This window comes from Momordica charantia (genome assembly GCF_013281855.1).
Source record: "Momordica charantia cultivar OHB3-1 chromosome 1 unlocalized genomic scaffold, Mcharantia_2.0 BLBB01000001.1, whole genome shotgun sequence".
Lineage (NCBI taxonomy): Eukaryota > Viridiplantae > Streptophyta > Magnoliopsida > Cucurbitales > Cucurbitaceae > Momordica > Momordica charantia.
Window position 1 is genome coordinate 11390641 of NW_028275157.1, and position 70963 is coordinate 11461603.

General features: G+C 33.8%; 5 protein-coding genes and 1 long non-coding RNA gene across 14 annotated transcripts; 3 read left to right on the forward strand and 3 right to left on the reverse strand.

The window, feature by feature from the left end:
* Positions 1-17505: 17505 nt before the first annotated feature.
* On the forward strand, positions 17506-21912 carry LOC111021303 (putative calcium-binding protein CML50). Of its 6 annotated transcripts, none has more exons than XM_088121292.1 (6): positions 17507-18097; positions 19006-19052; positions 19140-19315; positions 19441-19459; positions 19979-20121; positions 21444-21912. In XM_088121292.1, the coding sequence occupies exons 1-5, from the start codon at positions 17551-17553 to the stop codon at positions 20081-20083; spliced, it is 894 nt and encodes a 297-aa protein (XP_087977418.1). In that variant the 5' UTR covers positions 17507-17550; the 3' UTR covers positions 20084-20121; positions 21444-21912. The 6 variants fall into 6 exon arrangements, with proteins under 6 accessions (XP_022153897.1, XP_087977418.1, XP_022153893.1 ...); XM_022298201.2 differs by having other exon boundaries at positions 21453-21912; XM_022298203.2 differs by having other exon boundaries at positions 21495-21912.
* LOC111021319 (alpha carbonic anhydrase 4-like) lies at positions 21294-30226 on the reverse strand. 2 transcript variants are annotated; one of them, XM_088121298.1, is made up of 8 exons: positions 30109-30226; positions 28994-29211; positions 28300-28406; positions 26826-26928; positions 26526-26684; positions 25418-25471; positions 23094-23130; positions 21294-21709 (listed from the first exon to the last, which is right to left on the reverse strand). In XM_088121298.1, exons 1-7 carry the CDS (start codon positions 30197-30199, stop codon positions 23116-23118), a joined length of 747 nt encoding a protein of 248 aa, XP_087977424.1. In that variant the 5' UTR covers positions 30200-30226; the 3' UTR covers positions 21294-21709; positions 23094-23115. The 2 variants fall into 2 exon arrangements, with proteins under 2 accessions (XP_087977424.1, XP_022153919.2); XM_022298227.2 differs by lacking the exons at positions 21294-21709; positions 23094-23130 and adding an exon at positions 24273-24514.
* A 4200-nt stretch (positions 30227-34426) lies between these two features.
* On the forward strand, positions 34427-38544 carry EIF3E (eukaryotic translation initiation factor 3E). Its single transcript, XM_022298214.2, has 8 exons — positions 34427-34720; positions 34809-34963; positions 35054-35281; positions 35566-35687; positions 36037-36256; positions 36490-36632; positions 37236-37373; positions 38254-38544. The coding sequence occupies exons 1-8, from the start codon at positions 34513-34515 to the stop codon at positions 38351-38353; spliced, it is 1314 nt and encodes a 437-aa protein (XP_022153906.1). The 5' UTR covers positions 34427-34512; the 3' UTR covers positions 38354-38544.
* A 900-nt stretch (positions 38545-39444) lies between these two features.
* TPR15 (Heat shock protein DnaJ with tetratricopeptide repeat-containing protein) lies at positions 39445-48535 on the reverse strand. Of its 3 annotated transcripts, none has more exons than XM_088119427.1 (12): positions 47436-48535; positions 45533-47324; positions 45175-45414; positions 44501-44630; positions 43578-43730; positions 43172-43407; positions 43008-43077; positions 42205-42411; positions 41731-41963; positions 41403-41481; positions 41152-41292; positions 39445-40457 (listed from the first exon to the last, which is right to left on the reverse strand). In XM_088119427.1, the coding sequence occupies exons 1-12, from the start codon at positions 48238-48240 to the stop codon at positions 40284-40286; spliced, it is 4260 nt and encodes a 1419-aa protein (XP_087975553.1). In that variant the 5' UTR covers positions 48241-48535; the 3' UTR covers positions 39445-40283. The 3 variants fall into 3 exon arrangements, with proteins under 3 accessions (XP_087975553.1, XP_087975552.1, XP_087975551.1); XM_088119426.1 differs by having other exon boundaries at positions 45533-46664; positions 46758-48535; XM_088119425.1 differs by having other exon boundaries at positions 45533-48535.
* Positions 48536-51719: 3184 nt separating this feature from the next.
* On the forward strand, positions 51720-55986 carry LOC148213268 (uncharacterized). The gene is made up of 4 exons (XR_015791707.1): positions 51720-51813; positions 54054-54141; positions 54437-55085; positions 55786-55986. It is a non-coding gene; the product is annotated as an uncharacterized LOC148213268 (long non-coding RNA).
* On the reverse strand, positions 52507-55167 carry CKX1 (cytokinin oxidase/dehydrogenase 1). Its single transcript, XM_022298177.2, has 5 exons — positions 54516-55167; positions 54033-54160; positions 53685-53945; positions 53334-53596; positions 52507-53237 (listed from the first exon to the last, which is right to left on the reverse strand). The coding sequence occupies exons 1-5, from the start codon at positions 55165-55167 to the stop codon at positions 52916-52918; spliced, it is 1626 nt and encodes a 541-aa protein (XP_022153869.1). The 3' UTR covers positions 52507-52915.
* Positions 55987-70963: the final 14977 nt, after the last annotated feature.

The window sequence follows — 70963 nt, forward strand, 5'->3', positions numbered from 1 at the left end:
CAAACAAATGATTAACCATTCAGGTATATGCTTTGATAAGCTCATTTGAGAAAATCTTTCCATATCATCTTGTAAATTCTGCATACTCATAAATTATCAGTAATAAAAGATGTAGCAAGAGAGTTATATTACCGACTTTAAATTCTTCTCGATTTGAATCTTTATCGCTCCAAGTACTTGTTATTGTTTTGCGTTGCTCACTTTCAATAAATGTTTATGAAACTCATTATAAATTTTGAAAACAACAAAATCATATTTGTTATTTGTTGTTTCTTGTTCTCGTTTATACGGGAAGCATATTTATTCCCTCGAATGAGAGGGAAAGGTTCAATTAATTCCATCTCCAAGGGTTTTGATTTCACCTTAATGAAATACGATCTAAATGGTTTTCTTTTTCTTTTTAATAAAGTTCCATTTTAGTTTCCAAAACAAAAACCAAAGCTGGTTGTTGGAGTAGCACTTTCGGTTAGATCTCGATCTTGCTCTCGAAAGAGAAGTGGAGGGAGTGAGAGAGGTGCCCGTGAGTTTTGAGAGAGAGCGAAGGGAATGAGAGAGAGGCGCTGGTGTGGACTTTTAGAGAAAGGAGATGTGAGGTAGAGAGAGGAAAATATTAAAGAAACAAAACCCTATTTTTAAAGAGGGAGAAAGTGTGACTATCCTATCCTCGTAAATTTTGATTTTTTTTTCTTATTCTAAATATAACCAAGCAGTCTGCATTTCATAGAATCAAATTATATTCTTGCTTGTGATAAGTAAGTTTGTTTTCGTTTTACATCTTATCCCATTTTAAATGATAAGATGTTTCTGATTTTGGAGTTTCAAAATGAGTGTTTAGCCAAGATTTCCATAGAGAACCCATTTTTGTTCGTGATTTTAGAAAACAAATCGAGATAGAAGATGAAAAAAAATTAGGGGAGGGGAAGAATGATGCCCATTTTAAAGATATTGTGGGATAAGAAACAAAATCTGGAAAATGAAGGTAGAAAGAAACTAAAAAGAGAGAAGAAGATGAGAAAGAGAGATTTTTCTATGGAGATTAAGTTGAGAACAGAGATAAAAAGAGAGAAATTTAAAAATAATAATAATAAGGGCCAACGTGTAATTTCACGCCAAAGCGATTTTTGTGTTGGGAGAATGGCAACTCAACCCAAATTCCCACAAAAATTTGTATATTTATTATTTTTCTTAATCATCATCATATTTTTCAGAAAAAAAATTATTTCATATAAATTTAATTGAATTGATTTAATGTGTTAGGATCCTTTTAATTAATTTTTTTTGGGAGGCAAACTCTAAGAGGCTGACCTATTCAGGGAAGATCGACGAGCCCGACTAGGGAGGTTGGGGCCAAGAAGTTTGATAGGAATAAGGACGCTCGAGTTTCCCACCCTGGCGCAGGGAAAGGTCCGATAATGTGCATGAACCGGGGGACCTTGCGAGGAACTTAGCACGAACAAGGGAATACCCCGATGGGACAATGTTGAGATTGAAGACAAAACAATGGGGAAGAAAGAATGAAAAAAAAAAGTTAAGGTTGCTGCTAGTTTTTGGGCCTAAAAGGAAAAAAGTAAAAAACACAAGGCCCAACTATTAAGTTATTCATAAATTTAGGTTTGGTCGGTGAAAACCATATTGGAGCTTGAGGTGTTGAGACACAAAATTAGAGTGGCGGCTAGTTTGTGTGGTTGCACAAATTGTAAGGGGCGACAGTAGCTTGTTGGCAGAGAAGAAAAAGGATAACAAGGGCTTTGTAATGCGTTGTCGTTCACTTGAGGTTAGTGAGGTTTTTCTGTATTCCTAAGTAGCTATTGTCGTAGTGCTTAGAAGCTAGGTGGCCATTGTTGTGGCATCTAGAGAGAACTTTGTAGAGCGTTTGTGAGACCCATTATATTTATCCAAATATCATAGTAGAACCCGTTGTCGTGGAAGATTAGACGAATCCCATAGTTGAGTGAACCAGTATAAATTTGCTTGTGTCTTTTTTGTGATTTCCCTATTTTGCTTGTATTATTGTAGTTGATTTAGTTTTCACTAAAGAACTGTGGAAGGGGAAAATATTAAGGGTAAGTAAATTTTCCCAACAAGTGGTATTAGAGTGTAGATTGTAGAGTCATGAGAGACAAATATCAAGCACACAAGAACTATGAAGGGGTTCTCAAGTTCAGTGAAGAACATTTCAATTTTTGGAAGATGCAAAAGGATCTTCTTACGTGTAAGAAGATACACAATACTTTGGGGGAGAGACTAGTGGATATGACAGACAAGGCATGGAATGAGATGGATGAGCAAGCCGTTGCAAACATCAGAATGACACTATCAATGGGGGTATGCAGTTGTTGGGTTCGATCTATGTCCCCTTGTGCAAGTGTACACAATCGCCGCAGGGAGTAATAAAAAGTTCGTATCCATAGAGATTGATTGTTACACACTTCAATAATCACTTAAGATGGGGGGTTTTAAACAAGTAAAATATTTATAACAAATAGGAAAACTAAAGTAAATCAACCCAAACAATACACCAATGAACTACTGTTAAAATGAATTAAAGACATATGACAGCAAAATGTCTTAGGAAAATGCGCAAATATGAATTAAAATACTAATATTAAAGTGAGTAAGGGGGAAGCAGCTAAGTGACTCATGTGGACTTAAGCAGACGATGTTACAGCATAAACGATGCTACAGCATTGGCCAAACAGACATGGAATCTTCTCATATTTCCCAAAGTTTCTACTGTTAACATTCATAGACAAACAATAACAGCATATATGCACAGTTTTCATGACCAAGCTAGGTGATGCTTATACCTAAGTCACCACACGCTAAACTCAAGTAGACTCTAGCTCGAGATGAAGTATTTCGCTTCCTATTATGACTTTCCAAAAGTTAATAAGAAGGTATTCCAACGTGGTGATCAAGCATATTGAAAATAAATTTATAAAACAACTCCAACTCAATGTTCTTCATCATTTAAAAACAGTAACAAAGTCTACAGCCACAAGGGTTCACAACAACCTCCCTCTCCCAAATTAGATTAGCTACGCAAACTCATACAAGAAAATCAAATAAAAACTAGAATGGAAATAAAACAAAGAGATTCAAAGATAAAGAGAATGATCCTCTTGTTCTCTGTTTCAGCAGCAAATTTCTGGGCTTCTTCTTCCTTTTCCACGAGCAGTTGGAGAGGTTTTCTTGGAGAGTGGGATGGATAATTTCAAAATGGAGTGGGGAAGAATATCTCTTGGAGGCTGCCTTAAAAGGGGACTTTTATACCCATCCTTAATTTTAAGGCAACACAAAGGATAAAGTGGGCCCTAGCTCTAAATTCTAGATATTTCTCCAAGTTACTGTGGTAAATCCCGTTGAGCAGTCCTTTCACTGTCAGTTTATCGTTTTCTGCTGCTTTCTGAATCTAGATTTGATGCTGTAGCATCGTCAAAGCTGTAGCAAAATGCACCAAAATTAGCTCAATTGCATTATACTCAATTAACTCTCTATTTGGACAGTTATCACACCCCCAAACTTAAACTGTTGTTTGTCCTCAAGCGACACTAATATTCTTCCTTTTGAATGCTAGATTTTGCTAACCATGCCTTCCGGCTACTCTTTCCAGTGCCTAAGATTCATTACCGTGGTAAGTGTTTCCCAACTTGCTCTAGTATTAGCTCATAAAGGACACAAATAGGTATTTCACTAAAACTAAGATGTTCTATTCACATTTGACTGTCTCACTTCACCTTATCCCTTGCTCGCCTAAGAAAAATCTCTTCAACCTCCTTTCAAAGGCACAAGCTTTCTTGTTGCCTACACTGTTGACTAACTAAAGCCTTCTAAGACAGTTATGGGCTACTAGCCATTCCGGACCCTGCAACTCTTTTGAATTTTTTTTTTTTAACATAGAGCTGAATTACAGGGCCAAAAATTCTTCATAGCTTTACAAGATGTTACCACAACAGGGACTATACTATTATAAGAGAGAATCCCTCACCTTCAAACTTAAAAAGAAGCATTGTCCAATGCCTCAATGCTTAAAGAATGACTTTTGAGAACTAAGGACAAGGCTCCCCAAAACATATAATGAAGATAGGATGGATGAAAATTGCATTTGAGTAACTTTCTATCTGAATTGGTTCTAGAGGGGTAAGTAGTTGCTTATTTTTCTAAAGACATTAGCTTGCTAATAGTGCATGGGATAAGATAATCAACCATTGAAATTTAGCTTCGGTGAAGTTTCTAGGACGGGCAGGGGATACTAAGCAAGGCAATGCTATCAAATGCTACTTAAGAACGCATTAGAGAAAGGACACTGACTTAAGAAGGGCCACTTCAAGAAATACTGCATGAAGCTTAAGGAGGATTAGGAAAATGAGGACACTCTAAATTATGTGTCAGCTGATGCGTTAGCTTGTATTGAAGGTAACACAACACATGTAGACCGATCATCAGAGTGGGTAGTGGACAGTGAAGCTTTGGTGCATGTATCTTCAGACATGAGTTGGTTCACGTCCTTTACTGCAGGAAATCATGGCGCGGTAAGGATAGGAAATGGGAGACTCTCCAAGATCAAAGGACTTGGGGATGTTCATCTGAGGACTCACAGTGGGATTGAGTTAGTTTTGCATGGTGTTAGATATGTGTTGCGTCCACACAACCGTGTTGACAACACGTGCAAGTATACACGAAAATTGTCGATTGTAGTACGAAACGAGGTCAAATCCACATGAACTTTGGATTATATTCTAAACTAAGTTCGCAGATAACAAAATGTAAAAATAATAAAATATAGATGGTTGTGTTGTATGTAAAAGAAATATCATAAATAAAATAGTAAATGATATCAACAGTAGGCACACGTCAAAAAGTTGATAACAGAAAGAAGTTACAGCACATAACAGCTAAAATGGGGTTAATAGATATGGAAAAGTGGAGGAGACTTAACATGCGTTCACTGACTTCTCAGCCTACCCTCTAGCAAGACAACATTCATTAGTGCTTAACTCGACATGGTTCCCTTCCGAGATACCCAAACATGGATACCCACGACTCACGTTGCCAAGTTTCCAAGCAATAAACATAATTTCTAAGCATGATTAGGGGACCCCATTCTTGAGCATCCACAAATTACTAGAAAAAAGTAACTAATCACAAACAGAGCAAGTCAGCAACTCGTAAGCCTTTCCGGGTCAATACAGACGCTAGCATACAGAACAGAGTGCCTAACAATGTTAGGTAAGATAAAAGAAATAAACACAACTCTATTTAAGAATGAATGAAATCTGATAGAGGTTCGATTGTTTATCAGTTACAACATGTAAATCTCTCCCGAAATGGGGTTTAGTTCATGGAGAAAGAAGAAAATACAATGAGTAAAGGAAGAAGGCAACTCATTTCAAGAAAAGAGAATAAAAACCGAGGAAGAAGATGACAGCTTGAAGCAGCAGTTGAATATCCTCCTTTGTCGTCAGCTCTCTCCCCGAAAATGGAGAGATTTCTCCTTGTCGTTTCAGCTCTCAAAAGTGTGTCTCTATTTGGATCTGTGTGTGTCGGCTAGGGTTAACTGTCCTTTTTATATCAGGTCCCAATTTTATGGCACCCAACTGCAAGTTGTACGGGCATGGTAAATTCTCGTGTCTGGGCTGCAGTAAATCCATGCTTCAGCGTTGCTTCGCTCCAGCTTTCGAATGCTCTGCCTTGCAAATGCTTCATCCACTTTTCTCAGGGTTTAGCACTCTCTTCATGTTTTATCTTTTTTTTTCTGAAACTGTACATTTAAGTCAGAAATAAGAGAATTTAGTGCAATTTTTAGTCAAAGCATTTAAGACCTTAGACTTTTAGCTCGAACTTCACTTTCTAATATTATCTATGATATTTAAGAGCTAAAATGGACACACTTTGACAATTCTTTACACAAAAACACCCAAATTTACACTAGAATAACTCTCTGTTGGAGAGTTATCAGTATATACCTAGTTTCATGATGAATTTGATATCAGCGGGAAAGCTGGATGACAAAGGCTACAGATGTGAGTTTGCAGAGAACATATGGAAACTCATGAGGGGATCCAAGGTAGTAGTTGTAGACCACAGAAAAGCTTCAGTGTATGGGTTGAGGTTTGGTGTTGCTAGAGGATTAGAGAGACAGATTATGCACAGGGATGTAGATAGTTCAGGGGACTTGAAAGAACTAGTAGCATTGACATTCGGGACAGATCAGGAGAATCTACCATCAGTTCAAGTACAACATCTGGGAAGTAAAGAAAAGGGAAAGAGGAATAGCTTAGTGAGTTGTTCAACAGACTGTCAGTTTCGAGCCCCAGCTGTCAGACGGATTAGCGAGCTGATGAAGTCGCGTAGTCGAAAGAATGCATCGAGAAAGACTATAGTTGGTGCTGAGTGTTGGGTGTGTTGCCCTAAACTCTTAGTTTGTATTTATGTAAAAACAAATGTATATTCAATAAATTTGTTGTTGAATTCATAGCATTGCATTGTCCAAAATCCAATAAACTAAGAATCCGAGGTTATTTTAGTGTAACCGGGACAGTATATGTACTGGGTATATACTTGATATACTGGGTATATATTTGATATACCCCTGATATACGAGGTATATATCTGATATACCCTGATATACAAGTGGATAATGTCCCGTGAATAACCTAAAGGGTCTATAGTATATGGATAATGCTGAGTACCTTATCCTGACAACACTATGGATACGGCCCACTCTGTAAAGGTTACAGACGACTCGATCCAGGTATTTCGTGTGGAGACATGCGAGTGGGGGTATTCTATACAATGAATTTGTATAAGACTGGACCACGAAATAGCCAATCTTTAGATGTAACACCGTTAACTAATAGATTGTTGTCTCTTAGGATGCCAGGCAACTCATTCTCAATCCTGAGTGAGTTATGGACTCCTGCCCGTGAGGGCTCGTCCTTTGATCTGTATGGGTGAGAGTGACCCGAGTTGCCGACTCAATATTCCATTTTGGGGACGAGACCGAGTGGGGAGCTGGGAACATAACTTCATAAGATGGAATTCACTCATCTCTGACTTTAGGGGAGTAGATGAGTGTTCCCTTAAATGTTGACTCCGGGACTTGAACAAGGGGCCCCACCCTCTCATTGGCTCGAGAGGGACTTCCGGTTATTGGTCGGACCATAACCGGGCTGTTCATTAGAGGAGCAGTGGTATTTAAGGAGTAAGATGTAACTCAAGGGTAAAACGGTAATTTGACCCAACTTGAGTTACGAGCACTCGTGAAGGATTGACTCGTCATTTATGGTCGTATATCCATGGACACGAAAACATTCTGCAGTGAGAAGAGTGCAACTGCGGGTCTTTAGTGGAGTGACCCGTAGTTAACGAATGTTGATTAACTCGGTCAATGAGTTTGACCGATTAATCTCGTATCGTTGGAGCTTCGGATATGTAGGTCCATTAGGTCCCATTGCTAGCTCATAACGGGTAAAACGAGGATCAAGTTTTTGGAAGAATTTGAACTGTTCAAATTTCTTAAGGGATTATATGTATATTGATACATTATAATATATAGTTAATTTTAAATTAAAACTATATATTATAAGAGAAATTATTTGAATGAGATTCAAATAAAATTAATATGAATATGATTCATATTAAAACTATAGGTTAAAAATTAATGCATATAAGATGTACATTAAATTTATAGGTTATACAAGAGAGAATATGGTTTAATTAAATATGAGATATTTAATTAAATGTTAAATAATTAATGGTTAATTATTTAATATTACATTTAATTAATTAATTATTAATATTAATTATTTATTAATTTGATTAATAATTATTTAATATTACATTTAATTAATTAATTATTAATTTAATTATTAATTATTTAATATATTAATTATATTAATATTAATTAATTAATATAATTAATTATTAACTCCCCTGCATTATTGCAGGGGGGTGGGGAGTTAAATGACGTGGGGTAACTCCCCACGTCACTGTTTTTTCTGGGAAATTTTGCAGAAACGTTCTGCAAAAACAGAACAACAGAACAAAAAAAACGTAGAACTCCCATCTCTCTCAAGCTCTCTCAATACTCCCTCTCATTCCAAATGAGGTGCTCCCACAAGCACAGTCTTGAGACCCAAGAGGATAGCGAGGAAGATACGATGGTGGTGTTCGGGTGGAAACCGTTGAAGAAACGTTCTTCAAAGGTAATGTTTTCCCTTGTGTTTTTCTTCTTGCACATTGTGATTTTGTTTCCCAAATTTCATGAACAACGGTCCGCTTCCGCTCCGGGATTCATATCTCTTCACTAAGGTCGAGGGTGAAGCCTCTAGCGTGGCAACGGACTTGGGTGAGAGTGTCAAGTCATTAGGGAAATCTTTCTTCCGGAGTCGTTGGGTCCGAGTCAAGAAGGAAGGGTTGGGACCACTTAGTTTGAGTGGGAGCACGTGGTTGTGTCTCTAACGTCTGGGAGACAAGACCATGTAGGATTGCTCAGTCTCAGGGCAATCACAGATAGAGCCTTGGTTGGTGCCAATAAGATTTTAGAAACTATCGGTGCAGTGAGAGTTGAGTCTTGGTTGGTGCCAAGAGGATGTTGATCAGTTAGAATCTGTTGATGTAGGCAGAATTGAGTCATGAGAAACACTGTTGTTGCAGTGAGAGGCGAGATTGTTGTTTTGTCTCCAAGTGGGAGATTTTTAGGATTGAAGACAAAACAATGGGGAAGAAAGAATGAAAAGAAAAAAAAAAGGTTAAGGATGTGGCTAGTTGTTGGGCCTGAAAAGGAAAAAAATAATAAACACAAAGGCCAACTAATAAGTTATCACAAATTTAGGTTTGGCCGGTGAAAACCATATTGGAACCGTGAGGTGTTGAGACACAAAATTAGAGTGGCGGCTAGTTTGTATGGTTGAACAAATTGTAAAGGGCGGCAGTAGCTTGTTGGCAGAGAAGAAAAATGAGAACAAGGGCTTTGTAGTGTGTTGCCGACAGTCCGTTCTCTTGAAGTTAGTGAGGTTTTCATTTTGTATTCCTAATCAGCTATTGTCATAGTGCTTAGAAGCTATGTGGTCATTGTTGTGGCATCTAGAGAGAGCTTTATAGAGCGTTTGTGAGACTCATTGTATTTATCACAATATCATAGTAGAACCCGTTGTCGCAGAAAACTGGACGTAGCCATAGTTGGGTGAACTAGTATAAATTTGTTTGTGTCTTTTTTGTGGTTTCCCTACTTTTCTCGTATTATTGTAGTTGATTTAGTTTTCACTAAAGAACTGTGGAAGTGGAAAATATTAAGGGTAAGTAAATTTTCCCAACAGACAAGTAGCTACCCTGACGGCCATTATAAATACAACACTCATGCATCAATACAAAAACGAAAAATTTGTCTGAAGCTAATCTGTCTAAGCTCGGATTCCAAACTGACTTGGGGGTCGGAGTGTCCTACTTGTTCTTGTAGGTACCGCCGAAGAAGCTCGCTCTGAACAGCTCGCAACAACCTAATAGGTCACATCCCGGACTTGGGCAGATTTTGACATCAACATATTTGAACCAAACATCAAGTTGATGTTAAGATTTAAATGACTTGAGTTCAAGCTCAACCAAAAATTTAGATCTAGCAAACCTAACCTAGACCAGTATTTAGATGTATTTATAACTCATTAATTGATATTAAACTTGTATTAAAAATGATATTAAACTTAATTTTAAGAAAATGGAGATAAATGTAAAGGTATATATATTTTTTTTTCTTTTTTCAGTGCAACATAGGTAAGGGACAAAAATTTAGATCTAGCAAACCTAACCTAGACGAGTAAATTACTGTTAAGTTATGCTTGCTTCGGCCAATGTGAATGTGAAGGTATATCAACAATGTAAAACCCAAAATATTTATTAATTTTGGTTGTCAATTCAAGTTCAAGAGTTAAAATTTAATAAATTCTTAATGGGTCAATAATTTTAATATTCGTCCCTAATTTATATAATAAAACTATATATATATATTTTTAGTACAATGAAATACGATAGCGTTTTGAACCTCTGATCGACCCCAAAAAAAAACATATATTAACTGTTTAATTATACTCGTGTAATTATATGTTTAAAATTTAATTATTATAGTATATAGTATATTCAATTTTCTTTTATTTTGAGAATGTAGTAGAAGTTTTGACATATAAAAAATGATTGAACTATTAGGGTTAAAATGTTTTGAATTAATCTCTTTTCTCGCACACAATAAGATGTTATCAGTAACCTCTAATATATTTAATAAACTTGTATTCTAATTTATGAATTAAAACAAAAGAATTTTTTTTAGTACAATATATAAGGATGAAAATTTGGATTCACGATCTTTAAATCAGATATAGATATTTTAATCTACTGAGCTATGGACATACGTGTTTTAACCCACTGAACTATACATGCGGAACAAAAAATATTGTGTTAGTGCAAATGCAGTAACAAAGAGTAGCATTCAGTTATTGTATGATAGGACACTTTTTTTAGTATGTGATATGACACTATTAAATCTATAAAATTAAAAAGATGAAATCGAGAGGAAGAGAAGCCAACTAAGAGATATCTAAATTATCGTATAAATGAGTAGAGGAGAACTTCTATATAATATATAAGTATGTATCATACATATACATATATATATTTTGAATGGGGGAGTTTCTCGATGTGTTCTAAAAGTGGATCTTCGGAAGGCTTATGATTGTGTTCATTGGGATTTTCTCTTTGGTCTTTTGTGGCTAATGGGACTCCGCCCCGGTTTGTGAATTGGTTTCGGGCTTGTATTACCTCCTCATATTCTCGGTCTCTTTGAATGGTGCACTTAAGGGGTACTTCCCTCGTCGTCGTGGGTTGCGTCAAGGGGATTTCGTACCTTTTTGTTATGGTCATGGAGGTGTTGTCTCGGATGTTGAATAAGCCGCCGTCAGGTTTCTGGTTTCATCAGAAGTGTGATATTGTTGGTCTGACTCATTTATGTTTTGCAGATAACCTGATGATCTTCTCTTATAGGGATCTTGATTCTTATCCTTTGTTGAAGATGTTTTTACCTCTTTTGGAGAGTTGGCGGGGCTTGTGGCGAATACTCAGAAGAGCTCGTTTTTTGAGGCTGGTCTTCCTAATGTTAAGGTGGAGCAGTTGGCAGCTTTCTTAGATTTTTCGGTGGGTTCGCTTCCTGTGTGTTACCTCGGGGTTCCGCTTCCTTCGCACCGGCTCTATCATCGTGATTGTCAGCCTCTGCTTGAGCGGATTGTCTCTCGTGTTCGGAGTTGGTCGGCTCGGATGCTTTTTTTTGCTAGCCGGTTACAGCTTATTCAGTCGGTTTTACAGAGTGTTCAGGTTTATTGGACCAGTGTGTTCCTTCTTCAAGCTCGGGTTGCTCATGATGTTGAGCAAATTCTGTGTTGTTTCTTGTGGAAGGGTCGTGAGAGCGAGCGGTCGGGGACTAAGGTTGCATGGTCTGAGGTGTGTATTCTTTTGTGGGAAGGTGGTTTGAGTGTGCGTCGCTTGACTTCTTGGAATTTGGCCGCTTTAATGAAGCTGCTCTGGCTGCTCTTTACGCAGGCTGGCTCTCTATGGGTGGCTTGGGTGTAGGCCTATATTCTTCGAGGGGAGTGTAATTGGACTGTTCGTGCTTCGCCTCGCTTCTCTTGGTGTTGGCGGGATATTCTTTCTGTCCGGGATGCTTTTTGGCCTTTGGTTCGGTTTGCAATTGGAGATGGTCAGCGTTGTTTTGTTTGGCATGACGCTTGGCTTCCGAGGGGTTCGATTTATCCGATGTTTGGTGATCAGATTATCAATGATGCTGCAAGCTTGTCCCGGGCAAATGTTGCTTATTTTCTTTTTCCTGATTGTTCGTGGCGTTGGCCTCGGGGGTCGCCCAATCTTCGTCAGTTGGTCTCTGAGGTTTCATCTATGCCGGTTTTGATTGGGAGGGAAGATGTGCCCGTTTCGATTCCAGCGTCGTCGGGTCTTTTCTCGGTGCCGAGTGCGTGGGATGTGTTGCGGCCGGCTCAGCCTCCTGTTCCTTGGTTCTCTTTGCTTTCGTTGGTGGGAACATTCTGAAGTATTATTTCATTACTTGGTTGGCGGTGTGTGATCGGCTTGCTACGCTAGATCGCTTACGTCGTTGGGATTCTTCTATTCCTGTTTCCTGTGTGTTTTGTGTTAGCTTTGAGTCCTAGGATAATATGTTCTTTGAGTGCCCTTTTAGTTGAGAGGTCTGGTTTGGAATGATTACCTCGGCTGGTTCTTCTCACCGGGTTTCATATTGGTCTACTAAGCTTGCTTGGATTTGTCACATTAGTGCTGGGAAGTCTGCTCGTCGTCGTGTGTGACATTTGGCATGGACTTCGACAGTTTTCTTTATTTGGATGAAGCATAATGCTAGAATTCATGGGGTGGGGTGAGCCAGTCGCCTTCTGCCCTCTTGTGCACTTTGAAAGCTGAGGTCTATTTTCGTTGTACTACTTGGCCTGGGAGTTGCGGCTTGCACTCTGATCCTATGTTTATCTCGGTTTGATATTTATTTTCTTGATTTACTCTCGGTTTTATTTTCTTGATTTACTCTCGTTTTATTTTCTTGTGTCTGTCTGTTGGGTGTTGTGCCTTGATCTCGGGTTGTGAGATCCTCCGTTTTGTGTTCCCTTTTGAAATTCATTATTAATTCCAATTAAATTTAAAATCACGAAGTGAGAAATAAATAAGTAAAAGTTGTCATATTCATAACTTTCACATTTTCACTAAAAAATGTTCTTTTAAATATGATAACTTTTTAATATATTATAGATTACAATAGGAGTGTTCATGGTTTGGTTCGATTCGGTTTGAGGACTGAACCGAAATCGAAACCGATTTTTAAAAAAGAAAATTTCTAGAACCGAGTCGAATTGAAGTACGTAGCTTAATCGAACCGACAATTTGGTTCGGTTCCTACGGTTTCGGCTCTTGATCGTAGGAGATTGATTTTACCTTTGAAGTTGAAGTGCTCTCACGATAATAGGTAGTGGCAGAGTCGGTCCGACAAAGGTAATGGCGGTCCGATGAAGGCAGTGGCATGGGTTGATGGTGGCAAGCGACAGACGGCGTTAGAAGTGGATGATAATATAGCCCATGTGGTGGTGAAATTTAAGATTGGAATAGAGAAAGAAAGTTAGATATGAGTTTAGAAGAGAAGAGGAAGAGTGCTTACCGATCCTAATTTTAAATTCAATAGTTTATCCCTTAATTTATTTTATAAAAGAAAGAAAAAAACAAATAAAAAGATAAAAGAATTAACCAATGAAATCAAAATTTGAAAAGTTAAATTTGAAATATTAATTAAAATTAAACAAGTATTATAAAAAAAAATTGATAGCTAGCGTGCAGTATGCACTGCAGTCGCCACTGCCGTCAGCAGTCACATCACAAGATCGATTTTTTTCTTTTTTAATCTTTAATTATATTTGTAACTAAATGTATAAAATTAAGATAATAGATGTGGTTGGATTCAGTTTACTACACAGTTTAAAACCGAAACCAAATCGAAAATTTTGATTTTACTATTTCGCTTAATCGAATCGAACCGTTAAACCGTCGAACCAAAAATTCGACTCGATTTCGATTTTGTCGGATTCATTAGTTTCGTTGGCCCCCTAGATTATAGATAGAGACTATACCCGAATGAGATAGGACGATGCAGTCAGGTGAAGAATTCATTCCTCTTTGTCCTTTATCTCAAAGACAAATTCAAGAAAAGTTTGAACTTACCGTTCACTGAAAATGACTTGAAACGTTCAAAAATTTATTACTTTTTGAATCTTAATGAAATCCCATTGAAATAACTCAAGGTCACGATTCAATTGTTTTCTTCAATATTTTCATATTTACTTGCAGCCTTCTTTGAAGAAAAAAAATAGAGAAAAAGGAAAATTTCATTTTTCACTTCATTTTGTTCTGAAAAAATAGAACTTTTAATTTTTACCATTGGATTTTTATCTTTTAACTTTAAATTTCATATACCTCCAACTATAAGGCTGTGAGTTCGAATTCCCGAATCCTCTTCCCAGTACTAAAAAAACTTTAAATTTCATTAAATCATAAATTTAATAAGCTTGGCAATAAATTTAGGTTTGATTTTCATTAAATACCCATTTTGACTAATTTCCACAAAAATCAAGCATTAACAAATAGTTGTACAAATATAGCAAATCAATGTACAAGATCGACTCCTAAATAAACTCCTCGTACTATGTGTTATCCTTCCATAAAACCTCGTTAATTTTGCAACTAGGCCTCTTATTGAAATCCATCAATTATGTATGTGAGAACTTTTAAAAAATGATCGTTCAAATAAAAGTCTAACAAACCATAAAGTTGTAAGACTTATTAAATAGGTCTAATATGACAATATTAAAAATTTAAGGTGAAAATTACGAAATTCAAAATTCATGTGATAATCCAACCCCATACGTCCTTCTTTTATCAAAATTCACCACTTTCGTACTGGCCTTTAATTATAATAAATCAAATACACATGCGATTTTTTTTAACGACTCTCGAACTAAAGCCTGTTTAAAATTCTTCATTTGTAAATACAAAACTAAAAATTCAAACGTTTATCGGAACCAAGCTCTAATTGGTTGAAATTGAAAGTTTCGAAGTGAAATATGACTCACCCATCAAATGTGTAATTGCATGAGAATCCAACTCTAGGTGTTGTCCTTCATGAAATCCCATCAATTTCATATCAAACCGAAGTCCAACAGAAACTGAAAATTACAACACTTGTATCTAAAAATAAAGTCAAATCTAAGTAAATTAGGGTCCGCTTGGTAACATTCTCGTTTCTTGTTTATGTTTACTCATTTTTAAGAAATAAAAATTATGACTCCAACACCAATGAATTCAAAAATGATAAAACTATATTGTTATTTATGTTAGGAAACAAATTAGAAATGACAACAACAAACAATAAATTTGTTTTTATTGTTTCCAAGATTTATATACAATTTTTAAAATGTTTCAAAAAAATGAGAAACAAGGAACATAAATAGTTGTCAAATGCTTAGGTTTTTTCATAAAATAAGAAACGAGAAACAATAAACGGTAACATTATTAAATGACCCTATTTGGTAACGTTTCTTGTCTTTTTTTCTTTATTTTTTAAAACATAAGCATTTGGTAACTATTACTGTTCACGTTTCTAAAAATTTTTATTATTTCTGATTGGAATTTCTAGTTTTTTGCGAAAACACATCTAAATTATTTTATCATCTTTGTATAATAAATATTAAAAAATGAATTAAAAAAATTAAAGTACTTATTAAATTTATACATTTTTTCTTTAATTTAGACTTTTAGATAATTAAAACTAAAAAAATTGTTACCAAATATATTCCTCTTTATTTATCCCTGAATCAAAATGAGAGAATAAAAAACGTAAACTTAATTATATTTTTCTATTTAAAAAATTGAAAACGAAAAACAATAAACAATATCATCTGGTTTAATTAAGTTCAAAGGGTAAAAATGACAGTTTATTTTTTTCCGTGTGCTCTTCCCAAGTTGCAATTTTTATCTTTTTTTTTTTTTCGGGTTGAATACTTGAATTCATTAAATTAAAATATTATACAAGTGGCCAATTTTTTCTTTTTTCTTTAGCGAGTCAAAGCCTCCAAAAACAGAATTTATCGAGTACGTGCCACCAAATATGGATAACAGCTGCCTCCACGTTATTGCTTCGTCCACGTCCCCCCACTTGTGCTACCCAAATTACTCCAATACCCTTCATTCTTTCTCAATACTTTTTGGATCAAAATATTATTTCGGTCCATTTAAAAAAAAATTAATATGTTAACACATGATGAAAATTGAAAACACTTTAATATGATGGGTCGACCTTTCTACTCAACCATAAATCATACTTGATAAATCTCATTTAATTGAAGAGATCGCTTAATCTTATACATGTAACAGATCGATTTCTAATAACGAACTCCGATAGTCATTATGGACGATCGAGAAGCCCTGTCGAATTACCACCCTATAAATAGAGAGTCCCACTATGATATCCGCATTCTAACTTGGTCTAACTTTTTAGATTGAACTCATACTAACTAGAGCGTTAAAGTATTTTCTTCTCTTGTACAAGTCTTTCTTGTCAAGTGACAGTCAAGTTCGCTCGACCATCAGTCTTGACAAAGTTCCGACATTAACTGAAAAGTTGCATTGACATGGTTAATTCAGTTTTAAGAAAATAGATTTTGGGGAGAAAACAGTGAGGGGAGGGTGGTTTGTGGCTAGTGACCTGCTCCCCTCCTGTCCTTCTCCTTTTCACGAAGGGTGCATGTTTTCTCTCAGTCCTCTAGCTGAGTTTTTCTTTTAGATGACATTCCTCTCTACTTTGTTTTAGTTCTTCTGTGTTTTTTTTTCTTCAAGAAGTAAGTAGCATGGATTGAGGTATAACAGAAACCTCTCTTGTTGTTTTGGAAGTATCGGGGAGGATCATTCTTTTCCATTGGTTTATGTGATGGTGGACGGTGGTTCGGTGTTGGAGATCACCCCGTTGGATGCCGATAGTGTTGTTGCAGTTGACAAATCAAACACAACATTGTTATATATAATTTGTGGCTTCGTCGTTAGAGCGTTTTGAAGAGTTATCAGATACAAAATTAGAAAGGGAGCGCACTTGTGATTTCTTGGAATGACTCTTCATCTTCGTTGCATCTTGGTTCAGATAACTTCCATAGTCCAGAAGCAAGGATGATGGAATAGAGGTGGACGATGGCGGAGGTGTCGCGACAGTCGACTCGAACAATGTTTTGGAATCTGTAGAGGCTATCAATCTTAATTGACTTGAAATCCGTGACTAGCATGATTTGATGAATTTGTCTAATCTTTCCTTACCTGTCATACGGTGGAGAAAGCAACTTTGAAGGCAATTATTTCCCTTCCAATCTTAAATACGAGTGTCATAATTGACAAGGTCCTTCTATTAATTAAGGAGTCTCTCCTGACATCATTAAACGAGGTTGAGAATGTTGTGATTTTGGAGAATGTATTTAGTGAGCTAAATTTTGTTATATTCATAGTTCTTTGAATAGGAAAGTTGTTTTATTAGTCAGATGTGTCATTTCAGATTGTTTATTTGTCATTTGAGATAATTGTTTCCTTCATGAATTTTGATTGTGGTGCGTGGTCATCATTCTTTTGATATAACCCTTAGTGGTTTTTTTTTTTTATAAAAAGAAAAGAAAAACATTCTGGCATCACATTTTATTTTTCTTAAATCGACAAATAAGAAGTAACCATTCTAATTTCTAACCTACCATAAAAGGAAATACAATTTCTGATTTCTTATCGACTAAGAAATTTATACGTGTGGAACTCAAGAAAAATATATATATAAAAAATAAAATTCTACGTGTTTTGGTAAAATGACGAAAAAACCATACCCTTATTGGTAATTTTGCCACAAAGATGCTATATAAATATCCCCACAGAAAGAAGACTTTCAAAAAAATCACATTAGTACATCGGATCAGCAATAATATGTCGGGTTACCCAAATCAGCCTTCCGGTTACGGTTACGGCTACGGCGGCGCCGGAGCCGGCGGTGGATACGGAGGCTACGGAGCTCCTCCGCCAACTGCCCAGCCCTACGCCTCTTCGGCGTACGGCGGACAACAACCACCGCCTCACTCTCAGCAGTCGTACGCTCCGGTGTCCGCCCCGTACGGCGCACCGTCGGCACCGTACGGATCATCTACCGGAGACAAACCTCCGAAGGACAAGCCTCATCAGTCCTACGGCGGGGCTGGTGGCGGTCATCAATCTTACGGTGGAGCCGGTGGCGGTCATGCTTATCCTCCACCTAATTCGTACGGAAACCCTTTCGCGTCGCTCTTGCCCTCGGCCTTCCCGCCTGGTACTGATCCGAGCATCGTCGCCTGCTTCCAAGTAGCCGATCAGGATGGGAGTGGCTTTATCGATGATAAGGAGTTGCAAGGTGTTCTGTCCTCGTATAATCAGAAGTTTAGCATCAGAACTGTTCACCTCCTCATGTACCATTTCACCAACACGAACACCAGGAAGATCGGTAATCGCACTTTCTCTTTATCACTTTTTCGTTTGCCCTGGAAATACGAAATTTCACGTCGTTTTAGTTTCTTAAATCAACAACAGTAATGATAAGATCCGGAAATTTCTGCTACATGCAAGTCATTAGTTCCAACATAGACGATGAGACCGTATCACATCACTTCAGCAAATTTTAATTGAAAGATAAACTGACAAAGATAAATGTATGTTCATAGAATAGGTCATCGGTTCATTATCAAAATTGTCGAGGTGAATTTCATGTAATCGCGTTGAATTGTAATGTTTGTTTTTAGTAATTATGATTATTTTTATAAAATTACTATTAGTTGATTAGTTCATGGTGCTCATACCTGTGGGGTATTTACTAGAAGATGCCAAATACGTTCTATTTATATTTCTGTTAATCCTATACTAAGATACCTCGGCTCAATCTTATTGCCTGCGATTAGTTAATGTTATTTCATGCTCTATTTTACATTTGTCTGGTCTGGTGGTTAGGTTAAGCAGTTGGGTTAATTACTCAAAATTTATGTAGAAAATTTAGAACCTACCATTTGGACTTGGATTAGTTTTGGTGGTTGCACGACTTTCACTATATTCAAATTGAGCAGTTGAAACTGTAGACTTCTCAAAACTCTGAACCTTTTGGGTTATTTGAGTGTCTGTCATTATGCAAGTATTTTTTTAAATGATAAAATGGTGTGGTATTTTGAATCAGAGCATATGGTTATATTGTCAATTTTTTAATCTGTTCGAATCATCTTACTCTTTTATGTATTTAAACCTCGAGTGGGGTGGGGGGTGCTGCTATAGATTTGATATGTGCTGTCTTGTGAATTGATCTCTAAATCATGATTTTACCTTGTCTATTGACATTGCTTTTCTATTTCTTTTCCTGAAAAACAGGGCCCAAGGAGTTCATTGCTCTGTTTTATGGTCTTCAGAGCTGGAGGGTAAGCTGAATATTTGATATTATTTGAAGCAAAAATTATTTGTTGGTGTAATTCTGTGAGATTGAGTATCTATTGTATCTTTTTCAGGGTATTTTTGAGAGATTCGATTCAGATAGAAGTGGAAAAATCGATTCCAATGAGTTGCGAGAAGCACTTTTGAGTTTGGGCTTTGCAGTCTCACCGGTGGTCTTGGACTTGCTGGTGTCTAAGTTTGACAAAAGCGGTGGGAAAAGCAAGGCCATTGAATATGATAATTTCATAGAGTATGTTTGCCTTCCTTACTGTTGATCTGATGTGGTACTCTTTTTCTGATGAGGTTTCTTGTGATATTTAAGTGTTAAGAATTCTTTCGATCACAGTTCTTATTGTTTTCTTTTTGCAAATTCAGGTGCTGTCTTACGGTCAAGGTGAGCTTCTTCTGATTTGATTTGCATGTCTTCTAATTAGACTGATTAATATGAATATCTTTTACATATCACTGTATACTGTTTAGAGGTGATGGCATCATCTTTGAATCCACAGGCTTAGTGTGCAATCTGTTTAACTATTTGAGCATATTTGCCTACTTGTCATTACATCTACTGCTTAACCTTGAACTTGATTTTATTCCAACTCCTGTTGGTGCATGTGAATACACCGAACACCTGTTACACGAACCTGCATTTAACAAGCCTGTGGATCTAGTAGTCGCTTGTCATCTAATTTCACTATGTAAAATTGTTCTTGTTTTTATCCTTTTTCCCTTTCCTGTAACATGAAATGTTTTTTCACACACTGGTATTTTTAACACCTTGTATGAATTGAACCCGAGTCCTCGGCATCACATCTGCGTTGATATTTACGGCTCTCATAATCGTTTCTGTACCATGGCGACAAAGAAAGAGCTAAAACTAAAATGGTTTTGTTGTAAAATTTTTTTTTTACAGGGACTGACTGAGAAATTCAAGGAAAAGGACACCACATATTCTGGTTCTGCAACCTTCAGTTACGAGGCTTTCATGCTGACTGTCCTGCCATTCCTTATCGCCTGAGGAGTTTATCGGCCTTCGATCCAGCACCTGTTCTCAATGTAAAGCTCGAGTTTCCTTTGGCTTTTCTCTTCAATTTCTGTTTGTGTTTGTAGAATCTGTTTATGTAGCTTTATCATTATCAATGCTGTATGTTTGGTTTTTGTATAAGTTAAATCTCCTAAAGTATTAAATGATAGTTCTGATTAATGTCCCAACTAAATCTGTGACCCTTCCCAGATTTCTGTGAGTAAGCCGTAGGTTCAATCGATTACCGGGCATCGTCATTCCATCCCCTGACCCGCCTTTTGTGATAAATTCTGTGGATGAACTGAGGAGTACGAAAATGGCTTTAATTGCAAGTTATCTGGGTTTATTAGTGATAGGTGGGAGAGAAGGGTGATAAATGAGTTCTGTTCTGTTTTACAAGCTGATATTACTTCCTCTATTGGTGAATGACACATTATTCTTTGACAATTTCTTCCATACTTTTTTCATATAATTTCGTTTTTAGTCTTCAATTATTAAAAATAATGCTTGTTTTCTCACAATTTCGTTTGTTTTTAGTTCTCTGTTGGTAAAAGTTAGGCTTGTTTTCCCACTATTTTTTGGTATGTTTTTCACATTTCTTTTGTATTTTTTTAGCAAAATTTTAGAACAAAAACAAGTATTTGGTATTTTTTTTTTTGTCCTTTTTCAAGAATTTGGCTTAGATTTTGAAAATGGTCCTAAAAGGGTTGGTAACAAGACAAAGGAATACATTGGTGAAACGGTGGACTTTAATAGTTTGTTTTTTCATTTAACAATTAAGTGAGCACATAAATATCTATTCTATCTTCGTGAGGGATTTGAAATGGTAATAGGTTATTTATTCACGAGTTGAGATCCCTATTCATAGATTAGATTGGTAATTACTTCATAGTTAATTTATCTTTAAATGGGTAATTACTTCATATATCTTTAAAATATTGGCTTTTTATATTCTAACTATTTAGAATCTATTAAAAGTTTTCGAGGATCTTCGACCCATCTTTTTAAAGTATAATATGAGAGTGAAGATTCGAAGATTCGAATCTACGATCTTTTGGTCTAGAATATATGTTTTAATTAGTTGAGCTAGGTTCAGATTTGAGGTGTAAAGTTGTTTAGTTTGGAGTTATGTGTTTGGAGTGTGAATTAAAGTTAGATTCTAATGATTTTTTCTTTTCGTCAATTATAAAATTGAGATTATAAGTTATATTATTTTATGAAAATTTTGAAATTTTATTTAAGGTAGCTATTTTGATTAGGATAAGAAAAATTACATCAAGCACAATAATTTGAAACGATAATTTACAACCAAGGTAGAATGGCCAATGAAGGCCAAATTCATAATTCTGGAAAGAAAAAATAGTTGCAGGATAGGAGGGGCCGATCATTTGCTATTTCCCAACAGATGCATGCAATACATTTTTCTGAAATGTGGTGGGACGGACAAGAAACTGTTGGTCTTCTCGACGTCATCGAACAAAATATGTATAAGTTGGACGCTATCGTCCACGTCCCAAGCCTGGTATTTGTTCAAGCTGGTCGATCACTTCTTTCCTTCGTGCCACGCTGCAATCTTCTCAAGCTGAGTCGTTTGCAAACTCATTTCTGTCCGAATCACCTCTATCATATCCGATGTTAACAGATCCGGTGTTAGAGCCAATGCAAGTATTAACTGACGTTGGGTGGTGCCAAAGATTGTCAATATGGTAATTAGTTCGTGGCTTTTCATGATAATTAATTGGACAATGATATGTTCCTAAAACACAAATATAGTCGCTTCATATCATATTAGACACAAACATGTCGTTTGGTTTTTAGCTTTATTGGCCGTTCACCCATGTACAATTAAACTAATCCTTATATACATTACGATCATTCCAAGAATAAATCCTATCAATAGGTGCATAATACTATGAACTCTTCCTCCATGAACAATTTTCATGGAATTCAACTCAATCGTAAATAACTGCTAAGCTATGATCGCTTTGACGTTGATTAGCCACTTATTGCCATCTTAAATTGGCCGCAAAACTTACCTATGATTTGTGAATCCCTTACCTACCAGTAATAAATACCACATACAACTTCATTTTTCCATCATCCTAATTATTCAAAATATAACTACTTAAATACTAATCTATCATCTGTAAGAATATGAAAATAGAAAATAAGTAATATATATATATATATATATATATATATTCGAAAGGTTTTTTTGGAAGGTAAATCCGAATATTCAAAATAAATATTTATAAACAAAAAGTTTCTACTTCCTAAATATATAAGAAAATTATACAAATTATTATGTTTTGTAAATTCACAAACCTCACACTAACGTCTAAACATTGGCGAGAGAACCAATCATTGCATGACAAAATAAGGCATTTCGAAAAAAATTATAGATGGTGCATACCTTGATATGAGGTTTTGGTTAGTAATGAACAAATAAATTCAAAAAACCGACCAAAACGACGTTGATTGGTCGATTTAAACCCACATTTGGTTGGGTCGGTTTTAAAATAAAAAACCGACTCATCGATCGGGCACGTGAATCACGCTCTCTCCTCTCTCTCTCATTTCTTTCTCCCATTCCCTCTCTTTTTTCTTTCCCTTCCACCTATCTCTCTTTCTGATTTTTCTTTCAAAGTTTCCTCCCTCATTTTTTCTTCCATTTTTCTTTCCCCCTTCTCAATATCTCTCATCTCAACTTTATTGTGTGGCCACACAACGACATCTCTTCCTCTAACATTCACACAAAATTGATCGATGGCTTCGATTTCAAAACATTTTTAGTCTTCAACCAACCGAAATCGAATGGTCAGATTACGGTGTCCAATTGACCACCGATGCATGTTTATACCTAGTTCTAATCATGACTTACAATAAATTGGAAAAATAGTAGTGTGGAGAAAGATTGTCTTTATTACATACCAAACAAAAAAAAAAACCAAACTAGTGAGCGATGATATGAAAATGAAAGGAGAAGATCAGTAAGTCACTTTACCTCGACCCTTACACGAAAAATGTTATCGAAGAATCACCTGCATTATGAGAGGTAAAATTAAGGGTAATGGAAAGAGAGGAAAGAAGAAGAGAAAAGAATTGGCTACTTACCAAGAAGTCAAGAAATTAGCAATGCTTTATAAAAACCCAATCATTTGCATTATATAAAGATAAAAATGAAGATGAGGGTGGTTATTGAGGGAGGTAGATGCATTTATGATAATATATAAGTGCACCTAATAGAAAAATAACCAACTTTTTGAAAAAAAAAAAAAAAAAAGCTGTGTAATTAAGATATGAACCATTTCAATCAATTTAAAACCCCACCAATCCCATCAACTCATATTAATGATGGGTTTCAATAAATAAATAGAAATAAAGTAAAATGAGGGAATTAATATAAATAAAGTTGACGTAAGACAGTAGTTTAGGGATGACTTAGAGATTTAAGGTGTCCCGTTATAGATAAGAAAATCCCTATTTTCTATCATTCGAATTCCCCTCATTTAAGAAATTCAAAAGGAGAAGATATCCAGATAACTTTAAGATTTCTCCTCGATTCAAGAGAATATATCTTATATTCGAAAGAGAAGATATTCTGATGGCCTTATGATTTTCGTAAATACTATGGAGGTACGCTACAAGTCCCTATTCGCTATGCTAAACTGCCCTATCCTCCATACTCGACTACTCTGATTCTGATTTAAGCATTTCAGTTTGTCTGGCAAGAACCACACTGGTCCTAGTGCTATTCTGTTTTGCATGTCTCATCGACTCATCAAAACTTCAGTGGTCAAATAGATATTTACTTCAAACCTCAACACCAAAAGTGTATTTAATTTAATAAAGACGCATAAATAAAAGTAGAAACCACGAAAGTAGATTTAATTTATTAAGGAATATTTAATTCAATAAGGACATAAGTAAAGACATAAACAATGAAGGCAAATTTAATTTAGTGAGAACACAAGTAAAGTTAGAAAGTAAAGTTAGAAATTGTGGAGACAGAAATTAGAATCCAATTTAATAAGGATATAAACACAACTGATCAACCCACCAACAAATTTAATTTAAATTCTAGAGACATTGAGAACTCGTCGTCGACAAGCACACGACTTCTGTCACGTGGAACAATTAGATTTTATTTTATTTATATAAATATTAAATATTATTCTCAAAATGAATTACAATTTTTATTTTTTATTAATTTCATTTATTGTCACATAGAAAGAAAAAAAAGAAATAGTTTTATGAAATTTATTTAACCTTTGCAAAAAAAAAAAAAAGAAGAAGAAGAAGGAGAAGAAGAAGAAAAACAAAAAAGTCGAAGTAATGTTCTCTATCCTTTCACTTATGTGGAGTATAAAATTGAATTCTTCTTCCATCTAATGCTTGTATTGGCCTTGAATTTTTCTCCAATCCCTAAAAGAAAAAGAAACTTCAACTCAAATTATAAACTGAAATTGAAAAATTAAAAGAAAGAAATGTGTGGCTATATCCATACTTACCTATTCTCGATACTAGACAAATCGAAGCGGGATGAAGGAGAATGACACGAAATGCATATAGACAGAATTATTAGAGTCAATGTTTCTTTTCGAATACCCTAAATCAAAGTTCATTTAGCTGAGTACCCTAAAATATAAAGAAATTAGGAAGGATAGAAAAATGCGTGGCTTATAAAATTTCTTGTTTTGTTAAATTTAGGTTAAAATACTATTTTGTTACCCTCGCAATTTTGGTTCATTTTTAGTCGTATACTTTACAATTTTTACTTGTTTTAGTCCCTATACTTTCAAAACTTCTATTTTGGTCCTCGTACTTAAGTGACTATGTTAGTCTCTATTTGCAAAATTTTAACACAAATCTTATATACAATGAAAATCCTTTTTTATACAAATTTATGGTTACATTTTAAGAAATTTAGTGAGTGAAGTGTCATGTTAAAATTTGTAATGATAAAAAAGAGATAAAAATAAAAATGAAGGGACTAAAATTGTCAGTTTTTAAAAGTACGGTGACCAAAATAGACATTTCGAAAGTACAGGGGCTAACATGAACAAAAATTGAAAATACAAATAATACTATAGACGATTTGAAGTTACACAAACCAACATGAACTAAAATCATTAGTACGAAAATCAAAATGAATATTGAAACCTTAAATTTACGATCTCATTAATATATATATATTTTTTTAAGTATAACTTTGATTTGAGTTTATAATATTTTCAAACTAATTACAAGAACAAAAAAATGAAGCAATTTTTTTGGGACTATTTTTAAAATTAGAAAACAATAAAAAGAATAGAAATAAATACTCACATCATGAACAGCATTCTTCAAAGCTTTTACTTGTTCCTTTGAAACTGTCCTCACCTACAAGAAGTAAAATGATAGCTTAGTTGAATTGAAACACAATATTTCCAAAGTTAAAAATGGAAGAAATATAAAGTTCCCGTTTGATAGCGATTTTTGTTTCGGTCCGCAAAAATTTTCTTTGTTTTGCAATCTACTTTCATAAACAATAAGAGACCGCTCGATAATAATTTTGTTTCTAGTTGTTCGTTTTTACAAATTAAAGTTTATAAAAATTACGTGTTTCTTTTTTGGTTTAGTTTTTTTTCAAAAAAAAAAAGAAGCTAAAAATTATATATATATTTTTTAGTTATCAAAATTTAGCTAGGATTTAGAAACTTTATTAAACATATTAGAAGACAAAATACAATGTTTCTAAGGTCTCCTTTGATACCATATTATTTTTATTTTTGTCTCAAAAAATATATTATTTTTATTTTATTTTTAAAATTTTAGCTTTTAAATACTACTTCCACGTATACGTTCTCTTTGCTATCTCCCCTCTACTTTTTTTAAACGTTTTCAAGATTCAAGCCAAATTTTAGAAAAAAGAAAGTAGGTAGTTTTTACAAATCTGTTTTTTATTTTGAAATTTCATACACAATGGTATCTCTTTAATATAATTTAATGGTCACATTGTAAGAAATTCTATGAGTGAAGTGTCATGCTAAATTCGTGAAATGAGATAAAAATGAAAATTAAAGAACCAAGACAGTCACTTTTTAAAAGTACATGGGTCAAAATGGATGTTTCAAAATGAACAAAATTTGAAAGTAATAAGAACCAAAATAGACGTTTTAGAAGTATAGAGATCAAAATGAACAAAAACAAAAAATATCGAGACCAAAATAGTATTTAAACCTAACTTGAAAAAACGTCTTTAAAAAAGTAGATTACAAAGCAATGAAGAAAACAATAGACAAGTTTAATTTTCTAAAACAACAACAAACAGAAACATTATCAAATGATCGACATGTATCCCAAATAAAGAAAATTTTCTTTAAACACAAAACAAAAAACGTCATCAAATGAGAACGAGAAAGAGAAGAATAATGTGTTAGTGAAAGAAATTAACCTTCTTGAGAATTGTCCAAATGACACCTTCACTACAAGGAGGAACTGTGAGAGAACCAATGTATCTGTAATATTTTCTGCTTCCAAATTTGATGTCTCCTGGGTTCAATATTCCTACTTCTCTATCTTCTTTCCCAATTGATTTTATGTGGTGGAACAACTTCAAAACAAAAAAACAAACAAAAATTTCACAATTTTCTCTACATATATTAACAAAAATGAAGTATACTAATTTGTGGGAAAGTGCTTTTTATTGAAGTGTTACTAAGTATAAGTATAAGGAAGAGAAGAGTATATGTACTCTCGAAAGAAAAGGATCGGGTCGTCCATATTTGTATAGAATTCCAACGACAGCAATCTCGTCACGATCGTTTATATGAATTATATGCATCTCCAAGACATGTCTGCAAAGATCAAAATAGTCACGTTAAATTGCAAGTTTAGTCCCTAAACTTTACCAGTACTGTTGTTGAACTTTAAGGAGTGTTGAATATGTTCTCAGACTTTTAATAAAGTTGTGTTTAATAGGTCGTTGAACTTTAAAAAGTGTACCGAGTGAGTCTTTTAATTTTAAATTTTGTACCTAATCTTTAAAGTTGAAAAACTGATTAGACAAAACCCCATTTGATAACTTTTTTGTTTTTTGTTTTCAATTTTTAAATATTATACTTGATTGCTTACAATTTATTTGAGATGCATTTCATCTTCCTTAAAAAACATATGAATTATTAGCCAAATTTAAAGGAAAAAAAAACAAAAATAAGTTTTGTAAAAGTATTATTTTTAGTTAATTTCAAATTTTGGCTTAGATTTTAAAAGCATCCTTGAAAATAAATAATATAAGAAAAAAATACATAGATAGAAACAGAAGTAGTGTTTCTAGCTAGGTTTAATTTTTCAAAATATACAATACAAAATAAAATAGTTATCAAAATAGTTATTATGTGCATAAAATATATTACCTTTACTTTTTTTTTTTTTCACAGCATAAATCTAAACCCTTGTGCTTTAGAAAATTATGTATTATTTATATACCCTTTGGAGTCAACTTCTTCCCTTGAGTTGGGCCAAAATTGACTCATGATTTTAATAAGCCTAAAAAATCATTATTGTTCATAAAAACTTGAATTTTAGTTTGATTAAATTACTAATTTAGGAACTAATATTTCACGGGTTGTGTTTAATAGGTTCCGAAACATAAAAAAAAAATATATTAAAAAATATATTAAAAGGTTCATAAACTTTTAATTTTATGTCTAATCGGTTGATATTTAAAAGTATCTAATAATAGGTTTGTGACCCATTTGACACTCTTTTTTAAAAATTTATTGACTAATTACACATAAAATTAAAAGCTAAGAATTCTATTAGACACAAAATTTCATGAAATTCAATTTTTTCTAATAGGTCCATGAATTTTAAAAAATGAAATTGAAAGCTTAGGACACATTAGATCATTTTAAAGTTGGACCTTATTAAACACATCATTAAAAGTTTAAGAAATTATTAGACACTTTTTAAAATTCAGGATTGTGAACCTAACATAACTCAACTGGTTAAAGACACATATTTCCAACCACAAGATCAAGTTATAGCTTTTGATTTGAAAAAGTAAATACGTAACGCAAAGCATAAGAGTTTTATGTAATCTAAGTTACGTAAATTTAACTCACGAGCCAAAATTCTTGTGGATAATTTCCCCAATTTTTCATGTGCCTGTAAAGAGAAGGAGAAAGTAAAAAATTAAGGGAAATTAGCGAGTGTAGGAGAGAAACCTTGTTCCATTGAAAGAGTGCTCAGAGGGAGTATGCCAATGACATTGAACAAGCTTGTAATGACTTCCATTGATTGTAATTTTCCCAGCATCCTCTTCCCATCTTACCTGAGCAATTTCATTATTCAACCAAAAATAAAAAAAAATAAAAAAAAACCATTGGCAAGATTTTTTAATTAAAAAAACATTCTGTTTTGGTTTTTGTACTTTCACGACGTCAATTTTGATCTACGTATACTTTTAACTGTGGATCATTTTAGTCATTATACTTATAAAACGTTCATTTTGATCCTTGTACTTTTAAAAAGTGAATATTTTGCTACATTTTATACACGGTGGAAATTTTTAATACAAATTTAATTACCACTGTATTTCAGAAAATATAGCAAGCTAAAATTGTGATAAGAATAAATGAGATTAAGAATGAAATTGAATGAATCAAAATGGTTACGTTTTAAAAGTACATGAACCAAAATGGAAACTTCGAAAGAGTACAAGGAAACGAACAAAAGTTCAAAATATATAAGGACCAAAATGGAATGTTTTAGAAATATGCACATGGACCCATAAAACGAACAAAAGTCGAAAGTACAGGAACCAAAATAGTATTTAAACTTTGAAAAGCATTCTTGAACACGTTCTAAACAAAACTATGACGAAATTATTTAGTCAACATAACGAGCGAACGAACGTACCGTAACGTCATGTCCCCTATTCTTGACAACAGCATGAGCAGGCTTGTAGTCCCTTGTGAGTTTCCCAAGTTGAGGAAGAACTTGCACATCTTCTTCAACAATATTAATGGGAGACTGAAGCTTTCCCTTCTCACAAGATTTCCAATCTGAGTTTAGCTTTCCCCATTCCCTTGGCCCTCTTCCACTTCCCTCATAGTAAGTGAATGCAGACTCATTACCTACATAGACACGGTTTACAAGAAAATTGTGTCCAGTAGACATCGAGAGTCATGTTTGAGAGTGTTTTTGACCACCAACGTAAAATCGTCGTGGTTTGTGTTAAGGATCCCACGTTGATAAAAGAAGAGACTTAACAATGGTTTATAATAGACATGGGCTACTCCTCTCATTGCCAATTTGTTTTGAGATAGAACCCCATGAATATTAATAGTTTGGAGTAAAATAAAAAGTCAAGAGCACGGTGAGAAAACACTTGTAGAGTATGTTTGGCCCAGTGTTAGATCGAGAAGTATTTATAAATCACTTAACTACTTTTGTTGAAAGCACTCTCAAACACATCATTAATTTACTATAAAAAATTGTATTTGCTAAACACAAAGATTTTAATTACTCTTATTCTATATCTTACAGAGATTTTATGTAACGGGGTATGAATTATTCATGTTTTTAAGCCATATGGATCAAATTTGATATCTGGGTAGGCTTCAAAGTTTATGTAAAATACAAAATATAGGAGAAAAATGAGTAGATGCCTCTTATCATAAGGGTAAAGAAGCAAAAATCTATTGTTGGACATATAAAATTTAAACCCTTTCAAGAAGAGAGAAGATGAGATTAATAGTAAAACCATCCCATTTTACTTCAACAAAATCTATTTTACTTCAACAAAATCTTACTCAAACACAATACTTTTCTCTATCTCTAAAACAAAACAAAAAAAAAAAGGAAAAGGAACCCTTATTTATCATCAACATAAAGGGTGAATCCACGCTGTCACAAAAAATCGATAAATAATATAAAGAAATATCAACGAAATATCATTAATAATAAGAAATTTGAACTTATTTGAAAAAGGTAAAATACGACTTATTTGTTAATTAGAGAGAGAAACATACCGACTTCGGATTCCGAGGCCATGGAAATGGAGGGGAGAGAGAGAAGGGAAAAAGCAGCAAAGAAAATGAGGAAGGAGAAGGCCATGGCCATGGCTGATGAACTTCAACACCAAGGCCAAGTTTCCTTTGGCAATTTGAAGGAACCTGAAAACGCGTGAATCCCACGCTTTCACGTGGCGCGTGGATTCATTTCTTAAGCATCTTCTTTAATCTTTTATCAGACGTTACAAAATTAATTAATACCAAAACCAAAAAAAAAAAAAAGGAAAAAACTACTTTTCTTATTAATACCTTCTTGATAAATCTAATATGAACTAAAAAAAAGAAAAAAACATATATAAGCAGCTAAAAATAATTAAAATTATTTTTATTTAATACGATGTGATGAAAATTTAAATTCATGATCTTTTAATTGGAGATTGGTACTATTAACTAAGGTTGCTAAGATTGACAAAAATAATTATAAATATTAAACAAAAAAGTAAATAAGTAACGTCGTGATTATATTACAAATGAGTACGGAACAGTTAGTTATAGGAGTGAAATATTGAGATCGTAATAGATGTTTTATTCACTAAAGTACGTTCGGATATAGTAACTGTTTCTTTTTTATTTTTCAATAAAAAAAAAACAAGAACACAATAATAAATATAAAAAAACAAAATTTGAGAGATGCTCTTAATTACTCTTTCTTGTAAATAGAAATGCAATAAGAATTGGAGTTACTTTATAATTCTTTAACAGTCCTTCAACATAAAATGTATTCTATTTATTGCCTATTAAATCAATTTAATGCATAACATTGACCATTAAAACTAAGTGATTACAAATAAATTTACATTAGTCCCTGGGATAAAATCAAGTGGTATTTTTTTTTTATAATAACAAAAATCAATTAATTTAAAGCCGTCTAACGGTAGTTTCATCTTTTCTCTTTTTTTTTTGTCTAACTTTTTATAGTTTTTGTTAAGGACCTTTGAGATTGTTTGGTATCGTTCTGTTTCTTCTCTCTTTTTTTTAATAAAAAATATATAATTGTATTTATCTTTTGTCATTGAAAAAATAAGAAAAACTGACTTTGTGGAATGAAAGGAAGAAACAAGAAACTTAGCTGTCAAATTTTAAGTTTTTCAATAAAACTAGAATCATGACTTGGAAACGTAACCAAGTGAGTCTTTAAATTATTGTTTCTTATTTTCAAAATTTTAAAAAGTCTAAATAAATAAAATATATAATTTTACCAATACCTTCCGCACAATAACTTTTAATTTTTATTTTTCAAAATTATTGGTTAAAATATTATTTTGGTCATTGTATATTCAAGTTTGGTTCATTTTGGTAATATTTCAAAGGTTCATTTTGGTCTCTCTACTTTGGACTTTTGTTCATTTTAGTCATTGAAATTTTAAAATATTATTTCTAGTACTTGTACTTTTAGAAAGTTACCATTTTGCTCAACGTTTGCAAAATTTTAACACAAATTCAGTACACAATGAAAACACTTTAATATAAAGGTATGAATACATTCCAGTAAAAAATATTGAGTTCTGTAGTATTATGTTAAAATTAATGATCGAACAATGAGATAAAAAAATAAATAGACCAAAACGATCCTTTTTTAAAAGTACAAGGACCTAAACATACGTCGTTATAAAAGTACATGACTATAATCGACAAAAGTTAAAAAAGTTAAAAGTATAGAGACCAAAATAAACGAAAGTTAAATTTATATGGATTAAAATAATATTTTAAATAAAACTATTTTGCTCGTAAAATTTGACAGGTGCCTTGATCATTTGAGCTATGCTCGGTTTAACGAACTAACCACATTTCTATTCCTTCCTTCAAAGGAAAAAAAATCATTACTGGACACATTTTTATTTTTCTTTCTAAAAAAAATATTTGTAATAAATGTTGCTAAACGTATCTTATAACATGTTTTTTTTTATTCTTTTACTTTTTACACTTTATTTTTGTCAGGAATGTTCTTTAGTTGTAAAAGTAAGCATTTAGAGATGTATATAGAACAATTAATTAAATCTAAGAATTAAAATGAATTGTACTTATATACTAAGGTATGTTACCAACATAACAAGAAAAGAATTAATAAGTAATATAAAGCTAGTTTTAGATGCCAAAATTCGTGTAAGATATGTGCAAAAAGCTCGAATTCCATTCGAGAATATTCCAGATAAAATTAATAGAGATGTTTTCTAATTTTGTGATATCATCTCTTATAATATAATAGATCTTTGTAGTTGTGTTATACGAGACAACGAACAATAATATGTTCATCTGTAATATATTAAAAACTTAACATTTTGGAGATTTTAATTCGTGTACCATATGTGCAAAAAGCTCGTATTCCATTTGAAAGTATTTTAGATAAAATTACTAGAGATGTTTTATAGTTTTGTGATATCATCTCTTAAAATATAATAGATCTTTGTAGTTATGTTATACGAAACAACGAACAATAATATCCTCATTTGTAATATATTAAAAACTTAACATTTTGGAGATTTTTCTAAATTATTGCGTCTTTGTCAAAAATTTAAAAGATACACCGTCACATATCTATACCTATTTTCATTTTCATTTGATCCCATGTTACAATAATTAAAATCCCATGTTACAATTTTGATTAAGAACACATACAAATGTCAACATGAACATAGTTACTCTACAGTTAAGATATCCTACTTATTCTTTAGAGATCGGAGGTTCTAATTTTAATTCACCCAATTTAATCACGAGACTTGAAAACATATGTGTGTATATATATATAATATATGTGCAAAAAAAAAAAAAAAGTAGTTGGCATTGTCTTCCTTTTATTTACCTTTTTTCCTTTTATTTTTGTAACAATTCTATCCTTGCCTTGTCTCTTTAATTTGATCAAGAAGGATTTTTATTTTTATTATTATTGTGAAAATTAGCATGTGTGGGTCGGAGAATATTTAGAGTGTTTGGGATTGATTTTGGTATGGTCAAAATCTCTTTTGTTATTGTCAAAATCTCTTTTGTTATTGTCAAAATCACTTCTCTCTCTATTAATCATGTTTGTTTAATTAGAAAATTGATTTTAGAAAGTTTAAAATCACTTTAAATTATCACTTAGACGGTGATTTTGGAAAATCAATTATACTTAAATCTCTTTTTTCAAAATCACTTATGCCAAAGTGAGCATAAATCAGCGGTAATTGATATATATCTCCTACTAAAAGATTGTCAGTTCGATCCCCACTCAGTATGTTGTACTAAAAAAATCACTTATTATATCCTTTCTCTCAAACACACCCTTCAACTTTAGAAGAAAACTTTAAATTAATTGAATTCTATGAACTATCACTCATAAATAAATAAAATTTTATTCCCAATGATGAAATGGGAGAAGAGAATTCTCAAAAATCCAAATTCCTCGTCTATCTCAATGTTTCTAAGGAGTGTTATTTAAGAAATTTGAAGTGGTTATTCAAATCCTTCTTATTTTTTTGGAAAGAATTAGCAAAATCTTGTGGTCGTTTGGTTAAAGGTTTCAAAAAGGTAGCTTGAGATTAAGATACTTTAATTAAATTATCTAGAAATCAAATATAACTGTGTTTGGTTGTATATATGTTTGAGATAAATTGCATGAGATTGAAATGTCTCAAATAAATTATATATATGTTTATTTTGTATGATTACTTTAGAAATATGCATTTAATTGATCAAATTTTAATTAAAAATAAATTATAATAAATTATTTTATATAAACATTATAAATTTTAAATTCACAATTTAGCATAATGATCAATTAAACAATTAATAGTAAAAATTATTTACCTAAAATTCAATATTGTACATATTTAGCTAAATGATATCTGTGTTCAAAGCTCTAGAACTAAACAATTTAATTGCAATTTGCCCTGTCATTTTAATATTAGTTAATTAATAAGTAAAAAAAAACAGGGACCATTTAGAATTATTTCTCAAACTTTAAAATCAACAGTGTTTATTTTAAAATTCAAGGACCAAGTTAACACCTATTTTAAATCCCAAAGACAAAAAATGTTCATTTTGAAAGACCAATTACACATCTACCTAAAACCTTAGGGACTAAAAGTGTTCGTTTTGAAACTTCAGGATCAAATAGACACTTATCTAAAAATGTATTTTGCCCACAAATAAAAATGAAAATTATTATTCATATTTTCAAATGTTTTAGGGTGGTATTTAGAACATAAAATGTAAGATAGGGGTCAAAATCATATTTTTGAAACTATAAGGGTAAAATTGGTATTAAACAAAGAAAAAAAGAAAACCCTAACGAATACAAGCATCCTTCTTCGCGATTAGGGTTTTATCCTCAGTCTGCCTCTGAAAGCATTTGCTCCACGAATCTGAGCAGAAGGAACTTCTGCCATGGCTGACTACGATCTGACTCCACGAATCGCCCCCAATCTTGATCGTCACCTTGTTTTCCCTCTTCTTGAGTTCCTTCAGGAGAGGCAGCTTTACCCCGATGAGCAGATCCTCAAGGCGAAGATCGAGCTTCTGAACAAGACCAACATGGTTGATTACGCCATGGACATCCACAAGTCGCTGTACCGCACGGACGATGTTCCTCAAGGCATGGGAAATTCTGGGTTTTGGTTTTTTCTTTTGACATTGAATTGACGTGCTGCGTTGAGTCTGAATTTGTGATTGGATTGATGCAGATATGGTGGACAGGAGGGCGGAAGTGGTCGCCAGGCTTAAGGCTTTGGAGGAGTCTGCGGCGCCACTCGTTACTTTTCTGCAGAATCCGGCGGCTGTTCAGGAACTCAGGGCTGATAAGCAGTATAATCTTCAAATGCTTAATGATCGTTATCAGGTTCAGTTTTTTTTATGGTCTTAAAACCCTAATTATATCGATTGGTTGTTAAATTTTCCATCTGGTTCTTGAATTATCTTTTAATTCCAGATTGGTCCGGATCAAATAGAAGCATTATATCAATATGCCAAATTTCAGTTCGAGTGTGGGAACTACTCTGGTGCTGCCGACTATCTTTATCAGTACAGAGCCTTATGTACAAGCAGTGAAAGGAGCCTCAGTGCTCTATGGGGGAAATTGGCTGCTGAGATTTTAATGCAGAATTGGGATATTGCTGTTGAAGAGCTTAATCGTCTAAAGGAAATTATCGACTCTAAGGTGGCGGCCTATTTAGTTCTTTTTATTTTTGTGTACAATAATATGTCACCACCCGCCCCAAAGGGGCAGCCCAGTTTGCAAGGATTTGGGGTCTCAAGTTTGAACCTTTTGGTGAGCTTAATACCAAAAACTCTTGATATCTCCCGGATTCGAGCCTTGGAACGGGCGCGGGTGTACTTGGGTATAGGGGAGCAATGCGTTTGACTCCCTGCTATATAAAAAAAGATAATAATATGTCACCACCCTACTGACTTTTTTTTCTTTTCTGGTGATGTCTACTGAAGAATTTCTCATCACCTATGAACCAAGTGCAAAGCAGAATATGGCTGATGCATTGGAGCCTCTTCATCTTTTTCAATCATGACAATGGAAGAACTCAGATTATTGACCTGTTTAATCAAGATAAGTAAGTCTGCTAGATCTTGCCTGTTTTCACTACTTTTTATTGAAAGACATGGAGATGTTCATGTTGTTTCCCTGGTGTTTAATGAGACAGTAATGGGCTCAGCTGTTTTGATAAGATAGTAACTTTTTAGGCATGTGGTTGATGAGTTAAACTCTGGTCTAACAGAAAAACATATGTCCTCCGTATGGAGACAAGTTAATGGACAAGGATAACTAAAACAAATACATACGTCTAACAGAAAAATATGAAAAGAAATTTGAATGATGATTTAAGAATAGAAGATGTATGGAGACGAGTTAATTCTGCTTTTTCCTGTTGTTTAATGACATGGTAATATTCTATTGTGTAGGTATTTAAATGCCATTCAAACCAATGCTCCCCATCTTTTGCGTTATTTGGCCACTGCATTCATTGTTAACAAAAGGCGGAGGCCACAATTCAAAGATTTTATCAAGGTTATTCAGCAAGACCAGTATTCCTACAAGGATCCCATCACAGAGTTCTTGACTTGTGTGTATGTCAATTATGACTTTGATGGGGCACAACGGAAGATGAGGGAGTGTGAAGAAGTAAGTTACCTGCTTCTCTTTGCTTCTCTTTTCTGTATGAGGAATTAGAGATGTTATATTCTCATTTTCAATGGTGCTTTTTTGTTCTTCAGTAGAGAAGCAGGTGGTGTTCTATGTCTGTTTGGGTGGTTTGGTTATAAGTTTTATTTTGGCTGGTAGTGTATAATAATGTTGTAAATTCTAAAATTCAGTTTTGTTTTCAAGTCATAATTAACAACCTGTCCTCAATGTAGGTTATATTGAATGATCCTTTCCTCGGAAAAAGGCTTGAAGAAGGCAACCTTTCTACTGTTCCTTTGAGAGACGAGTTTTTGGAAAATGCTCGCCTTTTTATCTTTGAGACTTACTGCAGAATACATCAGCGCATTGATATGAGGTACATACATATCATTTTCTCTTTAATTTTATTATGTTCTATACTGTATTGTGTGCATGATGCCACTGTTTGATTATGTAAGGCAGAGAAGAGTATACAAAACCACAAGTTTCCTCTATGCTTGTAGGAGTATAGGTCTTCAACCCAGTTAAGTTACAGATTTGATTCTAAATCTGTAGATCTTCTCTCTGTGGTGCCAAATAATATGATTTTTTTTATAAGAAACAATGGAAATGTATTCAAAAACCAAAAACACCCCAGAGGGAGAACCTAAAGGCGGAGGGTTGAGAAAACCCTCCCCTAAGAACTATACATCAATCACTGCTTTCCAATCGTGTATAAGCAAAGAAAGACTGCAGCCACAAAAAACCTTCATATGATTATATAATATGTAAAAGCTTTGTTCTTCGAATTTGGATTAGTAAACAAAGCTTCCAGCAGTCTAATCCAATCAAAAGAACATTTCTTTTTCCACTTGGCATAATTGGACAATCCTAGGCCTTGCTTTCCAATTTAGTCATCATGGGCTTGTACATCCTCTGTTATGGCAAGTTATTTTGTTTCTTTTCATCACTAAATATCACGTGCTGGTACTTGTGGCAGTGTCCTTGCTGAGAAGTTAAACTTAAATTATGAGGAAGCTGAGAGGTGGATTGTTAATCTTGTACGGACCTCAAAGCTTGATGCCAAGATTGATTCAAAAACGGGAGCGGTTATAATGGAACCGAACCAGCCTAATGTGTAAGTTTGTTTCCTCCATGTAGATTTTCATATCAATAAAATTGATTCTAAGCGTTCCCCACAGTGCTGTATTTGTGAAATGTTTATGGCTCTTGATTTCTGCCATAGGAAGGAGTTTCTGGGTTAAATTATTAGTTTAATCCCAAAACTTTCAAGGTTGGGTCTAACCGATAGATCTTTGAACTTAAGAAGGTTTTTAATAGGTTCTAAACTTTCAATTTTTTGTCTAATAGGTACTTGGAACTTTTAGTCATTAACTCTCAATTTTGTTTCTCATCAGTCTCTGATCTGTTAGAAGTATTTTAAAATTCATGAAGATATTTAGCCACGAAATTGAAAGTAAGAGTAGTAGATACAAAAATTGAATTGTGTCTAATAGATCCAAAAGATTTTAAAAAGTTTGAATAAGTCAGGGATGAAGAGATGACCTAGTTGGCAAAGGCTCGAGGTCTTTTAGTCATTGACTTATAAGTCTGAAGTTCGAACCTTCCAGTGAGTTTAATATCAAAAATCCTTGGTGTCATCCGAGTTCGGACCTTTAGGCAGGCGCGGGTGCCGAGTATAGGAGGGCAAAGCTTCGATTCCCACTTGTCTAAAAAGAAAAAAAGTTTGAATAAGTCATAGACCTATTAGAATGAGAAATAGAAGTTTGAAACTTAATAAACACTTCTAAAGTTTAGGGCTGTTTTAGACACAGCTTGGGAAGTTCAGAGACTAAATTTATGATTTAACCAAGTTATTTTTAGCATCTTTCGAGCTGGAACAGTGTTTGTAAGTAAAATTTTGATGTAGAATGCATTCTCCAATTCCATTGGCTCAGTTTGTAAAATTTCTGGTTGCTGAGGTGATTGATAAATCAATTTGACATGCTTCCTTGCAGGTACGAACATCTGATAGACCACACCAAGTCACTATCTGGGCGTACTTACAAGTTAGTTACTCAACTTCTAGAGCATGCACAGGCTCAAACAGCTAGATAAATTTTTGGTGGTGGACCATTTTATTTTATTTTTCAATCTATTATATTTTCTGAATCTGTTATTTTGACAAGAAGCAGTAGAGATCAGAGCAAGATTTCCAGATTTGATTCCTTGTTTTTAAGGAAATGAAATATGTAACGCTCGGTAATTTTGTGTTTAAATGTAGAATTATGAATTGATTATCTTGTTCATTGGAAAATTTTCAAATTAGTTGTAAGGATTCTTATTTAGAAGAATTAAACCGTCTCAAAAGGTATTTTCATCCATGTTTATGAATTTAGAAAAGAAGATGAAAACCATAGAGAGAAGAAAAGGTGTAAATATTAAAGTGTCTTTCAGAAAATTGTTATTTTGCATTGTCAATTTGATCCATCTTTAAATATTGTAAAATGCCAAACTCTGAGGATTGTAACAATTAAACCTAATTTTTTGAAGATTTATATATTTCAAAACAAGAAGTTTGGTGTTGAGTTTGATTATAATGGTTGTAGTTTTGAGAGTGTGATCTTAACAATTAGATTAGAGTTTTGGTTATAGTGCTATTAAAGCATGCCCTTTGAATTTTGAATTTTGGTTTGAAAGAAACCAACGGATGTTAAAAAATACTTATTTTGAATGTATGTTTTTTAATGTTTTTGTATCTTTTCATATATAAGTTCGTATCTTATTAAAAAAAACAGAAATATACATCATTGAAGCAATTAGACAAACTTCGACTAGAAAACTAAAATAAAAATTTTAAAAATGTATGGACCAACATAGAATAATCCTAAAATTATGAAAAATCAAAATTTTGAAATGTGATTTTGGTCAGCTAAATACATAAAACCATTTTTAAAGGATTAATGTTTACCACCATGGTTGTTGCTCTTTTATTCTTCTCAAAATCTTCACTCAAATACTTGTACTAAAAACACGTCTTGAACACCCAACAAACAACTCCAAAGTTCAAACCCAACAATTTGATCACAATTTTATTCTCAAGTAACATTTTTGAAACTTAAATTTTGATCACTAAAACAAAAAATTTCAGTTCTTGTTTTCAGAATTCGGACTGACTTCAAAATGATAGTTAAAAGAGAAACGTGAAATGAAAAAAAATTGTTGGTAAATAAACTTAAATATAAAAACAAAATTGTTACCATAGTTCAAAAGGAAAATTCTATAAGCATAGAGACTATTGTAAGCAATACATTAGTCTCAGTCTACTGAACTCTCCTCCTGTGTTGAAATGCAGAAAAAAGATTTCAACTGTCTTCTTATGTAGTTAGCTTTTGCTGAAACGCGGTGACGAGCAATGTCGAGCCACTGCCTCTCTAAGCTTCCCAGCTTAAGCACGGGCAACACGTAAAGTCGAGCCACAGCCTCTCTAAGGCTTTCCAGCTTGGCTTATCAACATTGGCCTTCATAGCAAAAACTCAAAACACTTGATTCTCTTCCTTTATTCTTCCTTTTCCAAGGTTATGAAGTTTGTACAAACGTGAACTTGTTGGAATTGTGGCAATGGAAGCTGTAGCTTTGGTCAGTTTCTCCAATAAAAAGTTACTCTCTGGATATTCTTCTGAGAAAATTCTATAAGAACCCTTCAGCATCCCACTGAATCCAATGTGTTAGAAAAAAAAAATGGCTACTATTTGACTTCTTCCCTTCTCTATCTGAATCCTCTTTCTTTGATTTTCTTTTTCTTTCCCCAGAAAATTTCGGATTCGGAACCGAAAAAGTAAAAGGAATGGCAGGAATAAGTAGAAGTGGCTAACATGATGGCTATGAGCTATCTTTCTTATGCACAACTGATCCTTAGGAGGAAGGTTGTTCTCTCTCTCTCTTATTTTTCTATTGAATGTTGGCTGAGTGAGATACTACTAAGATGGGTGAAAAGAGAATTGCAGATTATCTTAAAAAGCTGTATACCGATGCCGGTCGCTTCCATTTACCATCGAGATTGCGAGCTTCCCCACGACTTCCAATTGTCCCGGTGGTTCTGTCCATTGGCACTTCTCTCAAATGGAGAGCCATGGGAATTGGAGGATCTTCTACAGTTGTTGCCTCTGTTGCTTTGCTTTGCAGCTTTTCTCACCTCCTCCTCAAGATCATAATCCGATCTCTGTTGAGAAGAAAATAGTAGAGATTAAAAGGCAAATAATAAACACGCAACAATAATGTATAACTCAGTGAACTGCGTTTACGTGATTGTTAATTTAACATTTGCTTGGGAATGAAATTCACAAGGAAATTATACACCTATGATTAAAATTCAGGCGTTAAAAAATTTGAAAGTATCAACATTCAGCACCTCTATGATTAAAACACATAATAAGATCAATAAATGCAATGTAGATAAGATCCCCTCCCTGACTCGGCACCTCTGGAACTAAAAGGATATTGAGATTGTGAATTTTGGTCGCTCGGTCCTTCCTTGTGCTAATGTGCTGCCAAGTGCTACGTAAGCCCCCAAAATCTCACTCTCTCTCCCTCTTAAACTCCCCCTTTGTTTTACCCAAGACAAGGGTGGAGTTAGGGGTGTAACTAGATCGGGTCGATTTTTAGGCAACTGAAGAAAAACCGATTCAATTCGGTTAAGCAGAGAAGAAAACCTTCACACCTCTCTCTCTAGTATTTGGTTTTGAAGACATCAATGACCAGATGCAAACAGTCCAGTGGCTCACACAGTAGTATGCACATATACTGAGTGGAGCAAGACGGGCTGGAGTTCAATTTACTGATTGTTCTTCCTTGACTAACTAGTAAAGAATCATAACAAACGAAGATGCTCAAGTTTTAGGTCTGAAGTTACAAACCTTACTGGGATCTGATAGCACAGCATAAGCCTCTCCAATGAGCTTAAAAAGCCTGTCCGAATCCCTATAAACGTCCTGGGAGATTTCTTTCCAGAGTCGTCCATCATGACTGCTGTCATTTCTTGCTAAGAACAGACCAGCCTGAAATCCAACAATTAATGGGGGCCGCCAAGGCCGTATAAAGAACAAGTAAGAATCGATATCCATTATCAAAATAAATAAAAATAACAGGCAAAAAAACACTTGCAAACCTTATCAGGATGATGCCTGAGGGCTGCTTTACGATATGCCTTTTTAATATCAGATGCAGTGTCAGTTACTTTAACTCCCCTGACATAAAAATTTTGAAATAGTACCATTAGTGATCAAAAGAGAGTGGAAATTAAATAGAGAGAACACTTATGATATAGAAGAAATAAAACATAAAATCAATCAAATTGATATTGAAACATTATCCCCTTAGATGAATTGAATCAAATGCTAACCTTCATATAAGGGAATAGCGTCTAGAAATGCTAAAGGAAGTTTATAAATACTATGGACAAGAAAATACAAGTATCAGCCAAAGCAAAAACTTACAAGATAGGGTAAAAATCCAAGGAAATTTCTCTTTTAGCAGCTTCTTCCATCAAAGGCAAATTCCTACGAGCTTTCTTCAATTCTACACTGCCAGCAGATCTACTAGGCGTACTAGACCGCTCAACCTTGTCATTTGATTGATTTTGAACAATGAAAATAAATTTCTGGAGATCACTAGCTGCTTGAACATAATCTCTGATCGTCTCATGTAAATTTGCTCTTCTAGAAAATGCCTGCACAAGAAAGCATTAGTCTTTTGGGAGGGGGGGGGGGGGGGGGGGGTGTTTGTGGTGGAGAACAAATGCAATATAATAAATCAAAAGAGGGTTATCTTAACATTTTACTATCAAATCATGTTGAAAGTTCATATCTGCATGTCCACACAAGAAACAAGAAACAATTTAAATTCAACAATCAACCTCCTCCTCAATACAATGCATATTCCACCAGCATGCAAGTTCATAAAAGCCATACCTTTGAATAATTTCCATCAAGTGCAATGGCCAGATTACAGTCTGCTATAGCATCAGCAATCTGACCCAAAGCTTGGTATGCTGCAGCACGGTTACATAAACAAATTGCAGTGAAAGATCTAGACTGAACATTAATAGATAATGCAACTGTATAATGCTCCACTGCTTCAGTATATTTCCCTGATCGAAATGCTTCATTCCCTGCACTCTGTTATTTAAAACCACGTGTGCATCAAGTGGAGGATTTCAACAAATAAGCCCATGCAAACACAACACAGACAACAAATCACGAAGATACAGCAACATCAAAGAATTATGCGCTCTGGTTAAATTTTGAAGTGTCTGATTATTCAATATCAAATGCTTTCAGTGTCTAGTGAATCCCCCTATCACTCCCCCCAACAGTTCAGCCTCTTGAAAGGGTGGAAAAATGGAAGTATTGAACCTCATTGGTCATCAACACCTCCATGGACTCATCTTCAGAATTAAATTTTACTCCTACAAGATACATAGCCAGTTTGGATCATGTAAAGGGCATGCTTAGCTTAGCCAAGTCTAGAGCTCTATAAGCCCAAGTTCCTAGTGAGGGTATTGTATCACATTTCTGTAGCTCCATTCGGAAATCCCAAGGAAAAATATCTCAAGATTGGTTTAGTAAATACAGTTCAATTCACGCCGTGAATTTAATAGTGCTCAATATACGTCAAAATATGCATGGCACTGCCAAAAGTGAAACTAAAAAAGAAATAGAATAGAATCCACGGTGTCAAATGAGAAAATAATTGTAAACACTTCATGGCATACCTTACAACGCAGGAGCTCACGCATTGTGTTCGCTAATGTGTATGATGATTCCAAACTTTTAATTCTAGACCTGCATGATAAATATTAGCACCAAGATCAAACAAATAAAAGGAAGGTCCTAATTGATTTTAGAAGTACCCAGGAAGGTTATATCCCGTTCTCACTTTTGTTCATTAAACTTCTCTTGCTCAAGTTTCCCAACTGTATCAAGAGCAGCCTCAAATTTTCCAAGATAGAAAAGGGCTTTGGTTATCAAGCACCATCTCCACAATCTAACGAAAGAATGACTTTGAAATCCAGAAGCATCTGTTTTGACAATATCACTTTCTGCAATACAATTTTTCTCCGCAAAACAAAGACTCTGCTCACACAACTTAATTGCATCTTCATACCTTTGCAGCTGCAAGAGAAGATCCCATGAAAAATATAAACAATCACGAGATAAAAGGACCACTGTTGTGAAGTAAAGGCAGAAGTTGGAACCATCCATTACATAAATAGTGATAAATTTTCAAAAGGGAAAAGATCATACTGAATTGTACATAAAAACTAAGTTGAAATGATACGGACCATAAAGAGAGCTTCAGCTTTCATTTCAAGTAATTTTTCTGAATACAGACTGATGGATACAGCCTCAGCAATCAAGTCTAGGGCACTGAGAGCTGCATTGTCAGTTTTCTGTTCTATAAGTTCAGAAGAAAGCCTTGCACATTCTGCTACTTTCTGCAGGGAAAAGTACATAAACAATCATCAGAATACAGTTGAGAACTCTCTTCATATGAACACGAGCAGATCGAGAAAGAAAAGATTACAAGGATGAGAAGAGAAACTCTATATCCACTATCCATACTGATGTAGGAAGATACTAGCCTAGCCAATTTTGTCCTAAAATCGTGTAATGTGTTTGTCAAGTTGGACTAGGGTCATTTTTGTATTTTGTTAACTGTCACTTTATACGTCCAAAAAAAAAAGAAGTATGCATACGGACCCACCCCAGTAACCACTAAGATACAAAATGTACGATGCCAATAACACAAATCAGAAATCTGCAAAAATAGAAAGGTTGCCTATAAAAATATGTTGAAACAAAGATAAAATGATCAGATTCAGTGCCCTAGTAGTGGGATCTTCCCAAAGAATATAGACAGCACCTTAAAATTTTAAATCTAGACATAACAATTATATCAATCTGGCAGCAATATTGTAGAAGTGATGTCTACATTTTTGCTGTTTACTCATGATTCCAGAACTAATATTAGTAAGTAATCAAGAAAATATGAAATATTCAAACTAAAGGAAACATATCCCCAACTTCTCTCTCATCAATATTTTCCCGCCTTTCTTTGATTGACGTGAGCCATAGAAATGTAATCATCCATATGGAACCTTCAATCACTAGTAAATTTGGTGCACACTAAATGTAATGAGAAAACAAGAAGATATCTACTAATCCCAGTGCCCCTAAAGTGAAATAGAAAGAACGTAGTACGCACCTGAGCCTTTTGGAGGCCATCAGCAGCTTCAATTATCATCCGCCGATCTAAACATATCCCATCTCTAGATTCTAAGCACTTTTTGAAATACTGTAATGCATTTTCAATTTCCCCTAGAAGAAGATGACAACTGGGAAGGGAGGAAAAATCTTTAGAACATAAAAAATTATACAAATGAGTATTAATTAAAAAGTAAATGCAGATTATATTGACAAATAAACAAAGAATGGTATCAGTAGTCATTGATAAGATTACTTAGTCATAGTTAACTATTAAGTGTATTTCACATGATTTAATGGGGAAGAATTTTATCTTTGCAAATGTCCCAAAGAAATATATCTAAATAAAAACAGTAAGTATATTAGAGCAACTTCAAAGTAAAGTTTGTAGAGATGATTATTTTCCATTGGCATTAATTCCAAAAGACAAAGACCAGTCTGTAACCTCAAGATGGTTAAAGACCACGAGAAGACATGCTAGTACAAGCGGATCCACACTTATTAACTGAAGAATGCAATGGAACTGTGTACTTTGGAAAAGTTGACATTGCTTGTATACTTCAGAAGAAAAAAAAACATACAAGACAAAATATACAATCATAGGTAGCTCATTCTGCATAAATCGTTAGAATAAATCCATAAATACAACCTCAAAGTTCACAATGAAACCCTTACTTTGCAGCCCTCACTAGAACTTTGATAAAGTTCGGATCTAGTTTGCTAGCCACCTCACAATCTCCCAAAGCTTCCCTAATCTTTCCAAGTGACATTCGTGTGGCTGCACGATTACTGTAACAAAGCATGAGAGAGTTAAGGCAAGACGCCGATCCTTCATTTGGTGGAACAGAATCTATCCCCTGCGTGTAGAGATCCTCAGCTTTTGAAAGATTCCCATTTTTGTAAGCTTGGTTTCCTCTAATACATTGTGAAAGAACAAAATTTGTTTGGCATCAGATATAAATATAAAATGGAATTAAAGGTGATTGAAATCAGAGAGAAAAACTATGCTAAAACTGGTCTCTCCGGAAAGTACCTGAGTCGCCACTTCTCACATGTCTCTTGAATCGCAGTCGAGAAAGAAGGCCCTGGCTTGAACTTTTCTTCTGCTTCCAAATTACTTGCAGCCTCTGAATGCAAAGACGAACCAGCAAAGGATGAAAACTCAAAAGATGATCCAAACTTCATATCTGGACTCGGGGAGATGACAAAAACACTGTGATCAGATTTCTTCCTATTTTTCTTTCTGTGCCGACTCTTCGTTGCTGATAAATTAGTTTGGATGGCAGAAGATGCAGCAAATGTAAAACTTTTGTCCCATGTATCTTCTAAACCTGACGGCTTTCCGCAATTGCTTTCTAGTGTGTCTGAGGTCAAGTTTAAAGTAACTATCGGTTCTATAGAAGCCCCCTTGGCAAAACCACTCATGCAGGATTGCTCGGTTATGGGATTAGAGCGAACTGTCTCATTCCTAGAATCAAAACCTTCAAAACTGTGAACATAAATTCCATCTCCACGGTGCCCAATACTTTCCTCATTTGGCTCACTACATTTCCAGGTACCATTATATTCATCTGTTACTTTTCTTCCAGTTAAAAGAACTTCATCATTTTCATTGGTACAAGCTGTAGAATTTGGCGTCCAAGGTGCTGAATTATTGACCAGGTGGGAGGATTCACCTGGCATATCTCTTGAATATTTATCTACAGATATAGTTTCCTGATAGGGGGAGAAATCCATAGGTGTGCAAGATCCAGGAGAGTCTAAATTAATTTGAGAACTTTCATCGTCCTTTGATACTTTATCTTGCCTGTTAGTTTGCCTCAGATTTCCCCTTGTTTTCTTTTTCTTAGTTTTGTTCAGTTTATTCTTAATACTAGATGCTGAATTTCGATTGAGATCTGAAAACAAATTTTCTTTGAAAGATGAAGGATCCCACTGTGGAATTCTAAATTCTGTTGAAGAACTTAAATTATTTGAGGTGTCTAAAGGACCATCTTTATCATTCTTCCCACCTTTGGCCATAGGAACTCCATATGGGTTGTCATTGGATTGACATTGAAAACTAGCTGATGAGAATGATGATGTTGTTGTGGCCTTCTTTGGTTGCATAGTATCATTTACACAGGGTTGAGGAAACTGGCACCCATCACAGCTCACAGAGCATCCTGACAGAAAACTAAATGGCTCAGAGCTAGAGCACCCCCCCATAAAATGAGAAGAAAATTCAAAACCACTTTGAAATTCAGGTTTGTTCTTACCACTACTTTCAGGATCATCCTCAAAGGTACTATTAATAAAACCTGCCAGACCTTCTGAACAGTGGAAGTTAGTTTTTCCAAGACATCCATTAGAAAAGTCAGATGGCTTTTCAAAACCCTTAAAGCTAGAAAAGGTCTCAGTAAATGTAGTATTTGAACACTCAGGTTTTTCATATCCATTCATATTCCCAGAATCATTGATGTTCAGATTCTTCATCTCATCAGGGAGTGTGAATATTGTCTTAGGCCTTGAAACACTCTCGCTAATATTGTTGCTTTCTGTAGAACCTCGATTCATGTTAGTATCAGATTCCAAATTACCAGCAGTCACGTTGCTGCTGGCACTATCTCTTACATCTATACTGTTCAAATTCCTCTCATTCAGACCCCTCCCTTCCATCACTTCATTTAAGCTGGAACTTCCAAATACAAATGCATCTCTACCAAGATGCTCCTTGAGTGTCCTACCCTCTTCACAGCTAAAGTTAACATTACTAGCTTCCGCTTTCTGAAACTCTGCTATGCTTTCTGCTTTCATCTTGACTCCAAAATCAAAAACAGGTCTTCCTACATTAGTTGATTCATTAAACCAACTGTTACCAAAAACAAACTTTGAATCAAAAGATTTCTTTAAATAATCATCGTTTCCAGTTTTAAGATTGCTGCAACAATCAGTACCTGCCTTCCCCACAGATTTACCAAGTTCTCCCTCTTTTGCGTTAACTGTGGATGACAGATCAATCGTGTTAGCAACCGGTACAGACTCTTCATTGCTGTTATTCGTGGCATCAGTTGTTACAGAATCCATTTTCAATCTACCACCGCCGGAGTGGAGCTTCTCAACATTTATCAAGTTTTCCCTCTTCCACGATGCTTTCGTTTTCACCCCATCATCCGCTACAAGGTTCTCACAATTTGCATAAGACTGTTCGCATTCGTTACCTGAACTCGATGCCCGATGGCTCAGTTTAGAACCAAACACGAACACTTCATTCTCAAGCTTCCCAGAATCCGATTCCTTACGCACATTGTTGGTGGACACTCTCTCCCCAGAATTCGAATCGCCATTCCGATTCGCTCCGAAAACAAAACTGCCGTCAGACTTCGAAGCATCGCCTGAAAACACAAACCCATCATTCGAACAACCGCTGTTTCCCAAACTCGAACTAACCTCGCAAGGACCAACTTTCGACCTCGCATGCTGCGCCGCCACCCGTTTCCTGACCTTCGCAAGCCTAGGCCGCGATCGAGCCACTGGATGAGAATTCGAAGCGGACTTCAAACCAGGTCCACTCGGATCACTACAACTGAAGGAGCTCACTCCCTGCTGGCCACCCTGTATATCGCCGGGACAAAATGCCGGGAAACTAAACGATGAATCGAATCGCTGGGGTTTAAGCTCAGGGTTTTGGGGCGCGGCTGATGGGCATTCAGATGGTGGAGATATCACCGACGATCGTAGTTCCACCGCCGCAGGCGACATTAACGGAAAGAAATGTGACCCTTGATGAAAAGAAAGCGAAGATTTAAGATCAAAATTAGGGTTTAAACCTGGTGGGGGTTTGTATATCAATCTGAATAGAATTGGGATCGCGTGGTTTAGGGTTTATGATTCACCCGGAAGAAAATTGATGAACAGAGGGAGAGGGACCTTGAAAAATCTGATGAAAGCTTACAGAAAACTCGCGGATTTCTTCAATTCAGTAAGAGAAGTGAAATTTGGACACGTGAAATCGAGAAACAAAAATGAAAAAAGTTCAAAGTTTTGGACTTTGGAGAAGGTATCGACTAAACGGCTACTTCCCTTTTATTATTATTATTTTTTCAAAGATATTTTTTTATAAAAAAGAATAATCTAATCGAGCATAGTTAAACAGCATATCTCCAATCAAGATTGTGAGTTCGATCTTCATCCTCACATATTGTACTAAAAAAATATAAAAGAAAGAAAAATTAGTCGTTTTTACATTTATCGAATTAAATAGATTCAGTTAATATTATTCGTCAAAGTTATTTGTAAAATCTATTTTTAGAATAAAATTATCAAAACACCGTTATATCTTTTTAGTGTTTTTCAATCTTGAATTTGAAACTTTAAAATATATAATTAAAAAATAGTTAGAAATCCATTTCACTTGTTCAGAATTAAAACAACTAAAATATAATATATTATAAATTATATAATAAAAATAATTATTATACAAAATTTATAATATATAGGTTAATAAATATTTTTAGATTGAAATAAAGATATTATTAAATATATATCGAACAATTTTGTAAGATGAGATTTAATTTCTAAATACGTTATTAATTGTATATTCGAAAATATTGAAAACATAAAATACAATTTTGTTTTTATATTTTTGTTTTCCACTTTTCTTCATCGATTAAAATTTAAACGACTAATAACAATCTTTAATATTTTTTCAATTATTTTAGGTCAATCGAAGTTATATTTTAAAGTTTACTATTAAGATATGTGTCTCACTTCTTTGGAAGTTTTGGATTAAGAGTGCTGTGTTGGAAGGTAAATTTAGCCTACCACGTGGACCAAATAAAAAAGGACAAATCGTACTTTGTTCATTCTTTCCTCAACATCATACTTACCAACACCAAGATTAATGACTCGACACTTGACAAATGGACTAGTTGGTGAAACAAACAAATCTATATAGTTCATGCTACCTCGAAACGCTTCTCCAAGCATGAAGATCCAGCTACATAGTGAAACCAGTCACAATCGTGTAACAACCTTTGTAACAATTATAATAGAACAGTCTTTCTCCCGACTATTATAAATATGCACTTACTCCTATATTGAGGTATGCGATTCTATCTAGAATTGACCTATTTAGCTCAAGCTTTAGACTGAATTGAGCTTTATAGTATTTACTTATTACGTGCAAGTATTTTTACATAGTTAGTTCCGTATATCTCGACCAGAAGAAGCTAGTTGCGAATATTGGCTCATCCAAAATCCAGTATCAACGTGATGTTTATTTAATTTTGATTGTATGAATTATGCTCGTATTTACTCATGTTTTCCAATATTGTATAACATGTTTAAAAAATATTTTTACTCACGCAATCTATGTGTATTATAATAGATTTTATGAAGAAAAAAATAGTAGTAATTAAGTTTTTAAATGGGTGAAACATTTCATTATGGTGACAAGTATTTAGTTCTTAGTTCAATATGAGCATAGCTAAACAGTTAAAAGTATCTTGTTCATTTTCTAAATAGCGAAGATTCAACTTCTCATTCACACATTCGTTATACTAAAAAAAATTATTTAGGTCCCAAATATTTTATGGCATCCCAATCATATTATGTATGACTATGGATCTCTGGTCCAGTGAAACTATATATTGAATATTTTTAATATTCACATCCTTTCTACATTTTATCGAATACCAGTAGTGATGTACAATTGAATGATGGGGACGTCTATCAACGTAACTTTCAAATTTGGAAATGAGATTGGAGATGAGAGTATGAAGCTAAATTATTGTCCTTGTCCCCAAAATCAAATGGAAAATTTAAATTCTTAAATTATAAGTTAAGCTCTCAAAATTTTAACCGTCGTTACTAAATTTTTTAAGATTTTTTTAATTTTCGTCATTAAACTTTCACTATCATAAGATCTATTTTAATCCCTAAATTTTAAAGAATATTCGTTTCTAATTCTTTTAATCCCTAAATTTCAAAGAGTATTAGTTTCTAATTCTTTATATTTATTTAGATTAAGCGGATAACTTAGTTTTAAGAGGGAGAGCTGCCTAAGTTAATTTAGACAAATAGATTGAGAGAGATATTAAGTGAGAAAATAATAGTAAAGTCCAAAAATGGTATTTTTGAGGGAATTAAAATAAATATTTAAATATTCCAGTGACCAAAATTAAAATAAATATTGATTTCTTTTTAACTTTTCACCAATTCATTTTGGTGGTTGGATTTTTTTTATGAAAAGTGTTTTAGGATTCTATCATTAACCATTTTTTTAATATAATGGTTATGCTTAAAGTAATGTTATTATTATTATATATCTAAATTGTTGTATCTAATTTAACCACGGTTAAAAAAATTATGAGATATTCATAAAATAGAATAATTTAAAATTTTAATTATAGAATTGACGAGAAGAATATTTACTCCCTAAATTAAACAATTTTAGGTTTAATAACCTCACTCCCCATAAATTTCTCTAGAAGTTTACATGGGATTTTTGGTTCGCAGTCTGACAATTATAAATTATTTTTTTTAATACCTGAAAACTATATATTTGAAAATAAAAAATTTCATGAAAAACATGGTTTATTTTTTATTTTAATTGTTTTCGAATATACGCAATTTTAATTGTCTGTAAACTCGTGGTTATTTAGTTGAATCTAAAACAATATTAATTTTCTTTTGCAAAAAGAAAAAAACCAATATTAATTAGTGTTGGATGAGAAATTTTGACAACTAGGTGCCATATCATAATTTAAAATTATATTTTGGACCAATCATAAAATTACACGTGTCATAAATTAATTTTAAATCGACAAATTAAATTGTGCCACGTGTCTCTTTTATGGCCGTCCGATGAAATTAATTAATTGGATCAAAACCCATAAAGAGACTGGACCCAAGCCTATGACCCGACCAACCAAAGACTCTATAAATAGAGGATGTCACTCGTCATTTTGGAGGAGGAAAGATCCCGAAGGAGTGGAGATTCAAGCAGAGTCATCTAGCGACGCATCCTCAAGTTCACCCATTTGAGTTTTCTCTTACGTTGAACAATTAGTTTATTAATATTTTTATTATAAATTTTGTATAATTATTATTTTATAATATTATATAATTTATAGTATAATATATGTAACCTGTTCTAATTTTAACAGAAATAAAATAAATTTATAACCTGAAATAATATTGTTTTATCAAAAGTAATTTTGAAATTTAACGAAAATTAGCTCTCTTTATTTCAAATCACACGAGTTTTCATTTGATGATTTCCATGGCGAGTCTAATCACTCTACGGCTTCCTCTCCTGCAAGCCCACAGAAGGTACCCTAATATTTTCGTCCACCACCATAAGAATATTAATGATTTTCCATAATGCCATTGAATTTTGACTCTCTGCCAACAAACAATCTACAGTTTCATTAATGTTTAATCGGATCTTGAATTGGGTATGATTGCGAATTCCATTTTAGGACCAAAATATTTGCTAATTATGCTCCTCGATCATCTCGTAGGCTCAACTTTTTCATTTGAAAACTTAACATTACGGGGCTTCATTTTCTCCAGAGCTGACGATGATCCTCTAGATTTCCCATTCCCCCCCTTTACGATAGATTACTTGTGCGTCCATATTTAATATGTTCAGTTATAATTGTGGCCGATTGATGATCTTATGGGTCGTGAATCAGAAAAGTAGGAGCTATGAATTTGAACCTGAGTTTGTTTGGAATGTGGTGATTGTGTTTGGGGTGAATTTGAAATGCTTGAGAATGAAGAATCTTGTGTTTGGTGTGTGAGAAGACGATAGTTAGTAATGAGATGCCAATATTTGGATAGTACAGAGTTTTCTGATCCCGTGCTTGTAGATTAGGCGCTCTCCTTAATGCCCAGATTAAAACTGAATATCGTCATGAATCCAAGATTTTAGAGGGATAGTTTTTCTTTTTCTTTCCAAAAATCAGCTTCATTCAACCAGGGCTATGATTTAGGTAGTTTGGTGAAGAGGAGAAGGCAAAATTTGTAAATTAATTTGGACTTTTTTGGAGTGGTGATACCTCTGAATCATACATATGTAAACTTTACATCAATGCATATATAAGCAGGGTCTTTTTATCAAACCTCAGACATCTTTGTACTTAACTGCTCAATGGTACATGTTGCATCTAAATACATGCCTATGTACAGATGAATACATGAGGAATGGCTAAAAGATGACTGTCCCAGTTATATTATTAGGGACATGTAACAGGGCAGTGTTTTGAAGTTTCTGAGTCAATATGATATTTGGGTTTTCTATTTTATCTGATAATTGATGAGATTTCCTAACAACATAATGTGATTCCTCATTAATTTACAGTTATGCCATCATAGCTTTCACATTCTTCAAGGAACTTGTTATGTGTTGCTTATTCAGCAGATACAACTATCATAAGAAGGGGATACCCTTTTGGAATATCCTCTGGCCAGGAGCAAGAATTGCCAAAGGATCATAGGTAGATTTCCTCTGTAACATAATCTGCCACTTGGGCCCGAAGTGAGATCTCCATTCTTCTTGGGTGGTGTAGTGGGGGAGGTATTGCTTAACACCAGGAAGGTACTCAATACAGTAATCCAAAATTCTTTCATTTTGTAATAAAATGTGTTCTAAGCCATCTGTTCCTATGGAAGATGGAACTGCAGAAGATAAGAATGCCACTAAGTAGAAAATATCTTCATCTGGAGTGACCAAAGATGTTTTATTGTTCCACCTGAACCAATGAAAATTAATGAAGAATGAGATCTGGGGACATGATAAAAAGCAAGTTTTATTATATGGGGTAATGAGTAAATTATGAAATAATTACTTGGATTTGTCGACGGGGTAGATTATGATGGGACCATTGCTTGTATCCTTGAGCATGTTACCAAAGACCATTTGAGCAAAATCATGTATTTGGCTTTTGGGGATCAGTAGATTTAGCCATGGGTGAGGAATCTCCCATAAACCTTTTGCACGTAGCTTGTTCTCAGAGACGTGTACCCGATCCAGGAAATCCAGGTAAGTAACTTCTGATGTGAAGAGGGTGGATGGAATATAGCTCAATCCTGCCAACAAGCTATCAACTTTCTGCATTAGAAGAACGAGAAGTTAGCAAGCGGTATTTTACTGGGTTGTTTTTGTTTTTTAGATGGCATGACTTCTGATGACTCCTCACCTTGTTCATAAAGTCACTTTCTTCTGGGTTGAAGTATTTTGCTATTTCCAAGCAGTAGAAAATTTTCCCATCCGAATTGAATTTGCTGGCTTGCAGTGGTTCTTTGGGATTAAAGGAGGATCTCCAGTTATTGAGGAGACCAGTTCGATTAATAAATACAAATCCTTCAATATAATCAAATTTATCATTGGATGATATTAGATACTCTTGGTCTCTTGTAAATGTGGAGAAGTCTGAGTACAGCACTCTTATCCATTTTACCTGTCAAAAGTGATGGACTGTATTTCAAACGAAGTATCATTGGAAAATTTTTGTACCTCGCTGTAATGAAATGGAATATGCCCTTACCATTTTCGGTGCCTTTTCCAGAGAAATTCTGGCCCTTGTTATGATGCCAAACTGGCCGAGCCCGCCAAGAACAGCATAGAAAAGGTCTGCATTCAGATTCTCTGAACAGGTAACCACTTCTCCTTTTCCTGCATAAAATTCAGATATCAGGCTTTGCAGCTTTTATGTTTTTCCAAAACATCTTAAAAGCAAAAAGATCTCCATACTTAAATTCATTTAGTTGCAGCAATAGTCTGAACTTGTTATAATGATCAGTGAGTAGAGAGAAACTAGAACAGTGTACAGAGGAGTATGGGCACTATTGTCATTTTAAACTAGAATATATTACCAGAAATTAAAAAAAGGAAGAAAGTTGCTTCTTTGTGAAATGACAAGTGATGTTACGTGATATGTTGTGATATCAGGCTACACTGTACTGGTAAAAAAAGGGTAAAATAGAAAGATCTTTTGGTAGAAGGAATAAGATGAACAGTTTGAAGGTACCTGTGACAACCTCCAGCTGATAAACGTTGCTGATCTGGGGTCCATGTCTGAAAGCCTGCCCACTAATGCCAGCATTTGACAAGGTGCCTCCAACAGTAAGATGCAGGTAATCTGTCCAAGATTTTGGTGCCAGCCCTTGTTTAAGAGTTTCATGCAGGATATTTATCCATAGCTCTCCAGCCGAGACATCCACATAAGGTAATTCCCCTGCATTTATTTTCATCTCTGGCCCCTTGAATGATTCCATGCTGATAACTACACCATTATATGCTTGAGCTTGGCCTTGGATTGAATGGCCATGGCCTCTAGCAGCGACCGTCAAGTCCGAAGCGTATCCCATTCTGAAAACATGGTTTATTGTGTTCGAAATATCGGAGACGGATTTCGGATGTAAGACTGCTAATGGGAGCAAATAGAATCTGTTTCCGAAATCTGTTGCTGCTTGGTGATTATTGTCAAAGCTGAGGTATCCATCCAATTCCAGCGTTTGGAGTGCGTAGGTTGATATATCAGAGGGAAAAAAATGAGGAGCAGTCGTTGGGGCTGCGAAAAGGCGGTTCGTGCTGTCAGGTATGCAACTGATGTATAGAATTATGTGTAACTTGAGGAAAATAATGCTCTGTTTGATGAAGCCAGAAGGTGGTGAACCCATCTTTCTCTGAGAGTATGCTTTGAGAGAGAGAGAGAGAGAGAGAGAGAGAGAGAGAGAGAGCTTCACTTTGCTGTTCTTTGTGAGGCAAAGCAAAAGGAGAGGTGCAGAAGAGAGCTCTAGGGATCGAGTGGAATGAAAGAGAATTTAAAGAAGTTTTTGGGCGGCATAGTCAAACACAAAGTTAGTGGTGACTTTGGGCAAGCTAGCTTAGCTACTCCTTTTAGCTCGCCTTTTTTGAGGTTAATAAAACTGAGGAGGGATAAAAAATGTCACAATGAAAAGTTGTAAGTGGAAAAGGAACTGCCCAAAATAGAACCATATATATATATATGTATATATATTATATCTTTTTTTATTTTTCTCAAAAACAGTTCTCAAAACAAAGTCTCTTGAAACAAAATTCACCTTGGCCATTAATTGAGGAAGATGGAGGTGGTGCTGGTCACTTAACTTACTACATGAAGCAAAGATTCTATGTTTCTCCCAATACCAAATTCCACTGTTTGTCTTTTTTACACACTGAATGCGACTGCAAAACTACTGTAATTGGCTGAATTTTACTGTTTGTTTGCTATATAACATATATCATTATATTGTACAATCTGAATTCAATTCCAGTATTCCAGAGTGAATGGCGGGCTGGCCCCTACTAAGTTTCATGCTTCTTCAAGCTGAGTGTCTGTGGAGTCAGATTGCTGGGTCCCACTGCAGTTGTTTCTACAGAACAGTGTATATTGTGCTTTGACTCCTCTTACCAACGACCTATATACTGTTTTTTCTTCTTCCAAGTATATTTACATCAACTCTTTACATGATTCATTAGCCTAGCAATGCATATGATCATCTTATTTCAAAAATGGTAAGCACAATATGGATTATACTCTACATAGATTCGGATTTTAGCCGAAATCATCTTTTGAGGTTTTTGACGATATTTTCGGGTGAGGTTAGATAATTGTCTCTTGAGATATGTAAAGGTGCACGTGAACTAACTTAGTTATATATTTGATCATCTTAGAATGACACAACCATCAAAATTTCGGAAGGGTAAGCACAATCTAGATTATACTCTAGGTAAGAATGTTTGGATTTTGGCTGAAATGATCTTAGGAGGTTTCTGTTGTCTTTTTGTTTTTTGTAAGGTCAAATAATTGTCTTGGAGAGATTCACGAAGATGCACGTGAACTAGCTTAAACCTCAACAGGTATTAGAAAAAGTAAACAGAACAAGCATGATATGTGTGTCGAGTGTTGACAAATGGACATTTTTGAAAGGAGAGAAAAAATAATGAATGTACAAACAAATCTCCATAGGTCGATTTCTTACGACTATTGTAAAACCTTTTCATTGAATGTCATTTCGAATAGTTTGTAATAGACTGAAGTTGTTTAAGTTAGAGGTACATTTAATCATTCAGATTATAATTTTTCAAAAGATATTCAAACACAGTCAAGGGACTGTTTGGTGTCATATTTTCCCCAAAGGAAATAAGCAGGACCACTTAGTGAATTGCATTCAACTGCATCTAGAATTTGATACATGTTTTCTTTCATTCAGTGAGTGCCAAAAGTTGTTTTTGGGTGCAGAAGAAGAAGCGTTTGAAAGGGAAAGATGAACGATATATACGAGCAAGGTTAAATTACAAGTTTAGTTCATTTAACTTTAAAAAGTGTAATAAATCTCTAAACTTTCAATTTTATCTTCAACAGGTCTCTGAATTTTAAAAGTGTCAAATATATCCTTTAACACCTTTTCAATGGCCTATTTGACATTTGAAAAAGTTAACAGACATGCGAGACACAAAAATGTAAATTCAGGTATCTATTAGATATAAAAATAAAGGTTTAGTTAGCATCTTCTAAACTTCATGACCTATCTGACACAATTTAAGTTGAGGACTAAACTTGTAATTTAATTTGAAAGTACCAGGAGCTGAATTACTACATGTGACAATTCATTATCTTTTGTGTGGTTTTGAAAAGTAGATGGGTTCATTGTCAAACCTCTCTAATGGAGGTTAAGAGAGAGAGAGAGGAGTGTGAAGGGGTGGGGCCCAAGACATGTGATCAGCACAAGGGGTAGTGGCCCAAGAAAAGGAGGATAAAGAAAGATTGGAAAGAGGAGGATGTCTTAGGCAAAGGATTTTCACGAGGGTATGTTTGGGTTTGGTAAAATTGATTCCATTCTTTGATTGGATGGCATTGATTCTAGTTTCAATTTCAGTTGCCCCAATAGCCAATATTATTCCCTTGGTATGAAAGTTGGAGACTGGCCCATGATGGTGGTTGAGTTTGATGAAAATGGCTACTTCTTTTCATAACCTTCATGTGTGTACACTTATCTTTCAAACTCACCATCTCAAAAGAAGAAGGGTAGGAGAATATTTAAATTGTTTGGGAGTTCTTTTGAAAAAGTTAGCTTTTTTGTTTTTGTTGTCAAGTTAGAATAGTTTTTAAGATCTTTTCCATTTGTATAGGTTGAAGTTATTACGCACTTGATGTCGTTACTATCAATTCAGGATGGAAGAATATCTTCAACCCAGCTGTAAAAACAAACCGAAAGAGTAAAAAAAAGTTCAATGTACTTTAAAGCATTTTATCTTGTTTAGTTTCTAAATTTTTGGAAGTTCCAATTACACTCATGAACTAGCTTTTGATTACGATTTTTTTTAGTTTCTATCGTTAATATCATTAATAGAGTAAACAAGACTCAAACGATTGTTTTCCCAGTGAAAGTTAATTAAAAAACCAAAATAGTTATCAAACAGGTCATAATCTCGAAGCAGTGTTGAGATGAATGTAATAATATTTACAGAACAAGGAAAGATCCATCAGGTTCAGGATATTCAGAATTGATCTTTAATAATGAGTTATAGTCTAGGATTCCTGAATTCATTCTCGTCCTGATCCACCATGAAAAGTGGCCGCTCTCTAGGGATGCATGATGAGAAGAATATGCCAAAGTCCTTATACTAGGATGAATGTTACCCTGTCGCCCCCGTTGTTGATTGGGGTTGGACAACCTTCCATTTATAGTAATTCGTGATTGGTTGACTTTTGTTTGACGTTTTCGACAGATATATCAGCAACAGGGCTCAACGAACAAACTCCGAGCAATTTAACTCAAAAACCGAGAGAGAGAGAGATAGAGGAAAAAACACATAGCTAGGGGAAGAATGTTTTTGGTGTGCATCCACATGTGAAGGTCTTGTCACTTAAATTTCTAGGCCAAGCTCCATTTTGGTTTGTGGTGTTAGCATGTAGGGGCCTGTTTGTGTGTGTACTTTGTGAAGAGAGGATGGCTTTCTCTTGCAAATGAAAACAAGTAAATGTTTTCAAAAAGAAGAAGAAAAAAAAAGTATTTGAGAGAAAAGAAAGTGGACATAGAGATGACAGTTTGAATTGAATGGAAGAAACACTAAAAAAGCTATTTTTCTAACACATAAATTGGCCTCCAAACTCTCTCTCTCTCTCTCTCTTGAAATACACTTCTTAGAACTTTGCATTATTTGCCCAATAAGCTTCTATTTTGGAGATTATTAAACACTTAGCTTTTCTTTATTGGGAGACCTGATGAGGATCACTTTGAAATCTCTCTCTCATGAGGATATAATGAATGTATTTTTATATCTATTTTTTTAGTACAACATGTGGGGTGGGGATTCGAACTCATGACCTTCTGATCGTACATATGTGCCTTTACCCGTTGAGCGGCGAATATATTTATATCTTATTAAGTGACTTTGTTGTCTCAAATATTGGGATTAATGACAATTTATTTTGCAAATTCAACACAAAAATTATGTTATCAAATCTCTATTGGGTAGAGGATAAGTGTGAAAGAATATTATTATCAATCTGAGCATAGTTCAACTGGTTAAGAACATATATTCTTGATAAAAAAAAGGTTGAAAGTTCAAACATCCACTTAATTAAAAAAAAAATAATATTATTGATTATCTTTTCATACTCTCTTGACAATTTTAATGGGTGTTTTTTTTCTCCTTTTTGTCTCTAGAAATTGATATAATTCATAATGCCTACCATAAAAAACCCCTATTTTTTGTGGGTTATAAATAGAAAGTTTCTTCATCTACTTTTATAGCAAATTGGATCCGTAAATGGATTCTTGTTCAAAGTACTACTTTTATGCCCAATGTTTACATCTTGTTGGTAACAATTTTTCGTATTTTGTTTTCTGTTCTTCGTATCGGTTGACAACCTTTTTTTTTTTTGAAAGCATTTTTTAGACCATATACTCACAAATTTAAAACAAAAACGAGCACCTGGTTTAGAGTTGTTTGCATTCGCTTTTATTTTCAACACTACTTTTTAAGAGACATCTTAGATGACTTGTAAAAGGAAACCGCTGTTGTGGATTTGAAAACCACTAAGTCCATAATTTTCAATAACAAAAGTAGCTTAAATTGTTTTTAAAAAATAAATTTGATGCCTGAAAACAAATTAAAAGTAAAATAGCAAGGGAAAACAAAATTTTAAAAGATAGTTAATTGCCTAAAAATAAAAAAAAAACCAAAAAAAATGGTGGCCAAATTTTCACTTTCAAATCTACAATAATGATTTTTTTTTTTGTTTAATTTTTTTTATATTCCAAAAAGTGAAACAAACTGAGCTTTCAATCCAAAAAGGCAGGCCTACCCAAGCTTCTGGCTTTCAAAACCCTAGATCCCCTGCACAATATAATAATATCATTTCACAATATTGTATTGCCCATTTCCATTTTTAAGTTATATTCTTATATAGATAATTTGTGGGGGAAAAAATTGTTAGCTTTTGTCACCATTTGACAACTTAACCTTTTGGTCCACTCTCTCGGAAAAATTTCTGGTAATTCTCCTTGATAGCGTAAGATAATATCTTGATATCTCCAATCCAGAGGTTGTGAGGAGTTTGATCCCCACCCCCACATGTTGTATTAAAAAAAAAAAAGATACGGAGTCCATCTACGTTAAAGAATTATTTATAAAGGTAAAACACAACCATAGTGGAAATTGAGAACAAATGGAGTATTTATTTTTCGTAGTATTGAAAAATTTGTCGTCTCTATCGCACACACTATTCTCGTATTTTTACCCTTCATTTGAAGTGAAAAATGTGTTTGGTCCTCAAGGTGGGCGGAGACGTTTTTTCAATTTATTCCCTTTAGAAGTTTCAAGGTAATCTCTTATGTTTTTAACCATTTTTAAATTTTTTACACTGGTTTCACTTTTCGCTAGTGAATATTAAAATTGATTGATGATAATAAGCTAATACCACATAATACTTAGGTGAAGAAAAACAATTAATAGAAGAAATGTCGAAATTTTTTGCCAATTTCTTAAAAAATTTGCAGAAGAATTAAAAAGTTCTCTCTTAGAGGCTTAATTTCTCCTCTAAATTTGGATTGACGGACTTGAGTCGTTCATCACCAACCAATTTTAACGATCACGAATCAAAATAGTAAAACTAAAAAATATTAAAAACGTAAGAAACTAAATTGAAAAGTTTTAAACTTCGAAAAATCACATAACACTAGGACTAAAACACATAACGCCAGGACTAAATGTTTTAGTATTTTATTTAATTATTTAATTATTTAGTTTATTTTATTTTATTTATTTCTTGGGGTTTTATTCTTAATCATCTGTTGTGCACAATTTCTCCAAAAAAAATAAAAAAATAAATAAAATTCTGTTGTGCACAAGTGGAACTTGGTATTAGTGATTCTTATACTAAGTACTGCAAATGACCAAGTTTTTCATCATGAAACTCGAAAAAAGTTGATGGGAAGTTTACTGTAATTACTTTATAATATATCATTATATACTTTGAAATCCAAATGTATTATATGGCCCACGGCATTAAATCTTTGTCAACATTTCTATACGTCCATCAATTCGTCGTCGACATTTTCATAGTATCACGAAAAAATCAATAAAATATAATATAAAAGTATTAAATCGACGCTTTTTTCTTTTTGAGGAGATTTTCAAATGTATGTTTAAAAGTGGTCCGGGAGAACTTTCTCCCGTAATGTGATCCGCGGCTAAGTTGATTTATATATCGAACAGATAACATGGCAGAATAATTGACTTCGAAAAGAACAAATATTCAATAGGATAGAAAGACAAATGAAAAGAAAAACCATGGATTGCCCCTACGGGGCAGCCCAGTTAACAAGGACTTGAGGTCTACTAGTTTGATTTAGAGGTCTCAAGTTTGAACTTTCTGGTGAGTTTAATACAAAAAAATCTTTGATATCTTTTGAGTTCTGGCTTCGGGGCAAGTGCGGGTACCCTTAGATATAGGAAAACAAAGTTCTGACTCCCAATTATAAAGAAAAAGAAAAAAACGATGTATATAAGAAAGGATAACACTCCATTGGTGTGCAAAAATCCAAAAATCCTAATCCATGAGTTTAGACTTAAAGTGAGCACTATCATACTAGATGAAATGTGTGTTTCTTAGACATAATATGTCACTATGAGTCGATCACTTTAATTGCTCAGATCGCGACTTTTTAGTTGGAGGTAAGTATATTGTCTCTTTGACAATTAATTTTTTTTGTTCGACTTCTTTGCTTAATTTTCATTTTTAAAAAACAACTATTAAAGTCTTCGTTAATTACAAAAGGACAAAAATATGTGTTTGAGAAGTCCTTTTTTTAGTTTACAAAATTAGTTAAGGTAGGATTTGACTTGGTGCTTGGCTGAGTTGAGTGTAGTTAGATATCTCTTTGGATGAAAAAAGAGGTGAAGAGTACTCGAAGGCAGAAAATAAGAAAACATTGAGAAAACACTATACTGGTGTGGTGCTCTCCAACACACTTTGATATTTAAGTTAGACTAGAGATGTGTCGAGTAAGAGTAAGAATTGTGTACCTTGCATGCAGGAATGTTTGAATCTACACTTATTTTCAACTCTCCAAACATTCTTTTTCATATACTAGGTCGTTCCTTGTCCAAGAGGCTTTTCCTATTTATAGAAGTAACAATAATGATGGCTCTTTCCACAGCGATAGGGCTCAAGCCCATCACATTCATCCCCTAGGGCCAGGCTATTTGGATTTTCTGACAAGTGACGATGATTTACGACTTGGTTCGTGCCATAGAGTGGCCCTATATTGGGTCGTGCCTCTATTGTTGGGGGTTGGCTCCCCTACCAAGGTTGATGGTGGAGCTCGGCTTTTTGTGCTCCGTAGCTCGACTCTCCTTGCGGGCCAAGCTCATCTCAACTCTTTAGTCGAGGGTGGAGCTCGACTAACCACTATCGTGCCTAGTGAGCTCACTTGAGTATTTGAGTTTCAAGACCCCTTACAAAGCAGGTATTTAGAGAGAATTTTTATTGGGTGGGGTGAAGGACGCTTGGTAAAGTTTATTGGACTTATTCTCATAGATCTCACAACGAATGATGACCTGATTGACTTTTTAGTTGCATCTTACACGACCTTCATAAGGTGAGTTTTCTTTGACTTGTGGCCTCATGATTTTTATTCATTATCTTTGACCCTATATGTTGGTGCAGGATCTTAGCTCGATTGAATGACCTAGCCAAGCAAGTGGTTAGATGGTTCCTGAAGGAAGGAAGGGAGAAAGACTTGTAGCCTACAGATGTAAAAAGTAGTGTAGGCCGACTTGTCCGAACACACTTTGATACTTAAGTCAGACTAGAGTAGTGTTGAGCTAAGCAAAAGATTAAGAGTTGTGTATCTTCACGTGTGAGGCAGAAAAAGTTGAAATCATTGTTTTGTCGTCTTGGCATGTTTATCCAGTCACACATTTATAAAATTTTTGATGACGTAATGATCAACCTTTAGCTCATATTATTGTCTAATTAGTAGTTAGCATGGTGTCTAAAAATATAAAAAAATAAAAAAAAATTTATAAAAAAGGTTCTTTTTTAAGTTTTCAAGCTTTGTAGGATTTTATAAATAACTTTTAAATACATCCCATTTAAAGAAAAGAATGAATAAATAAGCATTATTTTTAGCATTAAGAGAGCCTTATCACCCTCTAAAGGGGAAAGTTATAGGCATTAATAGAAATGTAAACAAAGACGTAGAAAAGTCCTTTCAAAGTAAATAGAGTAAGTGAGTGTGACAGACAACCATTAGTCTATATGTTGCTTTTGAGTCGCTAAGTACCATTTTCGTAACATTACAAGTGCAAAATGATCAGATTTCGTACGGACTAGACAATTATAATTATCACAATATTATCACTGATCGTACGGACTAGACAATCATAATTATCACAATATTATCATGTCCTTGCAACCGCGCCATCTTAAGAGACTATTTCCTCATCTGTCATAAAACATAATTGTTAGCCAAAACAAAAAGTCATTATCGTATCATATAAAAAGATGAAACTCATTTTGACAAAAAGTAATATTTTCTCTTCTTTTCAAATATAACAAAATGTCAAAATGAAATTCCTCCGATTGTAATGATGAAAGAATGGTTTAAGTATATGAGTTTGTACTAAGTGATATGTGTTTAAACATTCTCAATTTCATGTTTGAAAATAATATGCCTATTTCTAAAAGGGTTAGCAATCGTTAACAATATTTCAAGAATATTTCAAGAGAATCTATTTTCTATTCGTGTAGAGATTATTATAAACCATTCAAATAAAGTGAGTACATATTTTTCTTTTCTTTTTCCTTTATGTTCAACTCAACAAATAAAAACAATGAGATTAATCTTTGTCAATAAAATTACTTTAACGCCATCAAATCATAAATTTCATTAAAGAACTTTAACATTTGATAGTAATATAGAAACTCGATACGAATAAAAAAACCACTCAATAAGAGCATCATTTTAGATTATTTTTAGTATTTAACAAATGTGGTTATGGTGATCTTCAATGTGATTGGTATATTGATTCATTTCAATTCAAACAAAATTAATGGTTGTAATGGAGACATGTTCCAAAATCCAAAATCAATATTAGATCATAATTTGCCACTAAATCCCATTATTGCTTGAACAAAAAGAAAGGATAAATATGAAAGAAAAGTCTTAAAAGAAAAAAAAAAAAGCATAATCCAAACACACTACTCTTCCTCTCACCTCCCAAATAAGAGAGAGAGAGAGAAATAAATATCAAAAGTCTTTCTTTTTATCCTCACCCAATCACCATTGTTTTCCATTGAACACTAATTTAAAAGTTCCAAACTTGGTATCATCGAGCCTTTGCAAGTGCATTTCTTATGGGTTAGCAAAAAAATTATATCAATATGGTTTTCCCAAGTAAATATTTGGTTAAAATATTATCTGATTTCTATATTTTCAGTTTTAGATCATTTTAGTACTGATATGAAATCTAATTATTACATATTTATTGTTGGTCTGGCTGCTAGTCTAACGATCCCTCCTAGCCAACTTCTTTAGTGCATCCTGCCTGTTCAAGACCGTAATGTAAGTAACTCATTGTTCTATACGGGGAAAATGAAAGTAGAATTTGTTCAGATCTTCCCACAAGTTCAATTTTTTCAGCAATTTCTCTAGAGATCTTTATCATTAATGCAACTTTCATTTTGTATTTTCAAAATGCTCATTTTACTCCTTATGTTTTTAACTTTCGTTTATTTTAGTCAATGTACTCTCAAAGTGTTCATTTTGGTTTCTGTACTTTTAAAAAATGATCATTTTAGTTTCTCTTTGCATAATTTTAACACCAAATTCTACACATAATGAAACTCTTTAGTATAAAGTAATAGTTACATTTTAAGAAATATATTATAAGTAATGTCATGTTAAAATTGTGACAGAAAAAATGAGATGAAAAATAAAATTAAGAGGCCAAAATGGTCAGTTTTTAACCAAAATGAACAAAAACTAAATATACAGAGACAAAAGACAGTATTTTAACCCAAAATTTTTAACTTTTCTCCTTTTTTGCCTTCCAAATGGGGGAAAAGAAGCCTAAAATCTTTCTAAATTCTTATGATTCTCGACTCAAGGACTCCACCAAGAAAAGACATCAAATATGAACAAAATCATTTCAACAGCCTGTTGAATTACAATTTAAAAGGAAAAAAAGAAAGAAAAAAGAAAGTGGTCTATTGCCCTTCAATGGGAGACCAGCCTGCATTCCAAAAGAAGAACAGGTTAGGTCAAGCAACATTAAAAAATTAGCATTCTTTTTTCCTTCTTTTTCTTTTATCTAATCACCATATCAGAGAGCAATATCCTTTTGCATTTCCCTCTTGGCTCCAAAGAGCCCAAAAAGACGATGAATCGACACGTGACACGTGTGCACATTGGCCCCTAAGGTAAATTTTAATAAGGCATCTATAATTTTGCCCTATACATTAAAAAGAAAAACAAAATATCACAACATAGTTTGTATACATCTGAAATTTTCATAAAAAAATTACTTTTGAGTCACTGTCGTAAATTTGTTTGAAGACTACAACCACATGTGTATCGCAAACTCTTATCTATGCAGGTTATCTATTAGTTAGGTAAATGAATAAAAGATGGACTTATGTTTTATTATAAAAGTAACAAGAATTAAACTAATTTTTTTATTTAAATTTTAGAGATTAAGTAATTTTAGAAACTATAGTAAAAGTAAAAGAGTGCTGAAAGTTTATAGACCAAAATATAATTTAAGTAAAAAAGAAAAAGGAAAATAAACTTTATAGCATTTCGAAGTGTGCTTAGGTAAGAGTGGACGGTGTGGCGAATATCGACATTGCCACATCATCCTCACCGGAGTCCTCGTCATCATCATGGAAAAAAAAGTTGCACAAGAGAGATTTAGAAAGGAAAAAAAAAACATAGTTGGAGATGTCCTAAAAACATTAGAAGAATAAATAAATTAAAAGAGAGGAAAGAAAAGCTTTTTACTCTTATCATGTTTCCCATCATACTTACATTCCACTCTTATCATGTCCTTTTGTCTTTCACCATCTTTTTTTTTTCTTTAATGAATTTCAAACCCCTTTTTTCTTCTTATTCTTGTCGTCAAATTTTGGATTTTTGGATATTTTTTCTTTTTTTTTATTGCTTTGTAGATGAGTAGGGGGTGGCTTGGATTAGGGCTTTATTTAATTTTTAAAATGGAAAAAGTAATCCAATTCAATCCATCAATAATTGATCCTCCAGATTCATTTGAGTGCTTTTAATTTTTACCATATCAAATATTTGCTCCTAACTTTTCATATTAAATTGAAAAGAAAAATGTTGGGTTGATCTTCTTGTTTTCTTTGCTTTTTTTTTTTCTCTCTTTCTCTCTCCATCTTTGGGTTAAAATCTTCTCTTATATTATTATTTTTGTCTTTTCCTTGTAATTTTTTTTAATATTCTATACTTTTTAAAAGAAAAATTTAACAACATAGGTGAGTAATCGAGTCTCCAAATTTTTGATAGAGTATATGTGTCTTAACCAGTTAAGCTATATTCAAGTTTGTAAAGTTCTATGGTAGATTGGGAGAGCCATATATCCGAGGCAAAAAGAAATTTCTGATATTTAGAAGGACACAGTGGAGAAGATAGTCTTGAAAAGGAGAAACGACATGAGAAATATGCGGTGAAGTTTGTCTCGAAATCAAGAAACCGAATAAGGTAGACATAAAAAGCTCTGCCCATGTCTGAAGCAAAGGAAGAAGAAGAAGAGACGCTGCTTACTTCTTGAGACTTTGTAATGTTATTTTCTCTCTATTTCATAATGGCAATCTACATGTTAAATATCGCCTTACATTATTATTGAGTCAAAAAATGAGAAAGAATATTGAGAATACATATAAAAAATAATTGCACTTACCTTAATTTAAATTTGAGCCAAGTCTATATTATTGTTCTCTTTATTTCATATCAATAGCCCATATCTTAGGCCTCCATGCAACATCCAAGTCCACTGGTGAACGAGAGCTTAGGCAATGTATATTGAAAAGGTAATAATTTGTCCTAATCTTAGCTTAAGTTTTGCTTTGTCCACTAGTGATTTAATAGAAAATCAAAGTTATAAGGTTCCACATTTCAATCCATGTAGTAGAAATTGCTTACCGCAAATATACGGGTCAAGTTTTAATAAAGTGGTAAGTCCTCTGGATTGGGTTTCTAGATCACTCAAGTAACACATATACAATCGCTCAATTTTATTTAGAGAATCAAAATCAAATGGGAGAATATAATCAAAGAAAATAAATATGTAATAATAAAGATAAAAACAATGGGGAGAAAGGTCCTATTGCACTTATTGAATCTATGAACCAACTACTCAATTACTCAAGATTGAACGAATTATTAATTGTATAGGCCAAGAACTCCAAATCTCAACTACCTCTCCCGATCGCAAACTAATTCTCCTTACCAATTACAAAATTAATATCCCTATCTAGTTTCTATAACAAGTAAATGCTTTATTGATAAAGTCGTCTAACGACCTCTAAAGGATTTCTAAATCTCCCGATCTTAAAATCCCTTTAGTTATTCATCCCAGTTCTAACTCAAAACTACCTCTCTCGAGCGTAAGATTTCAAGTCTAAAATCAATCAATCTATGACCAGTAGATTCAAGCATTAAACATAGAGAAGCATAAATAGAACATTCATAAACATTCAACCAAGAACACTAAACAATCAATGCATAAAGTTCAATGGCAACATCAATCCCTAAGATAAGAGGTTTAGCTTCTCATATTCAATGGAAAACAATAAAATCACAATAAGAAGTCCATAACAAAACTAGAAAAATCAAGGGAAAGGAGAAGAAACTATGTTCGATGTGTCAATTGTCCGTCCCCGAAGCAACCTCCACGATCCCGAGTCTTGAAAATCACTTTTCTAAGCTTTTCAGTGGTCTTCTTGCCCTCCAAATTAGCCAAAAAGGCAAACTGCCAAAAAACCTCTCCCAAACTCCTCCATCTCGACGACTGCACAACCCTATTTTTATAAAAAGTTGTCGCGACAGTGCCATGGTGCTACACGTAGGGCCATGACGCTACACTATTCACCAAACGTGAAATTTAAACTTCGAAGCGCCGTGGCGCTCTAGGCCAGCGCCGTTCCGCTATCTTCTTGGGTTTTTAGCTTCAAATTTTGCTGTTATTCCATCTTGGTCACTTTGATTCTGATTTTTTCTCTCATTTTGATTCAACTAAGTCTCGTTTCCTCTCGATACTTTATTCCTGCAAAATATATCTTATGTGCTTAAATTTGTCATGAAAAACGAAAAATAACAAATAATTTCAATATAAATCTCATAAAATGTAGCTCACAAAGTGTGCTATCAATCCCTACGATACTATTTCTCTTCATTTCATATTAATACATAGACCTCAACAGTTAAGGTATATTGTTCATTATCTAAAGGCTGGAGGTTTAATTCTAGCTTCTACATGGGTCATACTAAAAACAAATATATGTATATAGTTCATGTACTATAAGAAATTAGACTCTCAGTATGACGTCGTAAAACATCACTAAATGTCCAAAAAATGTCATTTAAACTTGGTTAAAAAACACTTTTGGTCCCTATCCTTTCGCTAATGTAACAATTTAGTCCCTGAACTTTAGTTTGTAACGATTTAGTCCTTGTACTTTCAAATTGGTAACAATCTAGTCCTTGAAATTTAATATGTAATTTAAAGTTCATAACGATTTAGTCCTTATCGTGAAACTTTTTTGTTAAGTTTCTTATATATAGATTGATAAACTAAAGAGGGACCACATATGTTTATAATGAATGATTAAATTATTATATGATAAAATTTGACACTTAATTTTAGTTAAAAATTTTTACTATAAGGACTAGATTGTTACAAATTTTAAATTACATGGAGTAAATCATTACAAGCTTAAGTTAATGGACTAAATTGTTACTTTAGTGAAAGTATAAGGATTAAATCGTTACAAACTAAAGTTCAGGGATTAGATTGTTACTTTAGTAAAAGTACATGGACCAAATGTGTTTTTTGACCTTAAAACTTTTAGCAACATTGAGATGTTTGTCACAAAAAGCATCACTAATACCGCATCATGTTAATTTTCATTGATGTAAGAAATACATATTACAAAAAAAGGGTTTTCAAATACGCATTTCTTTATCATTAAAAGATACTATAATAGTTATCAATATAAACCTAACTCAACTAGTTAAGACATCAATAATTTCACTAAAGATCGAAGGTTCAAATCTCCACCTCACCCTTTATTTTATTAAACACAAAGAGTCGTTTTACTAGCTCGGGTGTTCACAACCTCATGGTTAGAGGTATATGTCAATTACCACTGAGCTATACTCGCTTCGGCCCCATATATGAATGTGTTGAGAATATATTGAAAAACCTAAAAATATTAGGGCTTGACGTGCCGCGAATCGTCCTGGTCAGAGACCACTGTGTTCGCACCGACGGTCCATAATTACCGTGTCTGAACTCTTAGCATATTAGAGTTTAAAGAGTTTAAAATTTATCCTAAGCTATGTAAGCTAATCTAACTTTTACATATGTCAAAGCGAGCATAGGTCAGCGATAATTGATATATATCTCTAATCAAGAGGTTGTGAGTTCGATTTTCCACCCCAATATATGTACTAAAAAAAAATCCAACTTTTACATATGATGATAAACTTTTTTTTTCTATATTATTATTTATTTAACAACATATAGTGGTAACTTAATACCCACTCTTAATATATACCTAAAAGTCTAAGCATTTTAAAAGGAGGAATCTATTTATTTTAAGCTAAATATATATATATGTGTTATAGTATGTTTAAGTGTTTTTTTTTTTTTACAATTTAGTCTCTCTTGTTAAAAAAGTTTCAATGTTAATCTTTTATGTTTTAATTTTTTTTGGATTACACCCCATTCCCATCAATAAACCTTAAAATTAGCATAGATGATTAAGCTTACAAGACTTGGTACTTAGTAAATTGACACTAATTTAGAGGAGGAATTAGACCACTTAAGAGACACAAGCAACCTGCATCAATTTCGATTTTCTTCTTTTATGTAGCATAATTTCATCAAAATTTCTACTAGATTCATGAAGATATAAACCTATCATCAGCCAATTCTAAAATTTACCCACATAAAAGTATAATTAAAAGAATATTAAAGACATAACTCAACAGTAATTGGTAGATATTTTGGTTGTGAGTTCGATCTCCCACCCCACATGTTGTACTAAAAAAATAAAAAAGAATATTAAAAAAGTATTCAAATATTAGGGACTAAAATAAATATTTAGTTTTTATTCTATTAATCGGCTAAAAGTGAATTAAAATTTATAGAAAATAGTAAAATAAACATAAAAAAGTTCCCACCATATTAAAAGAAAAGAAAGAAGTATATATGGCACTCATTCAATTTAGGTTAGCTCATAAGTTGAGATATATATTCTCTTATGAACTTGATAACTTCCCCATTACACAGAGAGAACAAAAAAGATTATTTGCAACATAATTATTTTGCGTTGATGCTGAATTCTGTCGAGTTGAGTAGATCGATCTGCATTGAATCTAATTGAGCTACGAAATGACGAAATGAGTGAGCTATGTGTGGAGTGACCTACAAAGAATTAATAGACACTTCGACGCTCAAATCATTAATATCTCACTAATTCCTTCCCAGATCATAGAATTCCATAAGAATTGCATTAGCATTTACCATCTTCCTTTCCGGGATTATCACCAGCTGCTTCGAAGATGGTGGAACGGATTGGGACATGTAATGCTGGTCTGCAGGTTGGCACCTCATATGTAAGTGAGTTTGGCCTTCCAACCTTCACATACTGATGACTCCCTCTCTAGAGCACTTCTTGATCCAATGTCTTGATGG

What these genes read in the sequence shown, in the direction of transcription:
- LOC111021303 (XM_088121292.1), top strand. Translation starts at nt 17,551, where the DNA reads ATGTCGGGTTACCCAAATCAGCCTTCCGGTTACGGTTACGGCTACGGC. An exon ending in CACGAACACCAGGAAGATCG is followed by an intron (nt 18,098 to 19,005) that starts GTAATCGCACTT and finishes CCTGAAAAACAG; the next exon opens with GGCCCAAGGAGTTCATTGCT. An exon ending in ATGGTCTTCAGAGCTGGAGG is followed by an intron (nt 19,053 to 19,139) that starts GTAAGCTGAATA and finishes TATCTTTTTCAG; the next exon opens with GGTATTTTTGAGAGATTCGA.
- LOC111021319 (XM_022298227.2), bottom strand. Translation starts at nt 30,199, where the DNA reads ATGGCCATGGCCTTCTCCTTCCTCATTTTCTTTGCTGCTTTTTCCCTT. An exon ending in GGCCTCGGAATCCGAAGTCG is followed by an intron (nt 29,212 to 30,108) that starts GTATGTTTCTCT and finishes GTGTCTATGTAG; the next exon opens with GTAATGAGTCTGCATTCACT. An exon ending in CCGATCCTTTTCTTTCGAGA is followed by an intron (nt 26,685 to 26,825) that starts GTACATATACTC and finishes TTTGTTTTGAAG; the next exon opens with TTGTTCCACCACATAAAATC.
- EIF3E (XM_022298214.2), top strand. Translation starts at nt 34,513, where the DNA reads ATGGCTGACTACGATCTGACTCCACGAATCGCCCCCAATCTTGATCGT. An exon ending in AGATGAGGGAGTGTGAAGAA is followed by an intron (nt 36,257 to 36,489) that starts GTAAGTTACCTG and finishes TCCTCAATGTAG; the next exon opens with GTTATATTGAATGATCCTTT. An exon ending in CATCAGCGCATTGATATGAG is followed by an intron (nt 36,633 to 37,235) that starts GTACATACATAT and finishes TACTTGTGGCAG; the next exon opens with TGTCCTTGCTGAGAAGTTAA.
- TPR15 (XM_088119425.1), bottom strand. Translation starts at nt 48,240, where the DNA reads ATGTCGCCTGCGGCGGTGGAACTACGATCGTCGGTGATATCTCCACCA. An exon ending in GAGAAGTTTAATGAACAAAA is followed by an intron (nt 43,078 to 43,171) that starts GTGAGAACGGGA and finishes TTTATCATGCAG; the next exon opens with GTCTAGAATTAAAAGTTTGG. An exon ending in TTGATGGAAATTATTCAAAG is followed by an intron (nt 41,964 to 42,204) that starts GTATGGCTTTTA and finishes TTTCTTGTGCAG; the next exon opens with GCATTTTCTAGAAGAGCAAA.
- CKX1 (XM_022298177.2), bottom strand. Translation starts at nt 55,167, where the DNA reads ATGGGTTCACCACCTTCTGGCTTCATCAAACAGAGCATTATTTTCCTC. An exon ending in TCAGCTGGAGGTTGTCACAG is followed by an intron (nt 54,161 to 54,515) that starts GTACCTTCAAAC and finishes AATTTTATGCAG; the next exon opens with GAAAAGGAGAAGTGGTTACC. An exon ending in AAAGTGACTTTATGAACAAG is followed by an intron (nt 53,597 to 53,684) that starts GTGAGGAGTCAT and finishes CTTCTAATGCAG; the next exon opens with AAAGTTGATAGCTTGTTGGC.